Source organism: Helianthus annuus, chromosome 10 (assembly GCF_002127325.2).
Source record: "Helianthus annuus cultivar XRQ/B chromosome 10, HanXRQr2.0-SUNRISE, whole genome shotgun sequence".
In the NCBI taxonomy this organism is placed as follows: Eukaryota; Viridiplantae; Streptophyta; class Magnoliopsida; order Asterales; family Asteraceae; genus Helianthus; species Helianthus annuus.
In genome coordinates, this window is record NC_035442.2 from 161406298 (window position 1) to 161478386 (window position 72089).

Here is a 72089-nt window from a genome sequence, read left to right on the forward strand (position 1 = left end):
AATGGTTGGTTGTTGTTTGCGGTATTGTTGGATGCACCGGTGTCCCACATCCAAGAAGGTGTTGTAGCCGTGGGATGGGGAGTAGTGTGGTTAACTACCGAGGTGTTGGTAGTTTGAGGTGAGACATTATGTTCTTTTAAGAAACGACCAACTTTTCTACAATCTTTGGTGTCATGGCCGGGAATGTTACAATAGTAGCAATAGGCATTGTTGTTGCGATTTGGGCGGTTGGTAGGGTTGTTGGGCCTAGACGACCATTGGGGTCGGTTAGTAGGTGGGGTCGGATTACGGTTCGAGCGGTTATCATAGGTGGTATTTTGGCGGTTGGTGTTAGGGCGAGAGGAGGTGCGGTAGGTGTGGTTCACGGTTGTAAGGGTAGGTTCGGTTAGGATATCTTTAAGATTGCGTTCATGATCTAATAATTTTTCAAAAAGATCCGCAAAGGAGATTGTGGTGTCACGGGTGCGAAAAGAAGCTACCAAGTTGGAATAGTCATCACCTAGTTGATTCATAATGTGAACAACAAGATCTTCCTCGGACATAGGGCTTTGAGCAATAGCAAGTTCATCGAAGAGAGACTTCATTTCATGGAGGTAGTCGGAAATAGAGCGATTCCTTTTGGATTTTTGGCTAACCGGGACTTAAGGGAAATGATGCGAGAACGTGAACGACTCACATAGCTTGAGTTTAAGAGATCCCAAGCTTGGCGGGTTGTTTTGGCGGACGAAACGATCGGTTGGATTTGGTCGGAACAACTACCAAGAAGGGCGCTTATGATCATTTGATCTTGTCGAAACCAACGAGTATATTCCGGGTTTGGTTTGGTTTTGTCGCCGTCGGCAAGGGTTTCGGAAGGGATTGTTTCGGTACCGATGATGTGGTGATCAAGTTCAAGGCCAATGAGGGTGGCGGTGACTTGGGTGCGCCATGAGGGGAAGTTTTGGGAGGTTAGTTTGATTGGAAAGTGAGTGGCTGCGGTTATGTGGACAATGGGGTTGGCCATGTGTAACACCTCGAAATTTTGTGTCCAATAATGTATTGACACGTGTCATGAGTTTACACGTGGTATTAGATACTAAATAAAGGACTGAAGTTAACAAACCTTGAGAGTATGTAAATTTGAGGGTTAAAAATGTCAACGAGGGGTAAATATACTGTATAGTAACCCTAAAAGATGCTCGTACCTTCAAACGAATAAATCATGGATCGTACGGAGCGAAACGCGGAAGAAAGTGAGAGATTACAAGCTACAGGGGTTAATTGTGTCAACATGTTTAATTTATACCTCTGAGTGACCCTTTGACGAACCCGAGGCTTTGTAACAGTAAAATACGCTCACTAGAATATACGATATAAATTTCGCGAAGTTCCGTTTTTAAACGAGAAAGTTATGATCAAATTCGTATGAGAGGGGTTAAAAGCATCAACAATAAAAGTTAAGGCTTTTCGGATAGTAATTAAACTAACCGGGGACTTAACAATGCGGGTAAAAGGCACGAGGCCCCTAGTGGTAAATAATCGAGGGCCAAATCGCAAAGTTACCCCTTCGAAACCGAAAGGTCAGGTTAATCATTACAAAAGATTTGAAAATCTTGGAAATCAGGTCTAATGCGGGCCGCGTTAAGGTTATGGGTGATTTAATGCGGGCCGCGAGCCAGCTGCTGATTCGTTTTCTGACATTAGGATTCATGCGGCCCGCGTCCGAGTTGCTGAATCCTAATGCGGGTCGCGTACGAGTCCCAGATGCAGAAACTTTGGACAGATTCAATGTTTAAGCTTGTAAACGATCATTGAAGCATTTATTGAAGCATGGGCGCCCTCTACTTGCCCCCTAGCACCCAGGGCCACCTGTTGATCATCCATGAACCCTTGTAGGGTGAGTTGTAATGATCTTGAGCTTAATATTTCACTATAAAAGGACATACATTGTGCACAATTGAAACACACCTCAAAACCTGCATTCTAGTTTACTCCTGGAGCTCTCAAGCATTCTTCTAACATCCTTAGTCGTGCACCAAGCTTCTGTAAGTATGCCTACCCTTTTGTGGCTTAGTTTATGCATAGTTTAGCTTAAAAGTCAATCCGTCGTAATTAACGATTGACTTTGCGATAAATCACAAATGGTCCAGTGGTTTGTCGAATCAAAGATAGTTATATGATGGTAATCATGTGGGCTTTAAACCCCTAAAAGGGCACCCTCTGATTCCCACTCTAACTAGTCCAAATGTCGAGTCAAACGTGCTTAGAAAAAGTCAACAGAAATGCTATTTTGTGATTTCTTGCATAATCAGTAATGTGGACGATGTGTAACCTGTTTAAACACTCATAAAACATGATAATAAGTATATTAACTAGTTTAAGCTTGTTTCATCCGACCATTTACTGTTTTGACCCGGTTCGGAGCCGAAAGTCGCAAAGCTTTGACTTTTGCATTGACTTCAGTTCTGACCCGTTAAAGTTTGATTTAGATATACCTTAGGACTCTCTTAGGACCAGGTTACATGATGGTATAACCCTCTGTGACCGGTTCGTTGTTTGTCCGAGTCTTTTACACATTTCCGTTAAATGCTTAAAAGTTGACCGTAACGCCCTTTTTAATTTAAAACGAGAATTTCGGACATGTGAAAGAACCATAACCTTAGTTACTGATTTCTAAGCATGTCCCTAAAATCTCACGTCAATCCGAGGTCCAGAATAGGAGTTATGCTAAATAGCGCAAATTACGGAAACTTTAGTAATTTAATAGCGCAATTAGCATAACGCCTATCTAAACCCGGATTTCGACACCAAACCTTTTACTCACTGAGGTAAAATAATATTTTGGGATTTTTAAAGATTTTTAATTATTTTTAACCTGCTCATAACTTGCGGTTATGGCAACGGTTACCGAATATACCCTTTTTGGCTATAACTTGAGTTCTACAAGGCCTTTTGACCCGATTCCAGTTGCTACTGATTTTAAATAATAAATAAAGTATTTTAGACTTTATAAACTGTTCGGGAAACTCAGATTTCCTGTAGAACTCAGAAACCTCTTTTATAATCTTTAAAAAGACCGAAATACCCCTATAGGGGCATAATATGAACTTAAACTCGTTTCGGGCATTATGGAAGGTATCCTACTGATACCACAACCTCTTTAAAGCATATTGACTTAGGAAACCAGTGTAGGACTCTTACGGTTACCCGTTACGTCTTTTGCGCGCACGGTTCGGTTTATGTAACTAGTTTACATAAACTAGCCGAAACGGGTCAAACCTTATTGTTTTGACCCCAAAATCCAGAGTGTGATTATTATACCCATATAAAACAAGTCTCCAAACTTGTTGGGTCAAAATCACATTCCATTCCCGGTTTTCGCCTTCACGCGATTAAACCGTAACTATCCGTTGAAACTGACCGGTCTAAGCTACGGCTAAATTAAAGACCCGTTAGGATTCTAATAGGTTAATTTAAACCTTCGTTCCAGATTAGGAGACCAGTAAAAGCTATCTGCAATTTATTTCGATTAAGGATTTATACTTGCAAAGGTAAATACTTTTAACTTATTTTCCGTTATACGGGCTTGGGTTACGGTATATAGCATACCGCTTAATCGAGCATCAAATTCTCCACAGTTAAGTGGGTATTTGAATAAATTTGATCGGCTCGTTTAAACAGTCGTGTTACTTAAAAGCCTTTGGGGGGTTAATGACCATGTCCCGGATATCCCTGGCATCATTTTACGAAATGGCCACGACCTAAGCGCGGAGTGTAGGCGTACACTCGTTAGTGCATAAATAGTCGCTGTGGTGTGTCTATTGATCTTTAACCCGGACTTGATCCGGGCTACTGAACGCATAAGGAACATGTAATTCGTTCACAAGATTATATATTTAAATAATTCTCCCAAGTTATAAAAGAGTTTGTGCCTTGTGCATTCAAATCAATTTTAATAAACCTTTTACAAAAGTGTCAGTTGAATGTATTTACTAGTGTAAACTGACGTATTTTCCCAAAAAGACTAAATGCAGGTACTCTGCGTAATTGGCTGGATATTCTCCTTAGCATCATAAAGAGTCTCGCAAGCTTAAGATGTCTTCGTCTGTTGAACAAAACTTATATTTTTATTTGATCCCCTGTGGATACTTTTCGACTACTCGTAATACATTTGGTATTACAAACAATGGTTGAAATATAATCATCTTTATGCTTCCGCTGTGCATTCATATATTGTGTGGTTTGACTATATTGTTGCCAACTACATCACGATAATCCCCCACCGGGCCCACCGGTTAGACACGTGGAAATCGGGGTGTGACAGGTTGGTATCAGAGCCAACACTGAGTGAATTAAACACTAGCCTTTGTGTTTAATCTCAGTTACACAATTGCACATACTTGAGTCTAGACAAGAACATATGACAAATTCGAATTGTTATTCCAGTTTGTCTTTTTATCGTTTATTGTTATTTAAAGTTTTGAAAGCAGGAAATATGCCACCAACAATCAAACGAGGAAGAGGAGGAAGAGGCAAAGGGACGATCATTACTCACAATGATCATGAGGCTGGACCTTCGAACATGCGAGCTCCTTCCAGTACAAGGAGTGAAGAACCACAGAGACGAAGAAGAAACCTCTTTGAACCTGCGAGACATTCTACCTCGCATAGCTCAACACCCTCATACCGTCATTCTTTTGGACCAGATTCATAAAACAATCCCAATAACCCTCAACCATCGTTCATACCTCTCCAGAGATCTGCTTCGCATCGTTCTTATGGCGATCCTTCACCTTTCTTCGTAGGACAGTTTAACCCGGCGGATTATGTCCAAGAGCCAATAGGGTATAACCCTTTAGGACCAGAGGATCACTTTTCTGAAGATAATGCCGTGGATATGGACGAGGATACAGATCCCGTCGAGCCTGCACGGGGTACTCCCAACCATCCAATCGAGATTTCTGATGGGTCATCCTTTCATGGAACACCCTATCAAGGTCCCGACAGTTACCAGGCGAGGTTTGACCAATGTAATTGGTACTTCACACCATCTCATCATTTCTCGCCTCATGACCAACAACAACAACAGGATCCTTCTGAGGATTCGCGGTTTGTGGCCGTTACGCCACCGCCACCGGTTCAACCAGTAATTCCAGATCCGCCAAGGCATAGAAGATCAGGCGCACGGATGTCCACCCGAGGAGGGGAATTCCATTTCAGCACCCCTCGCCACTCGAGTGCGAGTCACTTTCCGTCAGTACCTGAAGAAGAACCACAATTAGGGGAACCTTCTGGTCACCCTGCAGAGGTGAATTCTGCACCAGTTGCACCACCTCCGCCACCTTTCGGATATGACAATCCGATACCAGCGTACGGCGGTTCCACCGCGTACAATCCGTTTGAGCAGCCGACTCACACACATTACAACTATAACTATGATGCTGATCCATATGTGGTAGCGGCTAATTATAATGCTCTCCATGGAACCTCTTGGAGACCAGATTACTCAACTCATGGGTATCCAATACCTCCTAGACCTCCGGTTCAGCAACCGTCGCAGCAGCCACGTTTTTCTCCACCGGAGCAAGAAGAAATACTCCACCGTCTAAACCGTGTGGAATGAGACTTCGAACAAGAACGTAAGAGTAATCGTGGATTTCTCAAGGGCCTAGCAAACCTGCTAAAAGGGAGGAAGAAGCGAGATCATTAGTCTCTTTATGTATTGTTGTATTTGCAATTTAGTCCCTGCGTGGACATTTATCGTATTTCAGTCCCTACGTGGACTTATCTTTTAGTCCCTGCGCGGACATCTATCTTGTATTGGTCCCTGCGTGGACTTGTTTTTCTATAAACCTCTGCGTAGGTAATTATTTATTTAAAAGTCCCGTTTAGGGCAGCGTGTAATCATATTTGAAATTTATGGAATGATATGTTATGAATTTCAATTTTGTTATTATATATGAAATAAATCAAAAATCATTCCTTTTAAATTTAAATCTGCCTAAATAAAGAATCTTAAGAGTGAAACCTAGCCAGGTGTCTTTATAAGACCCGGCCAAGATGGTAAGACCTGATTAAAAGATTCAGATTCCAAGTTAACCTCTGTAATCATGTTAACGTTCATGGCAGATGTGATTTGTTAAAATCGCACGCGTCATTCTTATATAAGAATCCTTTAAGGATTCCAAAGCCCAAATTAATGATTTATAAATCATGGGATAAATCGTCAATGAAGATGATCAATTATTAAACATCCATTAGTGATGTAATGCCTACGGGCCAAACTTATTAAACATCCATTAACGATGTAGTGCCTACGGGCCATATTTATTAAACATCCATTAGTGATGTAAAGCCTACGGGCCATAATTATTGTCATATAAGACAAAAAACAGTGGTAGTCTATGACTGCCTGTCAGAAAAGGTAAAAGGACTACGGTTTAAACCTTCATGCCTTGATTCTCTGAAATCCCGGCTAATATTATAAAAACATCCTCGTAGCTAGGCTTGTATGCCACTAACAACATTGTTTGTAATTAGGATAGGTTATGTTCAAATCCTAAATAATAGAGAGTAAACAAATTAACCAGATATGGTCTCTGTTTACCATGATTAATGAATTGCCATAAAAGACAATTCCATAATAAAATCCTAAATAAAGTTTTTCGTTATCTTCTGTAGCAGATTCAAGTTACCATGGCTGATCCAAGTGGGGAGAATAGTCATTCGAAAGAAGACGAATACGATAACGCCCAGGTTCATTTGACGGGCGCAGAATTGAAAGCTCTGGTCGACAATGCTGTTAAGGCAGCCCTGGATCGACAATACGAGGAGTATACTGAATCCCGGAGCAGAACCATATCTAAACCACACTCAAAGCCGAAAACCCACTCAAAATCTCACAGCAAACCACCGTCCAAGCCTAAAAAGGACGATGATAACCACTCATCCAATGAAAACAGTGTCCGTCCAGAAAAAGTGTATACTAATGCGTCTCGCGCCAGGGGCTGCACCTACAAGTATTTCGTATCATGCAAACCCCGAGACTTCACTGGGGAGAAAGGCGCAGTTGATTGTATGACGTGGCTAGACGAGATGGACACCGTGGTGGACATCAGTGGTTGCGCAGAGAAAGATGTGGTAAAGTTTGTTTCACAATCATTCAAGGGCGAGGCCCTGGCTTGGTGGAGGTCTTTGGTTCAGGCCTCGGGAAAGGCTGTTCTATACAACATGACATGGGAGGAATTCATTTCTCTCATCAAGGAGAATTACTGCTCTCAACATGAGGTTGAAAAGATCGAGACCGACTTCCTATCGTTGGTTATGACGAACCTTGACTGTCAAGCTTACCTCACGAGCTTCAACATGATGTCCCGGTTGGTTCCGTATCTGGTAACCCCGGAGCCAAAGAGAATAGCTCGTTTTATCGGTGGTTTAGCCCCCGAAATAAAGGCAAGCGTAAAGGCCTCTCGGCCAGCGACCTTTAGATCTGTAGCTGACATCTCTTTGTCCCTCACTCTGGATGCGGTCCGACAAAGATCGCTGAGGAACAAAGAGGCTGAGAAGAGAAAGCGTGAAGATGATACTTCACGAAGGTCGGGCAAGAAGCACCGTGGAAACGATGACAACAAGAGGGGGTCTGAGTCAAGGAAGGATGGGCAACAATCTGGTGAGAAGACCAAGTGCAAGAATTGCAAGATACATCACTTTGGAAAGTGTAGACTCGAATCAAACTCGCAGACTCAGTCGAAGTCATTTGCTTGCGGGTTATGCAAGTCCAAGGACCACAAGACTGTGGATTGCAAAAAGATAAAAGATGCAACTTGCTACAGTTGCAACGAGAAGGGGCACATTCGAACCAACTGCCCTAAAAATGCCAAGAAGCCGGAAGAGGCCAAGAAGACCAATGCAAGAGTCTTCAGGATGGAGGCGAAAGAAGCAGTGCTAGACGATAACGTGATCACAGGTACTTTCCTCGTAAATGATATCTTTGCAAGAGTACTTTTTGATTCGGGCGCTGATAAGTCTTTCATAGATCATAAATTTTGCAAATTGCTGAATATGCCTGTCAAAACCTTAAATGTGAATTACGAGGTAGAGCTAGCAGATGGCACCATAGAAACCGTCTCCACTGTGTTAGATGGATGTGTGATATCCATTAAGAACCACTCTTTTCCTCTATCTCTACTTCCCTTTAAATTGGCCGGTTTTGACATAGTATTGGGTATGGACTGGTTATCTCACAACCAGGCCCAAATCGTTTGCAACAGAAAGCAAGTAGTGATAAAGACTCCGTCTGGTGAATCGCTTACCATTCGGGGAGATACCCAGTACGGATTGCCTGAGCAAGTGACTATGCTCAAGGCTTCAAAATGTCTAAAGAAGGGTTGTGTCATCTACATGGCACAGATGATTTTTGAAGAGCCTAAACCGAAGATAGAAGACATTCCCGTCATTTCGGAATATCCAGAAGTTTTCCCTGAAGATCTACTTGGTCTGCCACCGGATAGGCAAGTGGAATTCAGGATTGATATCATCCCTGGAGCAGCACCTATTGCTAGAGCACCTTACAGGTTAGCACCAACCGAAATGAAGGAGTTGAGGACCCAGCTGGATGAACTGCTAGCTAAAGGTTTCATCAAACCTAGTTCGTCTCCCTGGGGAGCACCAGTTCTGTTTGTCAAGAAGAAGGACGGGTCGATGCGTCTGTGCATCGACTATCGCGAGCTTAATAAAGTCACAATAAAGAATAGATATCCCTTGCCGAGGATCGACGATTTGTTCGATCAGTTACAGGGGGCAAGTTATTTCTCGAAGATTGACTTGAGGTCAGGCTACCATCAACTGAAAGTCAGAGATGAAGACGTACATAAAACCGCATTTAGGACTCGTTACGGTCACTACGAGTTCCTAGTGATGCCTTTTGGGCTCACTAATGCACTGGCTGCGTTCATGGATCTCATGAATCGCGTTTGCAAGCCGTACTTAGACAAATTCGTCATCGTTTTCATCGAAGATATTCTTATCTACTCGAAGAACCGAGCTGACCATGAGAAACACCTTCGCTGTATTCTCAAACTCCTGCATCAGGAGAAACTCTATGCCAAATTCTCTAAGTACGAATTCTGGCTTCGAGAAGTCCAATTTCTTGGACATGTTGTCAGCGAGCGTGGTATCCAAGTGGATCCCGCTAAAGTAGAAGCTGTCATGAATTGGCAAGAGCCAAAGACGCCTACAAAGATTCGTAGTTTCCTGGGGTTAGCATGATATTACAGGCGATTCATTGAAATTTTTTCAAGGATTGTTGCGCCCTTAACTTCCCTGACCAAGAAGAAAGTAAAGTTTGTTTGGGGCCCTAAGCAGCAAGAGTCCTTTGATATTCTGAAGCAAAAGTTAAGCAACGCTCCTGTGCTGACATTACCTGAAGGTACCGAAGAGTTCGTAGTTTACTGCGACGCATCACACATTGGCATGGGATGTGTGCTCATGCAAAAAGGCAAAGTTATTGCCTATGCTTCGAGACAGTTAAAGGTGCATGAGAAGAATTACACCACCCATGACTTAGAGCTGGGTGCCGTTGTGTTCGCACTAAAACTGTGGAGGCATTATCTGTATGGTATCAAGTTTGTGATCTATTCTGATCATAAGAGCCTTCAACATCTGTTTAACCAGAAGGAATTAAACATGAGGCAATGCCGTTGGATGGAGACTTTAAATGATTATGATTGTGAAATCAGATATCATCCCGGCAAGGCGAACGTAGTCGCTGATGCCCTGAGTATAAAGGAAAGGGTGAAACCCATCCGAATCAATGCCAAGAGCATTGAGGTGAAGAATAATTTGATTGAAAGGTTGTTAGATGCACAGAGAGAAGCTGTGTTGGAAGCTAACTATCCTAAAGAGAAGCTAGGAGTATATGAGGACCAGTTGACTCTTAGCAAGGACGGAATTTTACGATTAAATGGACGAATATGGGTTCCAATTTATGGAGGACTACGAGATGTTATCCTCCAGGAAGCCCATAGTTCCAAATATTCTGTTCACCCGGGAGCTGATAGATGTATCAGGATCTAAAGGCAAATTATTGGTGGATAGGCTTGAAAAAGTCTGTAGCCGCTTATGTAGCCAAATGCTTGACTTGTGCGCAACAAAGCTGAGCATCAAAAGCCGTCAGGCTTGCTACAACAGCCTGAACTTCCCGAATGGAAGTGGGAATGTGTAACTATGGATTTTATTACCAAGTTACCCAAGACAAGGAAAGGAAATGATACAATATGGGTTATAGTTGACAGACTGACTAAGTCAGCACATTTCTTACCCATCAAGGAGACATATAGCCCCGACATGTTAGCCCAGCTATACGTTGATAAGATTGTAGCCTTACATGGAATACCTGTGTCTATTATCTCTGACCGAGATACTAGACACACGTCTCATTTCTGGAAAAGCTTCCAGCAATCTTTGGGCACACGCTTGAATTTTAGTACGGCGTACCATCCTCAGACAGACGGTCAGAGTGAGCGTACTATTCAAACGTTAGAAGACATGCTACGTGCATGTGCTATCGAGTTGGGTGGTAGTTGGGATAAGAACCTACCACTAATCGAATTCTCCTACAACAATAGCTACCATACCAGCATTAAGGCTGCGCCTTTCGAGGCATTATGCGGTAGAAAGTGTAGATCGCCTGTTTGTTGGGCGGAAGTTGGAGATGTCCAATTATCAGGACCAGAGATAGTCTTCGAGACGACGGACAAGATTGTCCAGATTCGAGACCGTCTCAAGGCTGCCCGAGATAGGCAGAAGAGTTACGCGGATCCAAAGCGTAAAGATTTTCACTTCGAAGTAGGTGAAAAGGTGTTACTTAAAGTATCACCCTGGAAGGGGGTGATGCATTTCGGTAAGAAAGGCAAACTAAGCCCGAGATACATAGGACCTTTCGAGGTTATCGAACGTGTCAGGTCAGTTGCCTATAAGTTAAACTTACCAGAGGAGCTCAATGGAATTCACAATGTGTTCCACATCTGCAATCTGAAAAAGTGCTTCGCTGACGAATCACTGGTAATACCCCATACATATGTGCATATAGATGAGAGCTTGAAATTTGTGGAGAAACCTTTGTCGATTGAAGATCGACAGGTAAAGAAGCTTCGAAGGAAGCATGTACCTATTGTTAAGGTCAAATGGGATGCCCGTAGAGGTCCCGAATTCACGTGGGAAGTTGAATCCACGATGAAAGAGAAATACCCTTATTTGTTTCAGTAAATCTCGGGTCGAGATTTATTTTAAGGGGTGAGGATGTAACACCTCTAAATTTTGTGTCCAATAATGTGTTGACACGTGTCATGAGTTTACACGTGGTATTAGATACTAAATAAAGGACTGAAGTTGACAAACCTTGAAAGTATGTAAATTCGATGGTTAAAAATGTCAACGAGGGGTAAATATACTGTATAGTAACCCTAAAAGATGCTCGTACCTTCAAACGAATAAATCATGGATCGTACGGAGCGAAACGCGGAAGAAAGTGAGAGATTACAAGCTACAGGGGTTAATTGTGTCAACATGTTTAATTTATACCTCTGAGTGACCCTTTGACGAACCCGAGGCTTTGTAACAGTAAAATACGCTCACTAGAATATACGATATAAATTTCGCGAAGTTTCGTTTTTAAACGAGAAAGTTATGATCAAATTCGTATGAGAGGTGTTAAAAGCGTCAACAATAAAAGTTAAGGCTTTTTGGATAGTAATTAAACTAACCGGGGACTTAACAATGCGGGTAAAAGGCACGAGGCCCCTAGTGGTAAATAATCGAGGGCCAAATCGCAAAGTTACCCCTTCGAAACCGAAAGGTCAGGTTAATCATTACAAAAGATTTGAAAATCTTGGAAATCAGGTCTAATGCGGGCCGCGTTAAGGTTATGAGTGATTTAATGCGGGCCGCGAGCCAGCTGCTGATTCGTTTTCTGACATTAGGATTCATGCGGCCCGCGTCCGAGTTGTTGAATCCTAATGCGGGTCGCGTACGAGTCCCAGATGCAGAAACTTTGGACAGATTCAATGTTTAAGCTTGTAAACGATCATTAAAGCATTTATTGAAGCATGGGCGCCCTCTACTTGCCCCCTAGCACCCAGGGCCACCTGCTGATCATCCATGAACCCTTGTAGGGTGAGTTGTAATGATCTTGAGCTCAATATTTCACTATAAAAGGACATACATTGTGCACAATTGAAACACACCTCAAAACCTGCATTCTAGTTCACTCCTGGAGCTCTCAAGCATTCTTCTAACATCCTTAGTCGTGCACCAAGCTTCTGTAAGTATGCCTACCCTTTTGTGGCTTAGTTTATGCATAGTTTAGCTTAAAAGTCAATCCGTCGTAATTAACGATTGACTTTGCGATAAATCACAAATGGTCCAGTGGTTTGTCGAATCAAAGATAGTTATATGATGGTAATCATGTGGGCTTTAAACCCCTAAAAGGGCACCCTCTGATTCCCACTCTAACTAGTCCAAATGTCGAGTCAAACGTGCTTAGAAAAAGTCAACATAAATGCTATTTTGCGATTTCTTGCATAATCAGTAATGTGGACGATGTGTAACCTGTTTAAACACTCATAAAACATGATAATAAGTATATTAACTAGTCTAAGCTTGTTTGATCCGACCATTTACTGTTTTGACCCGGTTCGGAGCCGAAAGTCGCAAAGCTTTGACTTTTGCATTGACTTCAGTTCTGACCCGTTAAAGTTTGATTTAGATATACCTTAGGACTCTCTTAGGACCAGGTTACATGATGGTATAACCCTGTGCGACCGGTTCGTTGTTTGTCCGAGTCTTTTACACATTTCCGTTAAATGCTTAAAAGTTGACCGTAATGCCCTTTTTAATTTAAAATGGGAATTTCGGACATGTGAAAGGACCATAACCTTAGTTACTGATTTCTAAGCATGTCCCTAAAATCTCACGTCAATCCGAGGTCCAGAATAGGAGTTATGCTAAATAGCGCAAATTACGGAAACTTTAGTAATTTAATAGCGCAATTAGCATAACGCCTATCTAAACCCGGATTTCGACACCAAACCTTTTACTCACTGAGGTAAAATAATATTTTGGGATTTTTAAAGATTTTTAATTATTTTTAACCTGCTCATAACTTGCGGTTATGGCAACGGTTACCGAATATACCCTTTTCGGCTATAACTTGAGTTCTACAAGGCCTTTTGACCCGATTCCAGTTGCTACTGATTTTAAATAATAAATAAAGTATTTTAGACTTTATAAACTGTTCGGGAAACTCAGATTTCCTGTAGAACTCAGAAACCTCTTTTATAATCTTTAAAAAGACCGAAATACCCCTATGGGGCATAATATGAACTTAAACTCGTTTCGGGCATTATGGAAGGTATCCTACTGATACCACAACCTCTTTAAAGCATATTGACTTAGGAAACCAGTGTAGGACTCTTACGGTTACCCGTTACGCCTTTTGCGCGCACGGTTCGGTTTATGTAACTAGTTTACATAAACTAGCCGAAACGGGTTAAACCTTATTGTTTTGACCCCAAAATCCAGAGTGTGATTATTATACCCATATAAAACAAGTCTCCAAACTTGTTGGGTCAATATCACATTCCATTCCCGATTTTCGCCTTCACGCGATTAAACCGTAACTATCCGTTGAAACTGACCAGTCTAAGCTACGGCTAAATTAAAGACCCGTTAGGATTCTAATAGGTTAATTTAAACCTTCGTTCCAGATTAGGAGACCAGTAAAAGCTATCTGCAATTTATTTCGATTAAGGATTTATACTTGCAAAGGTAAATACTTTTAACTTATTTTCCGTTATACGGGCTTGGGTTACGGTATATAGCATACCGCTTGATCGAGCATCAAATTCTCCACAGTTAAGTGGGTATTTGAATAAATTTGATCGGCTCGTTTAAACAGTCGTGTTACTTAAAAGCCTTTGGGGAGTTAATGACCATGTCCCGGATATCCCTGGCATCATTTTACGAAATGGCCACGACCTAAGCGCGGAGTGTAGGCGTACACTCGTTAGTGCATAAATAGTCGCTGTGGTGCGTCTATTGATCTTTAACCCGGACTTGATCCGGGCTACTGAACGCATAAGGAACATGTAATTCGTTCACAAGATTATACATTTAAATAATTCTCCCAAGTTATAAAAGAGTTTGTGCCTTGTGCATTCAAATCAATTTTAATAAACCTTTTACAAAAGTGTCAGTTGAATGTATTTACCAGTGTAAACTGACGTATTTTCCCAAAAAGACTAAATGCAGGTACTCTGCGTAATTGGCTGGATATTCTCCTTAGCATCATAAAGAGTCTCGCAAGCTTAAGATGTCTTCGTCTGTTGAACAAAACTTATATTTTTATTTGATCCCCTGTGGATACTTTTCGACTACTCGTAATACATTTGGTATTACAAACAATGGTTGAAATATAATTATCTTTATGCTTCCGCTGTGCATTCATATATTGTGTGGTTTGACTATATTGTTGCCAACTACGTCACGATAATCCCCCACCGGGCCCACCGGTGAGACACGTGGAAATCGGGGTGTGACACCATGGTAGTTGAAAAAAGAAAGTAGTGAGGTCGGACAGGAAGAAAAGGCTCAAAGGAGCTTGGAGGCTCTTGATACCATATAATGAACAGTGATATTATATTGAATTTGTGATACTGTACACTATGTTTACATTACAATATATAGTGGATACAAGATACATACAATGGCATGAATTAAGGCAAGAATAATGTGCAGCCATGAATTAGTTGATTTGCAATCATTTTGCCAATCATCTTGATTGTCTAAATAAATGAGGAGAGAATAATCTTCAATCTTTGACTGCTTGATTGATGGTGTTGATACATACTAGTAGGATACCCCCACGCGATGTGAAGAAATGTCGATTTCGGTTCATCATGGTAACAGAGAAAAAAAATAAAGTCGTGATACGACGAAAACAATATCGACATGAATAGAGAATGTGTTACTCGCCTCATCATTAGCTGTATCTTAATTAATTTCATACTTTGTGCATCATCCAAAGTTTGTAGGTATATCACAATAATAACATCTACAAGATTACAAGACTCATATAATGGTATGAACTCAGCTTTGTTATTGAAAGTTTCTTTCCCGAAATCCTTGTTGCCTCCTCGTTGACTTACTAAAGCCAAAATAGCATTAAACGTGTTTAAACTTACGTGTGTTTAAACGTAGTTTGTATATTTCTTCATTTTATGCCTAGTCTCACAAACTTTAGTGTACAAACATATTCCGGATATGATTATTATTATTTTTTTTAAAATAGAATTTTATAAAAACAGCCGGCCTGAAAAAAAAAACCAGGACCGCGCCACCCAGCCAATTACAACATATACAACGGATTGTTACACCATTCTCTCCATACTATCTCCCTAAACTTCGATCTATATTTCAACCAAAAGAAACCGAAAGATCTAACTTCGCTAAAAATGCCTTCACTATCTACTTTACCATTGTCGAAAACCTTATTATTTCTAGCTTTCCATATCGCTCAACACACGATTATAACCAAACCGCGAATAATTTCCTTGGCTTTTAAATTCCGATCGACCCCTTTGTGCAGATTTAAGACGTCGGAGAAAGAGAACGCAAAAAACGGAGGAAGATTCAGCCACCCGCAGAAGCGAAACTCTCATAGCCATTTCGCAAGCCGTAAATAAGTGTTCCACCGATTCCACTCCATCCCCGCAAAGAGCACAAAACGGCAGACCAACCTGAATGTTTCTTCCTACTAACGCTTGTTTTGTCGGGATCCTATCGAGAGCGGCTCTCCACATAAAGATCCTTCATTTGGCCGGAACCCAACCGCAGCCTTTAACCGAAAAAAGGACCTCCTCATCCCTAACACCTGCTGCTACCGATTTGAGAGACTTAGTCGAAAACATCCCCGAGGCCTCCGATGTCCAGACCCATTTATCTCTTTCAGCCAAGAGTCTGACCCCGCCGAGAGAAGATAACATATCATCCAGTTCCTGCACTTCGTTAGCCTCACTCGGTTCCCTAGCCCAGTTGAACTGAAAACAAAAATTGGCGTCCGAACCCACCAACCGGTCACTCATCAAAACAAGCTTTTGATATTTCTGTGGTAAATAAGCTAGGCCATCAAAACATAAGAGCCGAGTCCCCGCACCAAACATCAACCCAGAACCTAATGTTATTGCCATCGCCTAACACCCCTTTAATTAAACTGTGGACTCTCTTTCCGTTAATAAGCAACTTTTCCTCTAACTTCCTAATGTTGTTCCATACGCCCGGCACCGAAGGATTAGACGGCAGATAAGACCACCTTCTATTCCTACCATGACATGCGATAATCACTTTTTTCCATAAACTATTGTCTTCCACCTTGAACCTCCACACCCATTTCGCCAATAGAGCCTCATTAGCCATCTTGAGCTTGCACAACCCGAGCCCACCGTCTTTTTTGGGGCGCGAAACCTTCTCCCACGCCACCCAATGAGTCTTTCTCACCTCCTCCGAGCCACCCCAAAGGAATTTTTTCATAAGGGATTCAAGCTTATCCAACACTTTAATAGGCGCCTTAAAAATAGAGAAATAATATACGGGAAGGCTCTCTAAAACCGCTTTAATAAGGACAACCCGACCGCCGATAGATAGAGAATGGGCTTTCCACGAGGCCAGCCGCTTTTTAAAAATCTCAATTAGGTTTCATGTGCTCACAATAGACACTTACAAGAAAATATTATTCTCTTCATGTTTTTACACTTTCACCCGTTTCCTACTTTAAAACATCAATTATTTCAAAAACTTTAGTGTACAAACATATTCTGGATATGATTATTTATGTGTTGGGATTCATGAACTCAAAAGTTTCCTGATGGCCATAGGCTACGACCAAAACTTGATTTTCTTCTGTATTCTCTTCATGTAAGCTTCCAAAACTTCATGTTTCATCTTCCAATCCTATCTTCTTCCATTTTTTCTTTCCTAAACGCATCCGATCTTCGCCCTTTACACTTTTACCTACAAAACATCAAATTCTCATAGTTACCAATTCCAGACAATTAAACCCATAACTATTCATAACATTATCATTTAACACACATAAATTACATTCCAAAACCCATCCATCAGAACCGTCACTTGTTTGTAATTGAAATTAATGGTGGGGAAGAAGAAGAAGTTACATGAAATTCAAGATCCACCACGTATTTCATTACATGCAATTATGAGAGTTCCTTGTTATTCTACATTAAAAGTGATCGGGACCATTGGTACAAGGCACTTACATATACTAGTTGACTCAGGGTCTTAACAACGCCACAATAAATAATCGTTATCCAATATCGTTAACTGAAGAACTACTAGATGAATTAGGTGGGGAAACCATTTTCTCTAAATTGGATCTTCGTTCACCAAATTTAAATGCATGAAGATGATATAACAAAGACAACATTTCTCACACATCAGGGTCTATTCGAGTTCATGGTTCTTCTTTTCGGCCTTACCAACTGTTAAAATATATAAATCCTATATATTTTTGTTTCAATTCAATCTCTCATATATTTTCCTTTTCTGTGTTTATTACTGTTTGTGAGGTTTTTTTATGGGCTTCTTCCCTTCTTGGGCTTCAGCTTCATGGGCTCGTCCTAGGGATTCCTCGCCTTTATCTGTCCTTGTCTCCGTGCTGGTTAATCATCCCAAAGAAGTAAAAAGGGTAGCAGTCATATAGATCCTCTCTAGAACATTCAAAGAGCAGTTGCTTTCTCTCCTTGTTCGAGTTCATCAAGTTGTGCTGCTGTTCAACTTTATTAGTACAGATTCTTCGGTTGAAGATCTGTTACTTGTTTGATTGTTTGTAATCGGTGGTTTAGTTCACCGTGCTTGTCATTCTTACTGTACTTTCAGTTCTATAATAAAGATTATCTCTTTTCACATGGTATCAGAGCCACAATCGGCTCTCTGATACTTGTTCATCTTCGCTGTCGTTACGTGTTCGATCAGATCCGTTCGGATCTAGGGTTTGGATTAAAAGACATAAGGGAATCTTGGCGGTACCTGTGAATCCACCGATCCCTGTTCATCTGCTTAAAGGTCATTGCCGATTGAAGTTGGAACCCTAATTCTAGGGTTTGGGGACAGTTGTTGCTGATTCTTCTGATCACCGGTTCTTCTCTTGTGGCTGTCAAAGGACTGAAATCCCTCCTAGGGTTTCATTTTGTGCTTCTGAAGGGACTCTTGTTGGTCTCTGTTACAGAGCAAACCAACAGGGTTTTCATTGGTCTTCTTTATCTATAATCAGACTTGTAACCCTAAGTGAAGGTTACAAGTGTGATTATCCGGAGCTATTCGCACCCACTATGAGGCCGTTCTTTCTCAGTAATTTATTTCCTTTTGTCCTGCATCACTGTGTCAGTGTGTCTAGGCATCCCTGTTTACCGGACTAGTCGGGCCGGCCTTGATCGAGTCTTATTTGCTGCATTGTTTTTGGTTTGTGTGTCATAGCTCCCTGAATTACGTCTGCGGAGGCACCTTTGAGTAATGAACCTCTGATCGGACCTCTGTTCAGGCTTCGCTATTTTTCTGTTTTTTATTTGCTTTATCTGTTCCTTATCAATCTCTTGTTTGGCTGTCTTTTCTCCTTGCTCTCTGTTTCTGTTATATAACTGTTTTTACTGTCACCTTTTACTGTGTTTGCATTATGCCTGGTGATGATTCTGCTGTTACATCCCCTAGTACTACCCTAGTTAGCAAAATTGATGCCGGTGATCCTTTGTTTCTACACCCTAGTGACTCTGCTAATTTATCTATAGTGAGTATTAAACTCAAAGGGGCAGAAAACTATAGGATCTGGTCCAATGCTATGTATCTTGCTTTACAAGTAAAAAATAAGATAGGATTTGTTGATGGTTCTTGTCTTAGATCTAAAGTTGATGAGGTCTTGGGTAGACAATGGGATAGATGCAACTCTATTGTGCTTACATGGATTCTTAATTCTGTATTTGAGGAGTTATATCTTGGCTTGGTTTATTCAAAAATTGCTTCTGAAGTATGGAAAGATCTAAAAGAAACTTATGATAAGATAGATGGTTCTGTTGTGTTCAATCTATATCAAAAAATCAACTCCTTTAGTCAAAATGGTATGCCTGTCTCTGAATATTATCATAAGTTGAACTGCATGTGGAAACAGTTAGATCAACTCCTTGCTTTACCTGCATGCTCTTGTGATGCATCTAAACAGTTTAATGTCTTTAATCATCTTATAAAACTATTGCAATTCTTGATGGGTCTCGATAGTTCATATCAGTCTGTTAGAACTAATTTATTGACTCATGAAACTCTTCCCACTGTGAAAGATGCCTTTGCAATCATCTCCAGAGAAGAGTCTCATTTACACTCAAAATTTTTTTTTGACAAAAACCCTAATAGTGTTGTTGGCTTTGCTGCCAGAGCAAATCAAAGTGTTGATTTTAAGAAAAAAGGGGTAAAAACTCTTAATCCTAATCTCAAATGTTCTCATTGTAACAAAACTGGTCACACAATAGAAAAATGCTTTGAACTTGTTGGCTATCCTTCTTGGATGAAAACTAAAACAGGTGGGAACAAGGGTAGCAGGGTAAGTAATAATGTTACTACTGATACTACTGATTCATCTTCTGTTATGAGCTCTTTAACCAATGATCAGGTTGCTCAATTGCTTAGTCTCTTGAATGATAAACCTACGGGTGACACTCAGAATAGTAACTTTGCTGGTATGTGTGCACATTCTTTTTGTCTAAATAGCTTTGTTACATCAAAACCTACTTGTGACTCCAAACCTATCTATTGTTTTTCAAACTTTATTAACAATGGGAAAAAGGTTGGGTGGATAATTAATTCTGGTGCAAATCAGCATATGGTTATGACTGATGACTGTCTTATAAATCAGAAGGATGTAACTGAATTCAACATCAAAGTTAAGCATCCTAATGGCACTAGTGCTTTAGTAACCAAAATTGGTGATATAAAATTAAGTGACAAGGTCATTCTCTATGATGTATTTGTTGTTCCAAATTATTGTGTTAACTTAATCTCTGTTCATAAACTTGCTAGAGATTGTAAGCTTATTGTTTCTTTTGATGAACATAACTGTTACATATAGGATTCTCATCTAAAGAAAGTCCTGGTGACTGGTAATCAGTTTGATGGTCTTTACTTCTGTGGTAGCTCCTCTGTTTCAAATAAGGTGTGTAGTGCTAATTGTGATGTTAATATCTGGCATGCTAGGTTAGGACATCCTGCTCAACCTGTTCTGCATGTTTTAAAGAATGAATTAAACATTAAAATTAACTCTAAATTAGCACCTTGTGAAATATGTCATAGGGCTAAACAACATAGAGAACCATTTCCCTTAAGTGAACACAAATCAAAATCATTAGGAGATCTTGTTCACCTAGACGTCTGGGGTCCCTATAGAATTCCAAGTAGGGATGGTTTTAGATATTTTCTTACTATTGTAGATGACTTCACTAGAACCGTATGGGTATATCTCATGAAGTCAAAGGAGGAAGTTTTTTTTTCCATATTAAAGGATTTTTCAATATGCTAAAAACTCAGTTTAGTAAACCTATTAAAATTATCAGGAGTGACAACGGAACAGAGTTTATTAACAAACAAATGAACAATTTTTGTTATGAAAATGGTATCCTCCATCAGACTTCATGTGTCCATACCCACAGCAAAATGGAGTCGTTGAAAGAAAACGTAGACATCTACTAAATGTTGCTAGAACATTACTCTTTCAAGGAGGTTTTCCTCTCAAATTTTGGTCTGAATGTGTTCTTACTGCTGCTTATCTGATTAACAGGACCCCTTCATCTGTCTTAAATGGGAAGTCTCCGTATGATCTACTGTTTGGTTTTGCCCCTGTCTTAAGTCAACTTAAGGTGGTAGGGTGTCTTTGTTTTAGCACTGTGTTAAATAACTCTGATAAATTTAACATACATGCTGAAAAATGTGTCTTGATTGGATATTCAAATGAGAAAAAGGGTTATAAACTTTGGAGTCTCGATCAAAAGGTGATGTTTTATTCTAGGGATGTTAGGTTCTATGAAACCATTTTTCCTTTTAAAGAAAAGAAAATGTCCGTTGATCCTGATACCTTATCTGAAGTCAATACCCTAAACTTTTTTGACTTATCTGATTTAAACTACACCCAAAGCCCTAATGTTGACCAAACTCCCAATGATGAGAGTATTCAAACAAGCACCTCATCAGGACATGGGTCTGAGCAGTCGACTGATTCAAGTGCTACTTTTGGGATGGCTGACAATCAGCAACCCAGTAGTGAAGAATCAAGACCAGACAGGGCTGAGCATGACACTGAATATGAGGACAACAACAATTCTGAGGGAGGAATTCAGGATCAACCAAGCATTAATCTTATGAGGTCTTCTAGAAATACCAAATTTCCTTCTAAACTTGATGATTTTGTGATAGATGGGAAAGTTAAATATGGTCTAGAAAGGGTCCTTAATTATGCTAACTTATCTCCCGAAGGGATGTGTTTTGCTACTATGCTTAATAAAAGCTGTGAACCAAAAAATTTCTTCGAAGCTAAAACTGATAGCAACTGGATTGACGCTATGAATTTAGAAATTGAAGCTTTACATAAAAATGACACATGGGAAATAGTTGACTTACCTCCTAATAGGAAAGCTATTGGATGTAAGTGGGTATATAAAATAAAGTACAAATCTAATGGTGAAATAGAAAGGTATAAAGCCAGACTTGTTGCTAAAGGTTTTAACCAAAAAGAAGGCATTGACTTCTTTGACACTTTCTCACTAGTTGTAAAAATGGTCACTATTAGATGTGTTCTGTCCTTAGCTGTCCACTTTAACTGGGAAATCTTTCAGCTTGATGTTAATAACGCTTTCCTCTATGGTGAGCTAAATGAAGAAGTCTTTATGTGCTTACCTGATGGCTATGATCAATCTAACGGGTCAAAAGTTTGTAGATTAAAAAGATCCCTTTATGGCCTAAAACAAGCACCTAGGATGTGGAACGAAAAACTCGTTTCAGTTCTACGTAATCTAGGTTTTGAACAAAGTAAGTGTGATCATTCCGTGTTTACTATGACAAAAGATTCTAGTTTTATTATTCTTCTTGTCTATGTAGATGATATTATTATTACTGGTAGCTGCCCTAAGCATGTTAGTGACATTAAGTTGTTACTAAAATCAAAATTTTCTATAAAAGACTTGGGTAATTTACAATATTTTCTGGGTCTTGAAGTTATTAAAAATACTGCTGGCATTTGCTTAACCCAAAGAAAATATTGTCTTGACTTACTTGCTGAATTTGGTATGACTGGTTGTAAGCCAGTAAGTTACCCCATGGAACCCAATCATGTTTTAAACAATTTATGTGAAAAGGAAAACCAACCTTTAACCAATATAACCGTCTATCAAAAATTGGTTGGAAAACTAATTTATCTTTCTCACACCAGACCAGATATTGCATATCCGGTTCACTATCTCAGTCAATTTATGCATTCCCCCACTCAAGCTCACTTTAAAATTGCTATGAGATTATTAAGGTATCTAAAGGGTGCCCCTGGGAAAGGAATTCTCTTTGCAAAAGGGAATTCCTTGGAAATGAAAGCCTTCTCTGACTCAGATTGGGCTAAATGTTTGGGAACCCGAAGGTCTATTACCGGGTTCTGTGTCTTTTTAGGAAATAACCTTGTTTCATGGAAAAGTAAAAAGCAGTCCACTGTTTCACGATCTTCTGCTGAAGCAGAATATCGTTCTATGTGTGCTGCAACATGCGAAGTTATGTGGATATCCAACTTATTAAAAGAATTAAAGATTGATGTTAAACTTCCCACTCAACTCTTTTGTGATAACACGGCTGCTATATCCATAGCAACCAATCCTGTATTTCATGAACGCACAAAACATTTCGAAATAGATCTCTATTTTTTGAGGGAAAAAATATCTAAAGGTATTATTCAAGCGGTGGGAATCAAAACTGAAGATCAAGCTGCCGATATCCTCACAAAAGGTCTATCTGCAGGTCCGCATGACAAGGTATGTGCGCTTCTTAACATGTTTGATTGTTTCAAGCATTTAATTGAGAGGGGGTGTTAAAATATATAAATCCTATATATTTTTGTTTCAATTCAATCTCTCATATATTTTCCTTTTTTGTGTTTATTACCGTTTGTGAGGTTTTTTTATGGGCTTCTTCCCTTCTTGTGCTTCGGCTTCATGGGCCTGTCCTAGGGATTCCTCGCCTTTATCTATCCTTGTCTCCGTGCTGGTTAATCATCCCAAAGAAGTAAAAAGGGTAGCAGTCATATAGATCCTCTCTAGAACATTCAAAGAGCAGTTGCTTTCTCTCCTTGTTCGAGTTCATCAAGTTGTGCTGCTGTTCAAGTTTATTAGTACAGATTCTTCGGTTGAAGATCTGTTACTTGTTTGATTGTTTGTAATCGGTGGTTTAGTTCACCGTGCTTGTCATTCTTACTGTACTTTCAGTTCTATAATAAAGATTATCTCTTTTCACACCAACGCGCCAACAACATCCCAGGGATGAACTCAGTTTTCAAACAATTATTAGAAAAAGAAACACTGTTATTTACTATTTTCTATATGGTTGTTGTTATTAATTATAAATATTTTTACCCTTTGTGTTTTTTTAAATAGTTTTCCTAGAAGTAAATGTCTTCTGTAATTAGAATTACAAATTGTTTAACTATAAATGAGTACATCTTTTTCAATTATTTATGAGTGTACTTTTTAATCTGAAAATTGTATGCAACCTTCGAATGTAAAAATACGATTTATACATATAAAGAATATAATTTCACATATACAAACAATTAAAAGTAATATAATTTCTACGAACAACCAATTTTTATTTTTTATTTTTTATCTGTATTAAGGTTTTGAGTGATGGTTTCTATCTAGGATCTGGGTTTGTGATAGTGACATTGTTGTTAGAAATTTGTGTTTGAATGCTTGGTGAACTCTCGGGCCCAAACTTGTCATCTTCTGTAAAAAATCCAGGTTGTCTTGGTTCCGGCAAACAACACTCACTGCTCAGCATCATAACCACTGTAGACATGTCCGGTCTATGTTCTAGGCTTTTTTGAACACATAGCAACGCCACATGGTTGACCGCAACACTTCATGTGTAAAGATTGACTCAATCAATGACTCATCAACAAGTTCCAAACTCTTTCCTTCCTTATAAAGTATCCATGCCTAATGAAGACCATTAGTAAGTGTACAAAATAATATATTAGTTAGGGTTTGTTGTACTATTTTCTCACAAAGTTATTTGAGAATATGATTTGATTATATTTACTTTATAATTTTTATAATTGTATTTCTATACTGTAATCATGGTTGTAAAAGTCGCTAGGCGCTCTCTAGTCGGTCGACTGGGGAGTTGAGAGTACTCGGTGTAGGCGGAGAGTACCCGGGGAGTACTCGGACATGTTAAAATATAAAGAAATTAGTTTTTGGAAATTAAATATATATCAAATAACATAAATTTACTAATATTTATAACAAAATATGTGTAAATGATATTCATTTTTTAATATGATAGGCATAAAATTTATGTTTTATTTTTTTAAGTGAAACTCGACCAGATTTGACCTACTAGATCCGATTTTGGCCAATTTTAACAACTTTTGATCGATTCCGAGTAGTTAGGCGGAGTTGAATAAAGTCGCCTCGGCAGCATACCTTGTAGCGATTACTCGGAGAGTACTCGGGCTTGGAGACCTTATTTTACAACCATGACTGTAATCATGACAATATTTGAACTTAGTTGATACTAAACATGTGAAATATCCACTTATCTTACATGTCCAAGAAGGTTGTGACTATGATCATGAAAAAAGAATTGTTTATTCTTTTTCCCACTCACAATCTCCAAAACTAAGACACCGTAACTAAATACGTCTGATTTTACAGAGAAGATTCCGTTCCTTGCATACTCGGGTGACATGTATCCACTACATTAAAAATGTGGGTAAAGTTTAACAAATTAGACAAACATGAATATATGATTATGTTTTCATAAACTTGATGTGATGATAAAGTGTTGGTAACACAATCTTACTATGTCCCAACCACTCTTTTTGTGTTTATCTGAGTCTCATTTCCTCCAAAGCTTCTTGCAATGTCGAAATCTGATATTTTTGGGTTCATGTCACGATCAAGTAAGATGTTGGCAGGTTTGAGATCTCGGTGGATGATCCGTAGTATGGAATCTTGATGAAGATATAGAAGACCTCGAGAAACCCCATTGATGATATGAAATCGTTGTGACCAATTGAGTATTTTTTTCTCAGTTTGACCTGCAAAAAGACTCGCTTTACTAAGTAATATTGTCCAATTCGTTATAAATTGTATTACATGATACGGATCTTACGAAATAGAAACAAGTCAAGCGCTTTGTTAGGCATCCATTCATAAACCAACAACTTTTCTTCCCCTTGGGTACTGTATCCAAGAACTTTGACGAGATTCCGATGTGGCAGCTTAGAAGTGAAGATCACCTCATTCTTGAACTCTTCAACTCCTTGTGTTGATCTCTTGGAAAGCCGTTTCACTACAACCTCTCTTCCATCCTCAAGAAGTCCCTTAAACATTCATAGTATATATATCTTTTAATCAAAACTAATGGAAACAAATCTTAGTTTCTCTTCTCTGATTTCTCTCTCTAGGTTAGAGTATAATTTAATACAAAATTTTCATTTTTTAAAGTGTCAAGACTTATATTACCTTGTAAACTGGCCCAAAACCACCCTCCCCTATCTTGTTGTTGTCTGAGAAGTTGTTGGTTGCCCTTGACAACATCGGCAAATCAAACAACGGTAGGTTTAGCACATTATTTTGTCCGAGTGGAATAAGCTTGCCTATAAAACCAACAACCAATGTTGGATCAGATCGATGAAACCCACATGAAATTGAAGATTAAGATAAAAGTTTATCACCTTTTGCCTTTAAACGCTGTCCTAATGAAATGGCTAATCCGAGAATGAACACAATGATGACGAAGATGATGATAAAGGTCACTTTTTTCTTGCTATTGTAGATCCTTTGATGATCTATTTCTACATATAAAAACACACACCAGAATTAGAAACAATAATCATATCATCAAACTAAGTTGTGTATCATACCTATTTCAAGAGCAGCCATCCTTATGTATATATCTTGTCCGTCATTAGGGAATGTTCTCATATCGACCAATGCATCATACCATAACAAACATCCCGTACCATATTTGATTTCCAACGTCGTATAAGCTGTACAATTACACTCCTTTCTACATTTGGTGGCACATTGCTTTAAGGTCATGTTCCTATCAACCCACGATAGTAGTCGTGTGTCTGGTAGTTTCAAAGACGAATACTTTCGAAACCCTTCTCCTACACCGCAATCCAACGCTATATGTTTTTGCTCCAAGGTTTCTTGTGGTGATGTAATGGTATGGTCTGCTAGTGCTGCATGGAAAGGAATAAAACCACACAAGAAGAATATGGCCCACGCGTCCATTGATAGTTTGATATGGAGATTGGGTTCTTAGTTAGTTAGGTGTCTGGATAATTGTTGTCGTACCAACATACATACTAGATTCGTTTTTATAGTTAAGGAACTGTTGCTTTATTTTTATTTTTTAAAATAGACATGTCTATGAATTCACCGACAAAAAAAATAGATAAACTGCTAAAATTGTGGAATGTTGTAGGTTTTTCGTCAAAGATTTGATCTTCATATTTTCATTTATAGCCAATATTAAAAAGTTCAAGTTACATAGATAAGACACACGTTAACTGAAAACTAAATTATATAAATAAAAATATTCAAATTTAAAACCATGCAGTTACCCTGATATTCTCACAAAAGTTTCTCTCAATTTAATTTATTTCTTCCTTATATAAAAGTTCTCATAAAAACAGACAAAAACTTAAAAGTACAAAATGAAATAGTAGGCAATCGTGTGGCAGTGTATATATGTCTTAATTGGTTCTTGTGGTCGTATTGCCCTGATTCTAACTTTCTCGGGTCATATCAAGTCCAAATCTGTTAGAAGCGTAGTGGCGGATCTAGCCCAAAAATTTAGGGGCATACTATTTGGATCAGAGGTATCATTTGTAAAAAAAAAAAAACGGAAAAAAATTACACTACAAAACCGATACGGAGACGGGGTAATTAAAGCGGTACCAAGGTTGTAGCCTCCGGACCACCTTCGAGGAGGAGTCAATATGGTATCAAGAATAATTATGTCCTATTGAATATGTCATGAGTGTAATAGATGTGTATATATGAGTGTATAGAGAGAAACGCTGTAGAGAAAGAGCATGAAGAGAAATCTTTTTATTGTTGGATAATCTTGAAGGACTTTCATTGAGTCAGCAAGAGTTTAGCTTAATGGGCTTGAAGTATTTCTGCACATGAGAGAAGGAGTCCAAAAGGTTGACCGACTCTTTAGTGCATGTGAACGTTGGGAAGTTTGTTGAAGTGCACGATTATTTAGGTTGACTCAGTTTTAATTTATTATTTTTCGCATGGTTCCAGTATGTGTGTAAAGCTATTTATAGCCCTATGGTTAATGAACATAGTAATCGGTTTTTCATTTCGTTTTCTTTCTTTAAGTTCAGTTACACAAATATATTAGATAGTATCATTTGAGTGTGTATAGTGAGTGATCTTGAGGGCCTGAACCAACATTTGAATATCAGAGTGGTTTTGGAGTAAGAGAGCAGCCCTTGGCTGCAGGGCAGAAGAAAACACATAAGAAAGAGCAAGCACCAGTCAGAATGAAGAAAGAAAGAAAATGCGTCGATTAGAAAGAAAGAAAAATATCGATAGCCAAAAGAAAGAAAGAATCGAACCTAAACGGTTCGTATGGCAAGAGCAAGACCAGAACCTATGTGGTTCAATCAACGAGCAAGAAAGAAACGGGTCAAAATGTCAAGATTAAGGGGGTGAATGTTAGATTAATCTTGACGGGTCAAGTCGGGTCGGTAGCAGTATGTTTTTAATGGGTCAAGTATTTTTAATTAGTCATGTGTTTTTAATGTTGAAGTGTTAAGCAAGATTAAGTTAGTGGGTTAATGGGTTAGTGGCCCTAATTATTAGTTAGTGGGTTAGTAGGTCATTGTTTGTTCCTATATATTGTACGTTTTCTTTAGAATGAGATGTAGGGTTTTTTTTAGCAGCAAACACATTCTCTGTACGTGAGTTTTCTTTGTGTAATTAAAGCCTTCAAAACCCAACATTTATCAAGTAGTTTTTCCTTTAGGTGTACGTAGTGGGGCGCGATGGAGAAGCTTTTGTGGGGGATAGCGCTATGGGGTAGTTTTTTGATGTCAGCGCTATGTTCATAGCGGCGTGAAGGATTTGCAAACCTTTCCCCCCACTTACACACATATATATACATACATATGTATGTATAATTGAAGGGGTTATTAATTAATTAAGTAATGATGAGGTAAGGGCTTTATGACTACGGGCTCTAGTGATATAACGCCCCATAAAGCCCATGTGTGACGTGGCACGATACGTGTCACATAACGCCCACAAAAGGGCTTTATTCACACATGGTCTTATAAGTCAATCAAGTATGTTAGACTTGTAGGTATGATAAAAGTTTTAACTATCCTATATATGTTAGACTAGTAGTGATAGGGTTAGATTGGAGAAAAACTAGGAGAAGGGTGAAAACAAATTCTCTGGACGATCTCCAGGGATGGATAGTATTAGGGTTTAAATCAAACCAATTACAAAGTTACCAAAACAACCCACAAAAACAAATAAAAACCATAATGGTCCTGAACCCTTGCAAAACATAAATAAACTAAATGAAAATACGATTTTAACGCATCAAGACTCCCTCCTTAGCCACTTTTGTCCTCAAGAGTGAGCTCCGTGAAATCCGGAAAACGCAGCTTCAGCTCGTCTAGAAATTCCCACGTAGCGTCTTGAGTGGTTTGACCCTTCCAATGCACGAGCACCTTCATGACCGCCCTATGACCCCTCTTCACCAGCTTCCTATCCAACACGGCCTGTGGATGCAAATTAAACCGGGCCTCCACGGGAAGAGGGACAATTTTTTCCGGCGGTCCGCACGGTCCCTTAAGCAGCGACACATGAAAAACCGGATGGATATGAGCGTCTTCGGGGAGATCCAGTTTATACGCAACCGTGCCCACCCTTTCTACGATCAAAAACGGCCTGAAATACTTAGGAGTGAGTTTTGAATGTTTGTGCACCCTTAGTGAGTTCTGCATGTAGGGTTGAAGCTTAAGATATACCCACTGACCCGTTTCAAATTCCCTTTCCGATCTCTTCTTGTCAGCCTGTTGTTTCATCCTGTTTTGGGCGGTCAAAAGTGATTGCCTTAGTACCTTTATAGCAGCCTCGCGATCCTGCATCACCTCATCAACTTCACCATATCCACGGCATCTTTCGGGATGTAGGGTATGTGCAACGGGGGAGGGTACCCATACAAAGCCTCGAACGGTGTACGACCCAAAGAAGAATGAAACGTGGTATTGTACCACCATTCGGCCATAGCGACCCATTTGACCCACGTGTGAGGACGTTCCATAACCATGCATCGTAAATACCCTTCCAAACACCGGTTTACCACCTCCGTTTGGCCATCCGTTTGCGGGTGGTATGCCGTGGATAATTTTGCCTCTATCCCTTGTAGATGTAAAAATTCTTTCCAAAAAGAACTCAAAAAAATCGGATCGCGGTCAGACACTATCGAACTCGGGCACCCATGCAGCTTGTACACGTTGTCAAAAAAAACTTGGGCTACATCCTTGGCTGAATAAGGGTGACCCAACAACATAAAATGGCTGTATTTCGTCAAGCGATCCACAACCACGAAGACGGTATCCTTACTCTTAACCCTTGGCAACCCGCCTATAAAATCCATCGATATGTCCGAGAAAATCATCTCGGGTACGGGTAGGGGCTGCATCAACCCGGGCGAGGCGACATTCTCGGTCTTCGCTCGCATGCACACGTCACATTTATGCACCACCCTTCGTACCACCTTGTTTATCCTCTTCCAAAAGAACAGTCCCTTCACCCTTTGTACCGTGGCTCTCACTCCCGAATGCCCTCCTATTGGAGATTCATGGCACAATTTCACCATTTCTTCCCGTAGAGCGGTATCGTTACCCACCACCATTCGGTTACCTCTAGTCAACCACTTGCCATTCCACTTATATTTCACATGACTCTCCCCATCTTTGACCTTAGTCACCAACTGTTGCAAATCAATGTCGTTTTTTTTGACTCTCTACTATTCGGTCGAACAACAACGGCTCTAGTTGTGATACCGCGGTAGCAAATAATTCCGACCCTTGCACTCGAGACAACGCCTCGGCTACCATGTTTTCTCGCCCTTTTTTATACTCGATGGAGTAGTCGTAGCCCATGAGTTTAGCTAGCCATTTATGTTGAAGGGGGATGGTTACCTTTTGAGTGAGCAAATGTTTAAGACTTTTTTGGTCCGTACAAATAACAAATGACCCCGTGATGAGGTAGTAGTGCCACTGTTTTACAGCTAACATGATGGCTAGTAGTTCCTTCTCATATACGGACAACGCATTCTGCCGAGGAGACAACGCCTTCGATAAAAAAGAAACCGGGTGTCGGTCTTGCATCAAAACCGCCCTTATTCCCCCTGCTGATGCATCGGTTTCAATCACAAACGGCTTGGTGGGATCGGGTAACATTAGAACCGGGGCTGAGGTAAGTGCTGCCTTGAGTCTTTCAAAAGCGTCCTGCGCTTCCGTTCCCCACTTAAACGCGTCCTTTTTCAGCAGGTCGGTGAGTGGTCGAGCGATCATTCCGAAGGAACGTATGAATCGCCGGTAGTACCCGGCTAAGCCCAAAAACCCCCTAAGTTGCTTGACTGTCTTCGGTATCGGCCATTGTTGTACCGCTTCGATTTTTTTCGGATCCGTGCTCACCCCTTCCCTCGCTATAATATGACCCAGGTACTCAATTGCTCGGCCCCCAAACACACACTTTGATTCCTTCGCGAACAACTGGTTAGCTTGCATGATCGAGAGAACCTTTTCCAAGTGTAAACGGTGGTCTTCTTCACTTCGGCTATAGACGAGTATGTCATCAAAAAAACTAATACCCCCTTTCTGAGCGTGGGCTTAAATATATAATTCATGAGGGCCTGAAACGTTGCTGGAGCGTTGGTCAAGCCGAAAGGCATGACGAGAAATTCATAGTGCCCCTCGTGAGTACGAAATGCTGTTTTCGGTATGTCCTCTACTGCCATTCTCACCTGATGGTACCCGGATCGCAGATCCAACTTCGAAAAAAAACTAGCTCCCGCCAATTCATCTAGCAACTCGTTGATGAGAGGAATGGGGAACTTATCTTTCACCGTGGCTTCGTTGAGGCGCCTATAATCCATACACATCCGCCACTGGCAGTCTTTCTTTTTCACAAGAACGACCGGGGCCGCGAACGAGCTTTGACTATTCTGAACGATCCCCGAGTCTAGTAATACACGAGTCGTTTTTTCGATTACATCTTTTTGAACCGCTGGGTATCGGTACGGACGGATACTAATGGGCGTTGTACCTTCTTTTAACACAATTTTGTGATCAAACGGGCGCTTAGGCGGTAAGCCCGTGGGTACCTCGAAGACCTGTGGAAACCGAGCCACCAAATCCTTCCACCGGCCGGCTCCCTTATCTCCAACCGGGATGTTCACCACTCGAGAATGGTAAGTGTCATCATGTTCCCCGTTGGTTAAATGCAAACTGAATAACTGCAAGTCCCCCGCTCTAGCGTGCTTACCCATTTTTTCAAGAGAACAAACTGCAAACAAATTACTCTGTAGCCCTTTCAATTCATAACTCTTACCCTCTAGCTCAAATTTCATTGTCATTTTTTGAAAATTCCACAAGATGTCGTTCAACGGTAGAAGCCATTGCACCCCTAGAATCATGTCGTAACTCTCAAGTGGCAACAATAATACCTCGGTTGTGAACCAATTCCCTTGCATGTTCCATTGGAATTCTCGGCAAACTTGGGTACTCGTAAGTTTTTTTCCGTCCGCCACCCCCACTGTTACCGGTGCTATGGACAGTGACTCGCACTCTAATTTCTTGGCCAACCTTTCGTTAAGGAAGTTATGTGTCGACCCCGAATCAATAAGTATATGCAGTTGATGCGTACCCATCGACCCGTTTACCCGCATCGTTGAGTAGGACGGAATACCCGTTAGTGCGTGTATGGAGATCTGATGTTCTGCTTCATCCTCCTCGTCAGACCCCGTTTCCTCCACGGACTTATCCTCTTCATCGTCAGCTTCAATAATGTAAAGTTGCTTACGGGGCGTCGCACACTTATGCCCGGGTACAAACTTTTCCGTGCACCAAAAACACTCGCCTTTCGCTCGTTTTTGTTCCAATTCTTTGCTGGTTAGACGCCTTTGATTGTTAAATGGCTTACTGGGGCTGTTTGGAGTTCGGTTGGTGTTGGGGGTGGGTAAAAGTGGTAGTTTAGCGGCGTTAGTAGGCGGGGTGATTTTAGTATGGCTGCCTTCGATGATCCCCCTGTCCATTTTCCTCCCGTGAACTTTTCTTCCCAGGTTTCGTTGTTAAGGGCTTGGGTCTTGGCCAACCCGTACGCCTCGTGCAACGTACGAGGTTTGAACATTTTAACCGGTCCTCGGATGTCGGGTTTGAGGGCTTTAAGGTAAAGGCTCACAGCTTGGGTTTCGCTTAACGATACCTTATTCAGCAAGGAGTCGAAGGCCATATTCAACTCTTGCAGCGAACCTGTTTGTGTTAGGGATGCCATCTCCTCCAGCGGGTCTTCGAATAACGCATCCGAAAAACGGGCTGAGATGGATTGAACATAGTCATTCCACGGAATCTCAGCCACGGTAGCGTTCCTGGTTTTCATGAAAGCCCGATGCCATTGTAATGCATCGCCTTCCAGGTGAACGGCGGCACAGCGAAGCTTGGTCTCATCCGGGGTTTCGTCCATTGCGAAGAAGTGCTCGCAACGGTAAACCCAACCCTCCACATCTTCACCCGAGAATTTTGGAAAGTCAATCTTACCAATTCTGAATGGCTTGGTACCCCGTGAATCAACCTCTGGTCCCGAAACAGATCCGAAGGAACTGCCCGACGAGTTAACTGCTTTGTCGCGCACGGCCTTCAGGATCTCCTCCTGCTGTTTGGAAGATTGTTCTTGCTGTTTGATGAGGGCTGCGAGTGCAGTCTGGATGTCATTGATAGCTTTGTCGTGAGACTTGAGGGTGTTGTCGATTTCATTGTTGCGGGTGTTGGTCATGGTGGGGGGCGGCAAAGAGTTCCGATGAAGGATCGGAACGGCTCTGATACCCTTGATAGGGTTAGATTGGAGAAAAACTAGAAGAAGGGTGAAAACAAATTCTCTGGACGATCTCCAGGGATGGATAGCATTAGGGTTTAAATCAAACCAATTACAAAGTTACCAAAACAACCCACAAAAACAAATAAAAACCATAATGGTCTTGAACCCTTGCAAAAAATAAATAAACTAAATAAAAATACGATTTTAACGCATCACGTAGGTATTGATATAGTACATCAACTAGCCCCAATGTCGCAATTGTTGGACTAGCCCAGATCATAGATTCAATATTTAACGTGCGTAATTAGGTAACGAATTAAGGTAATGGAAACTGTTTTACTTTTTTATTTTGAATTGTCGGAAAAAAACACAACAAATTGTTATAACTATCATTATCATAAGACTTAAGGTAATGAAACTTTTTTATTTTATTTTGGGTTGTCTGAGAAAGGTACGACATTTTATAATCAGGTTTACCTATTTGTAAAACAACGTTGGTCTACAATTTTTAAGTTATTATATATCAAATAATATTTTAGACATTTTGATAGACTATTGACTAACATATAGCGGTGGATACATTTATTTGAGAATATCTATCAGTGAAAGAATAATGAACTAACAATTTTCGTTCAGTTACTTAAACAAACGAACATAAACAGATGTCTTGTTTATTCAATTACGTTTGTGAACGTTCCGTAATGTGTTCGTGAATATTCGTTTGTTTATGTTGTTTATTAAAGATTTTTTTTGCATTTATTTATTTTATCTAAACTTTTTATATTCTTTAATTCTTAAGCAAATAAAATAGGAAACCATGTCTCCACCTTGGTTATGCACCGCTCTGATTTCCTTCTCATTATTCACATCGAAAAATACTATTGACATTCGTTCAACGCTTAGGGCTTCAAGGTCTAGCACTGCTCTCTCTCACCATCCTCCTCTAGCCACCGTTATCTTTGGCGATTTTATCTATGTTCGTTTGTGTTCGTGAACACGTTCCTTTCCTCAATGAAAGAAAACGAACAGAAAATCTCGTTCGGTAAGTGTTCATGAACACATTATATCCTGAACGTAAAAAAAAATAAACATTTAAATTTACATTCTTAAAAAAATTAGATATCATAAGTTTACCATTTCCACATGTGTAAGTTTTTACCTTTTACACATTTGTAAAAAAATTGTTAAGAGCAATTAAAAGATGAGAGATGAACTAATTGAAGAGTAAATCCATTTTTATGTTGTATTTTAACAACAATAATGGTAGTATTAGAAAAACTGAACTTTTTTGCTTTTTTATGAGTTCTCACGGTTTCTATTGTGTGTGGGTGAGAGAGAGAAGGAGGTTATATAAAAGAATATTAAAATAGGTTAACCCATCGTAACTTTTTTTATAACGACAAGTGACGATGAGTAACAGCTTGAGGGGCGGTGGCGGTTACAACGGCAAGATGGTCTCGAGGAAGTAATGTGAGGCGGTGGTGGAGGCAAAAACTATGGTGGCATAGACGTAGGTGATAGTGGTGGCGACAGGGAAGGTGGAGACGTTAGGGAGGCGGTGGTGCCGGTGGTGACAATGGTGGTGGATAGTGGCGGATCCAGGAATTTTGTTTTCCAATGGTTTCACAGTTTTTAGATGCTATAATTTCACAGGACCAGACATAAAAAGATGGGTCAGTTCAGCGGTCTGGGTCAGGTTAGATTCATCACATAGTAAAAAAGACGAGACAATAATATAAAGCATCGTCATTAGAAATTAAAAATCATGTAATATAAATACGATGTTCTCTACGAATTAAAAAAACTACCTATAGTTGTTTAGCATTTCATCCTCTTACCACTGAAACACTTGTTTCTTTTAATCTACGGGTTCACTCCAAAATTTATATAGCCATTCTACCAAAAATCCGAAACCCAGTGGATTCCTGTGCACCCGACTCATTGTACTTAGATCCACCCTTGTTGATGGAGCTGGTGGCGGTGAGAACGAGTATGTAATGGAAACAAACAATGGTCACGGATGGTGCTAACCCATCTAGACCGTTTTAAGTCAACTTTTACAATAGTAGTCTGTTTTGACCCATTGCCACATCTATTGAATTATGACTTTGTTCAAAATAAATGGTGTGAAAGGTGACTTCAACTTCAGAAAATACAAATTAAAAAAATATCATACACCAAAAAGACTATAATAGAAATAATCAACTCAACAGTTCATATAGTTGCTGAACACTTTATCCATCCATGCTTTACTCATCAATGCCCGAGTCGTTTGACCTTTTTGTATTCAATCTTTTCATCCATTTCTTTTGGGACGAGGTAAGATGCGATATTGAAGTATGAAACAACGAGCTCGTTTGAGACGACGGGCCCTTTTGAGATGATTCTGTTGATGGAAGCTCAGCAGGAAGTGCAGAAGCAGTGCTAGTTAACGCGTTCAGCACAAGGAATGCAAGGATTGGAGAAAGATCTAATGTCCCTCCAAGCGGCGGGATGACCCCACGAAAGATGTTCAAATACGGGTCACATAAAGTGCTGCAGAACAAAGAGCCCAACAAACATTGGATCAATCTGTGTTTAATTTAGCGAATGTTGAATAGGGTTGCGGTTTTCAAGAAAGATACCTGAGGGGATTAACGATGGCTGGAGGTGAGTTGGGAAACCAGGTGAGAACCAGCCTCACAACCAACAATGTGTTGTAAATGTTTAAGAAATTGAGAACACCATTAGATACCACAAGCCCTGCTACTGAATCTCCTGGAATAATGGCAGCAAAATCATGATTCGATATAGATCTTTGATTCCTCAGATTTCTGTAGTTAATCTGAAACAGAGAAGTTTAGAAAAAAGGTCAACTCAACGACATATATATAGGTTGATTGAGGTAATATTCTATCTCTAACGGGTCAAATGGATAAAATTTTAAGTTTATTACAAATGAAATAGGCGAAACGGGTCAAAATTTGCCCAGAACATGCATTCAAAAGGGTTGATTAAGGATATATATTGTCTATAACGGGTCAAATGTATAAAGCTATGCATGTTTACCACAAATGAAATAGGTCACGAACGGGCCAAAACTTGCCCAAAACGTGTGTATTTAAATACATACAACTTCCTAAAACATATAAATATAGTTAATCTGAAATAGTGGAGTTTAAAAAAAGGTCAACTCAACCACATATAAATGGGTTGATTGGGGTTACATTCCATCTCTAATGAGCCAAACGGATAAAATTTTAAATCTTAATTACAAATAAAATAGGCGAAACGGGTCAAAACTTGCCCAAAACAAGTATTCAAATGGGTTAATTGAGGTTATATTTTGTCTATAACGGGTCAAATGTATAAAACTATAAAAGCTTTTTACAAATGAAATAGGTCTTGAAAGGGCCAAAACTTGCCGAAAACGTTTATTCAAATGCATACACCTCCTAAAGCAAATAACTCAAAAAGAATTATAATAACATAGCTTTTATAATCATATGTTTGATACATTATAAAATTTTTATAAAATTGTTGGAGGGTCAATCCAACCCGGACTGTTTTAACTTTCACTAAAAGTTCTCATTTTGACCCGTTATCCGACCCATTTATTCTGTTGCCTCTATTTTAAACTAATCTGGGCATCAAAGTTAACACATTTCCATCATCTACCAATGCAACAATTGGCAAAACTGTGTTACCATTTAATGACATAAAAAATAACAAAAACAAAACCCTAATTTCGACAGGCACACACTCAACTAACAATACTATGAACTGATACTATATCAATTGCAAATAAACCAACAGAAACATAGGCACAAAGATAACATTACCTGACAGAAGTTGTGGTATTCGTTGCAAAGTGACTGCAACTTGGTGAAAAGGGGGTTTTGGGAAGCAAAAAGATGGAGAGAAGTGAAGCATTTGTCAATGGAGTTTTGAATGTTGCAAATCAAAGTGGTGGAAGATTCAGTGACGAGTTTTTGGAAATGATTGGTGGGTTTGAAGAAGGAGAGAGAGGAGGTGTGGAGAGTGGAAAGTGGTAGACCTATTATGGCGATCTTATTATTGTGATCAGATGAATCGTTTGAAGATGAAGATGAAGATGATGGAGGATGCATTGTGGTTGTTTATGGTGATTTGTTGTTTGGTTTTGGGACTTGAAAAGGGGAGTATGTGAGAGATCGAAGATAGGATATGGTTGGAGCCCAACTTCCCACATACAGGAAGGAAAAAAATAATACTAAATTTATTTAAGATATTTAATGTAAATAACAATAATAATAATTTATTTTTAAGATATTTAATGTGATAAATAACATAAAACTAGTATTTTGCCCAGCGTTGCGGCGGTGCGCGACGGGTGGAAACATATAGTAAGAAAAAACATGATTCGTAAAACGCAGTGCGTAAAAGACAATTAAAAAAAGTGTAAAACACAAAGGTAGACACAAAATGTAAAACACAAGGCCTAAGACATTTCGTAAAACACAATGCATTGGCATTTGCAAAAGTAGAAGTAGTCTAGGGATTACAATTGCAATTTTTTTAAAGTTGGGCGGGGTGTCAAAATGGAGTAATAGTGCAAGGGGTAAAAAAGCAAAGTCTAAAAAAGACAAAGTGTAAAAGTATAGGGGTGTTGGCGGAAATGTGTAAAAGATGAGGGGATGTTGGTGGAATGTAAAAGAAGAGGGTTGGTGGCGTAACTATGTAAGAGTTAAGGGGGTGATGGTGGAAAACCCAAGTAGAGGGTTGGTGCTGACAAAATTTAAAAGATGAGGTTGTGGTTTTGGAAATTCAAAGTAGAAGGTTTAGGGACTAAATTTGTCATTTTATGAAACTTTGAAGGTTACAATACAAAGTCAATGGACTAAAATTGCAAAACCATGAAAGTACAGGGGCAGGGAGGCAAAGCCAGTGGGAAACCCCACCGACTTTGTCCTTTAAGATTATATATAAGAGTTTACAAATTTTATAATATCTAGTTATTTTTTTTATAAATTTTATAATATCGAACTTAAGACCTCATCAAGAGGAAACCCTTATGGGAAAACCACTGGTGAAGCTTTATCGAGGCTAGGCACCCCCGGTCCCCAATGATTTTTCGCTCGTATTGTTAATTTTACCGAAAATTTCCGAAATTAGTGTAAAATATCGGATTTTTAATAGTCCAGCCCCTACCGATTTGGTTTTTGAGAGTCTCACTCCAATTAAGTTTTCGTTCAAGCTCCGCTAGGAAAACCCCTAAACACCCCACCAAAGTTTTTATAAATACATTTGCAAGTTTTTTTTATAAATTAATTAAAGAAGTTATTGTAACATTAATTTCTATTTATATAAAGTTGTCATCCCACCTGTTTTTGCTTTTCACCACAGCGCTAAGATGCACGCTCCCAATGCTAAAGAAGTAAAGATGGCATAGGACGATCGTGTAGGTTGCCATGTATAGATAAAGATACTTTTAGGTAACTAATCTACTATTTCTAATTGCTTATATCATCTTACTCCTTAAAAAAATGTTACGTGTCAGTATCTCATCCCTAAAAAATCGTTTTAATCAAAAACTGATTTTTTTTTTGTAATCAGTTTGATATCATAGATTGACAACATCGCTTATTTCAAAATCCTCACCTTAATATCCGCCCTTACTTCAAATATACAGCAATGAAAAATAATTCAATTACTTCAGAAAGAAATATCCTATGCCTTTCTTTTTTTCTTTTACTATTTTTTTTTTTTTTTTGATAATTTATAATATAAGTAAAAAAATTGTAAAAACTCTTAAAATTGTTATTATAATAACTAGGTTATAGTCATTTGTAAAATTTAAGCACTATGAAATTTAAGAACTGTTACCCACTATCAGAAAGAAATATCAAAATTTCAAAAGGTACCTTTGAAACCTGATAATATTGAACAGGTAGTAGACTATCTGCAAAATTGAATTGCAAATATTGAATTGGGCCTACATGATGAACGTGTGCGGTGACTTCTCTTGGACTTTGAAACTTGCAAGAGACTTTTTTTGACATCTGGATCTTTAGAATTGGGCTTAGAAGAAAAAATAGAGATTTGGGCCTCGGGGCCCTGTGAAAAAAAAAAAAAAAAAAAAAAACTGAATTGGGGTCCCTAAAATTTGGATCTATTTTTAGTGAGAAAAATACAAAGCCATTTACGAGTTGAACTCTCTCTATTTTGAAGGCATGATGAGGTGTTCAATCTTTAAATTCCATATTTTTCTGTTATGTACCAGCAAAGAAGTCCAAGATGATGCATGTGCATGAACCCAAAAGGCCAAGTATTACGCATGCATGCAACCAGTTGCAACTTCCATTTTATTTAGATAATAATAATAATAATAATAATAATAATAATAATAATAATAATAATAATAATAATAATAATTAGTTTGAATTAGTCTTGAGAATAATGGAAACGTGGGATGAGCAACGTTCTCCAATTTGTTAGGAATTAGTTTAGATTTTATTGTTTCGGTTGTTTAGAAGAGGCTATATAAGAGCCATAGGATTTATTATTGAGAATTAGAAAATTATAGCAAAACTTCTGTATCTAATTTCTACTCATGTTTCTTGCTATTTTCTTTTGAGTTTGACCCACTCAACGGGTTATTTAGCACAAATCCTATTGGTTCATATCATTTGGTATCAGAGCCACCGTGATCCACCCGTGAATCATGGACGCTCGTGAATGGAATGCTTCGATGGATCGAATCGAGTTGATGCTTTTTGAGATGATTGGTCTTCTCAAAAACGAGTCTAGAAGATGGGCAACCTCACCCATTTTTTCTACACTGCAACCCGTTTCCGTCAACGCACCACCAACCTCGTCACCCGCTGCCGACACACCTCCAACAGCCGCCATTCCAAAACCAACCCAAAAACCTGTACCAACCCCATTAGCTCCAACACTCGTTCCGTCACCGCAAAAAGCCACTGCGACCAAGCCGTCATCCAAACCAACACTTACCCCAATTCTGATTCAGACATCAATGGTTTCTTCTAAGTTGAAGGTTGTGAGATCACTGCCAACAACGAAACCAATGACATCAATCAAAGAGGTGGCTGGGTTACCCGAGTGGCGACCACCGTGGTGTTTAATGGAAACGGCTCAGAATGTTACCGTACAACTCGAGTGGCGTCCGTCGTGGTTTCCACCAAGTCGTATCTGGATTTTTTGCCTTGAGGACAAGGCAAGTTCGAGAAGGGTGGATTGTTATGTACCAGCAAAGAAGTCCAAGATGATGCATGTGCATGAACCCAAAAGGCCAAGTATTACGCATGCATGCAACCAGTTGCAACTTCCATTTTATTTAGATAATAATAATAATAATAATAATAATAATAATAATAATAATAATAATAATAATTAGTTTGAATTAGTCTTGAGAATAATGGAAACGTGGGATGAGCAACGTTCTCCAATTTGTTAGGAATTAGTTTAGATTTTATTGTTTCGGTTGTTTAGAAGAGGCTATATAAGAGCCATAGGATTTATTATTGAGAATTAGAAAATTATAGCAAAACTTCTGTATCTAATTTCTACTCATGTTTCTTGCTATTTTCTTTTGAGTTTGACCCACTCAACGGGTTATTTAGCACAAATCCTATTGGTTCATATCATTTTCACCATAACTTTCAAACACATTAATTCATGTTCTTGTAGGGGTTGTTTGGCAACCTCTGAATGGACAAGGTTGAACCAGCATTAAGTGTTGAACAGTAAAATGTAAATGTCTGAACCATTAAAAGCCAGTGTAATGCTTAATCATACAAAGGAAAATGTCTGACCAATTCAGATAAGACGTCTTAACCATTAAGACTCGGTATAATGCTTAACCATTCAGGGGCAAACATGTGAACCATTCAAAAATCTGTTCGCGAAACAAACGCTTTGAACCATTAAGTGCTGAACCAATAAGAGGTAGTAAGAGGTAGTAAGAGGTCTGAACCATTAAGAGCAGAAACAAACAACCCCATAGTCTCGGTTAATCGAGATAAGCAAATGTATATGTTGCCTTAGTAATCACCAAAATCCAACCACAACCACAACTCCTTGTGGCGTTGCCTCTTTATACCTACACCCTACTCACCTGCTCTAGATGTCGCATTTTCAGTCAGTTGAAAATTTAAAACCGATTCTCTAACAATAAATAATTGAGGATTTTAAAATTTACAAATGAAAGTATTATAAACGAAATAAATAACTAGTTAACTAAACCCAATAGACAATTAAACTCAACATTCTAACAAACTAATTAAACTCAATTAAACAATGTAACCTATTAGTCCATGGGTAAGGATAGTGTAAAAAGGGCCTAAAGTGTAAGAAGTGTGAGAAGTGTATTATAACACTATATATAATACTATATAACACCATATAAACACCGTATAATAATATGTAACACCATATAATACCATATAACACTATGTAACACTATATATCATTATATAACAAATATAACACTATACATCTATCATAGACATGCTATTAGACAACCTATAGTGTTATATTTGTTATATAATGATATATAGTGTTACATAGTGTTAATATGGTGTTACATATTGTTATATGGTGTTTATATGGTGTTATATAGTATTATATATAGTGTTATAATACACTTCTTACACTTCTCACACTTTGAGCACTTTTTACAGGATCCTCTACCATTAGTCCATTACACATTTTAAATTTTTAACCCCTGGAACAATTTAACCCAACAAACCGCCTATTGTCGATCGCCGGTTTCATTTGCCCAGCCGCCACTCTCGTGCTTCATTTTAATTTAATTTTATTTTGAACGACCAACATAATCAATCCCGAGCACTCTCGAGGCACTCACTGGACAAACGGAGTACTCCGAGACACGACGGTGAAATTACCGGTAAAACCCGTTTGCTCAATGATCCAACCCATGTTTCCCTGGGTCTCTTATCATTGCCCACCAGTGCCTCACTCTGCATTAAGTGGGAGTTGAACCTGCATCTCTTAAGAGAAATGCAAGCCTTCCACCACTTGATCTAGAGATCATTGGCATTTTTTATTTGATTATCTGAACAACCTACTCTGTCTCAAGAACAAAAAGAATAACCCAAAGTGAGGCAATCTATTAAACTTTTCTCTAAGTTGTACTTTATTAGTTGATTATTTTGCTAGATTATGTGTTACATTACTGATTATTAGTTTAGATGATTTGATTTTTAAAGACCTGGCCCAATCTTTCTGATATATTGCGATAGACGGCCTCCAAAATATTCCGAGCTCATGAAAAAATTTCTAGGTCCGTCACTATACATATCAACACCTTACTTCTCACTATATATATCAACACCTTACTTCTCACCGGGCTATAATGCAAATTACCATTTTACCCCTGAATTAGGCCTAGACTAGGGGCAAAACAGGGCTATAATGGTCTTTTGGACCTCACTATACGGCCAGTCTAGCCCTATATGGGGCATATATTTTTAATTTTTTTTGTTTTCTCTTTTTAATATCCATAACACTAATATTAATTATAAAAAACTCATACTAATATCAATAACACTAATATTAATTATGAAAAACTCATATTAATTATAATAACACTCATTTTTTTTTGAACGGCAAATTTGGATCACTGACGGACCACTGTAGTATCATCGTGCCACCAACAGAACCACCCGATCATATCCATCTCCACTAGACAATAATGCCTATACACCAATTCAGGAGGAAACCTAATAAATCTGGGAAAAACCCCCTTTGTGAGAATTGAACCCATGACCTAATGGTCATAAGCCTTATCCCACCACCAAGATACCACTAGGCTATAATGCCATGGGTTAACACTCATATTAATATGAATAACACTAATATTAATTATGAAAAACTCATATTAATTATAATAACACTAATATTAATTATAAAAAACTCATATTAATATCAATAACACTAATATTAATTATGCAAAACTCATATTAATTATAGGGTAAAGTTTTTGTACAAATAATCTTAACATACTAAACATACAAATTGAAGGAAAACTCAAAAAGACAAGGTGACATTTTTGTAATTATCAATAACTATCAAAGTTACTCTACAAATATACCTAAAAAAACCTAACCACTCCCCCCACCCCCAAAAAAAACCTAAACCCCCCACCCCACACCCCCAAAAACCTAAAAAAAACCTACCCCCCCCCCACCCCCAAAAACCTAAAAAAACCTAACCCCCCCCCCCCCCCCACCCCCAAAAACCTAAAAAAAACCTAACCCCCCCCACCCCCCAAGCTAAAATGCTAAAAACTAAACCCCCCAAAAAACCCAAAAAAAATAAAAAAAAACACACAAATTATTTTATTTTATTTTTTTAACATTTTTTATTAAAAAATCGCTACTTTTAGTAGCAGCCAATTTTTTTTTTTTTTTTTTTTTTTTTTTTTTGCTAACGAAATGTAGCGATTTTTTAATAAAAAATGTTAAAAAAAAAAATTTGTGTTTTTTTAGGTATTTTTGGTTGTAACTTTGATAGTTGGTGGTAATTACAAAAATGCACCTTGTCTTTTTGGGTTTTCCTTCAATTTGTATGTTTAGTATGTTAAGATTATTTGTATTTGATCTTTTGCCATTAATTATAATAACAATAATATTAATTATAAAAAACTTATATTAATTATAAAAAAACTTGTTATTTTTATTTATTTAAAATTGAAAACTTGTTTTTGTATAAAAATTTGCTAAAACGATTAATATTGTATAAAATGTTTGTTAAAAAAAAAACCCTTATATACGCCCCATATAGGCTTATACGTGGCATATATGGGGCATGGGTCATATATGAGACCTATACGAGGGGTCCTATATGCCCCGTATAGGCCTATACGAGGCATATAGGAGCAGTTAAACCAGAACTGACATGAGTCAGACACTGAATTTGATGTAACCCTATACGTCTCGTATAGGCCCATACGAGGCAAAGGGTGTCTAAATAGACAGATAGGGTGTATGGATAGTTTTAGCCTTTTATTTTGTAAGTGACACAATCATTATTGTCAGATTTAGTGTGAATACTCACTTCAATAATGTAGTGAAGGTTGAAATTTCCAGTTATGTTAACAGACATTATCTGCTTTTTTAAAAGAAAAGATTTCCAGCTTCTTTCTTTTTTTTTTTTTTGCAGGAAGAGAAAGGACAAAAGAGAGGTTAGACTAGAAGGTATGGGGGCCGGCTTGGCCCGGCTTGGCCCGGCGCCGGACCCCCACACCGCCCCCCTGGCCCGGCAAGCATCACAACCGGCGAGCTCCAGCCGGGTGTGCCGCCCCAAATTTCAAACCATATAGCCGTTGAACGGCTAGTTCTTTATTAAAAAAAAAAAATTCATTTTTTCCTATAAATTCACCCACTTTCAATATTATTTCCCCACTTTCAACCCAAAACACTCTCACTTTTATACCAATTTCTCCCTACTTTTATAAAAAAAATATCCTTTTACCCACAATGGCTTCTAATCCTTGGTGGCCCTCGTCTTCGGATGACGAAGAGGAGATGTTTTTCGCAAACGCTGTTCTACGGGCGGGACAGATTTTAATCGAAGAGGAAGAGGAAGACGAAGAGGAAGAGGAAGAAATTGGTGAAAATGTTATTACCACACGAATACGCATTAACAGAGACCGCCAAGGTTTTCATTACAAAATTTCATTGTCCTTATTTTTTTTATCTCGTACTTATATATTTTATACGACAGGAGCGCACGAGAAATTGGTTAACGATTATTTTTCGGATGAGCCACTTTACAACGCCGACATTTTTAGACGCAGGTTCCGAATGAGTCGCCGCTTATTCACAAGGATTGCCAATGATTTGGCGGGGCTAGACCCGTTTTTCACGCAACGTCCTGATGCTCGAAATTATGAAGGGTTTACAACGTTACAAAAGTGTACTGCGGCCATTCGACAACTGGCGTACGGGACAGTGGCCGACGCTTTGGACGAGTACTTACAGATGTCGGCAAGAACTACGCGGGAATGTTTGTATCGGTTTTGCCATAATGTGGTGAAACTGTATAGCAAAAAATATTTGCGGAAACCAAACGCGTATGATGTTCAACAGTTGTACCAAGCGCATGAAGCAAGGCACGGGTTTCCGGGAATGCTTGGTAGCATTGATTGTATGCATTGGGGGTGGCATAATTGTCCGACTGCATGGCGCGGCCAATATACGCGAGGTGATCACGGCTATCCAACTGTGATACTTGAAGCCGTGGCATCACAAGATTTGTGGATATGGCATTCTTTCTTTGGTCTCCCTGGTTCACTCAACGACCTCAACGTGTTATACCAATCGGCCATCTTTACCGATGTCGTTAATGGAACGGGACCGGACACAAGTTTTACAGTTTCTGGGGTTGAGTATAGACGTGGGTATTATCTTGCTGACGGGATATATCCGTCTTGGTCTACAATTGTGAAGACTATTCCGTATCCCGAGGACGAAAAACGGAAAAAATTTGCCAAGCGTCAAGAAGCTGCAAGAAAAGACATCGAACGCGCTTTTGGTGTCTTACGAAAAAAATGGGCCATCGTTGCACAACGGGCACGTGCGTTCACCCCAAAAAGGCTGCGTCTTTGTATGTACGCTTGCATTTTGCTCCATAACATGATTATTGAAGACGAAGGTCGGGCGATTTGTGAGTATGATGAGAATGCATCTTGGGGGAACACTGTCCCGGTTGATCCCCCACAACAGGATTTAAACTCGTTCTCGCTAACAAACGACTTCACGCATGCAAACCTTCAACAAGATTTGGTAGAACATATTTGGAACAACGTTAACATTGTGGAGGGTGACGGAGCCGAAGACGAAGACGAAGACGAGTAGTGTGTTTGTTTTAAATTTTTAAATCTAGTCTTTTTTTTCCAAATTTTAGGTAGCGTAATTTTTTATTTTTTAGGTTATGTAATTTTTATTTTTTTATGTAATGGATTTTATTATCTTCCTTTATGTAGTATTTTTATTTAAATGTTAAATACTTTTTATAAAAAATAAAAGTTAAAGAAATAAAAATTAAACAATTAAAATGACTTAAACAATAAAAAATATGTGGTGGGGTCCCATCCTCCATCCCCCTCCATCTTCATTTTGGCTCATCCCATGCTAGCCGCCTACGTAGCGCCTACGTGGAGGCTCATCCCCGTGGGGATGAGCCAAACCATACCTTCCAGCCTTATATATTGTTTGTATTAAGGAGCTGGCAGGAAAGAGTGAAAGCTGACCTGACAGTTTTTTCATTATTCCATGAGTTATGTGATCTGGACCACAAGGCATATACCACACAAACAAAGGGCTGTGTTGTATTCATTCATTATTAATATCCTTCCAACAAATGAAATAATGCACTTTTAATTTTTATTATCCAAAATGCAGCGTTAGATCATTGCAAAAAAAAAAAAAAAAAAAAAAAAAAAAAAAAAAAAGGGCCTTTTTTAACGGACGGACGATGTAGGATTTGCTAAGGCGTCACATGCAAATGAATCACCATGCAGCATAGCTCAAACGAACAATTCGAGTCATATACAACACAACATAAAAAGTAATAACCATCTTGGCATAAAATTAAACCATGTGATGTGATTCTATATATATGGCTATAAAAGTGACAACCAGTCGTCGATAGCATAGATGCAAGCTTCTCTGTTCTAAGTTGTCTCCATAAACAAAATGAAAATTTTAAAACATTACATACCTCCCTTAACATACATATATATATGCCTGCCTCATGTTGTGTGCAGGAGATTCTGAATGCAAAAAATAATGACTTCAAAATGTAGAATCCAAAGCTGCGTGATTAAAAAGGACTGTAACGTTAGTAAAAGTTGAAGAGGTCGCAAAATGGGTGGGTCAAGCAACTTGGGTCGTTTGTCAAAACGAGTCACCTTGGGATGATCCAAAACAATTTTCATCAAGAAATGTGTGAGTTTTTTTTTAATAAATAGTTAGCATGTTAAATATGGGGGAAAGTTCTTGTACAAATAATCTTAACATACTAAACATACAAATTAAAGAAAAACTCAAAAGACAAGGTGACATTTTTGTAATTATCAATAACTATCAAAGTTACTCTACAAATATACCTAAAAAACCTAACCCCCCCCCCACCCACCCCAAAAAACCTAAAAAAAACCTAACCCCCCCCCCCACCCCCACCCCCCAAAAACCTAACACCCCCCAACCCCCCACCCAAGCTAAAATGCTAAAAACTAAACCCCCCCCAAAAAACCTAAAAAAATAAAAAAAAACACACAAATTATTTTATTTTTTTAACATTTTTTATTAAAAAATCGCTATTTTTAGTAGCAGCAATTTTTTTTTTTTTTTGCTAACAAAATGTAGCGATTTTTTTATAAAAAAATATTGAAAAAAAAATTGTTTTTTTAGGTATTTTTGGTTGAGTTCACATTTGTATAGTAACTTTGATAGTTGGTGGTAATTACAAAAATGCCACCTTGTCTTTTTGAGTTTTCCTTCAATTTGTATGTTTAGTATGTTAAGATTATTTGTATTTGATCTTTTGCCGTTAAATATGATCATGAAGCGTACATTATTTCAACAATAATCTAAACTTAGAAGAAAAAAGGTGTTGGAGGTCGTATGCATTAAGAATACGCGTTAAACTAATTCTAACTCATATTTCTTTTAGCTGATTTCAATGATTTTACCCATTAATTAATTTATAAGTGAACGGCTCAAAATTGCCACCTCTAGCAAAGAAAGATGAGACCTTTAAACACAAGGTTGTGTAATTATTTGGTGGGCCCGCTTGTTGTTTCCGGTTTATGCAGATGAATGTCTTGGGGAAGAAGATTGCATTTGATCTTCAGCTCTTCAAATAACTTCTTCAGCTCTAAAACCAATTCACTTCTCCTCCTGTTTTTTTCACCAAACTCTTGAAAATTCATCGTATGATTGAAAAACATCGCCATTTTTATCTTGTTCACATTTTCGATCTCCTTCACGACAAAACTGTGATTCGGGTGCCAGAATTGCGGATTCTTCTCCAAATACCTAATCATATATAATAATGATAGCATTTGTTATATAGCATGAAAAAGATTGTATAAAAAATGTTTTATAACTTACTTTTTCATCTTGTCTTTTAATAGCCCAATCTTCTCAACAGGTGTTGTAAAGTCGATAGAGAATTCGACACCATCTGACATATCTGGACTTCTATAGAAATTGCTAATCGGCTTTGTAGACAAAACCGAATTCGGATAGTATATCTTCTCGTTGTCATATCTCAAGAAAACCGTCGTTAAGATATTCATCTCTTCAACTATCAACTGTCAAATAACAAATAGTCCATCAATTAAATGCAAAAGATAAAAAAAAAAAAAAAAAAAAAAAAAAAAACTGAACCAACGTCAAATGGTGCATATAGTACATATGGTACCTGAACCCCATCAACGACACAACGATCACCAACGTCGAATGGATGCATTATGAAAACGAACACAATGGCTTCGAAAATAGTCTTGCAAGTGTTTCCGAATATAAAAGCAGCTACAACAAGCTGGGATGAGAGTAACACAAGTACTTTGGTTGTTGCGATTTCGGTTAAAAGAAGCCACACAACGAAGACTAAAACAATCAAGACAGCCGTAACAAGTTTGTCCAATTGTTTTACCGCTGTCCTCGTGTCACTTAATGCATGCGCTAACGCTTTCCGGTCCTTGTAAACCTTTACCTGCATGAAGTCACCAAGTTACATGAATGAGCGAACATAAATGAACACATTATCGAACGTTCACGAATATAAACGAACGCAATCTCTGTTCATGTTCGCTTGTTTAACACATCGAACGAAATTTCTTGTTCGTGTTTGTTCATTTATTGAACAAACGAACATAAACGAGCTTCCCACCGAACGGTTCACGAACTGTTCGCTAAACTTCGGTTTGTTTACAGCCCTAACTCCAAGTCTAGAGTCTTACCACCCATTCTGTTAAAGTTTTCCGATCAATTTGTCCTGTATCAGCCACATCGATCAATGGAAACACAACATCTACCTCTTCCTTGATCATAAATCTCCTTAAATCCATATCTTCAATGTACCTACATTGTAAACATATAACGTTAATTAATAATGAGTTAATCACCAACAAATGAAGCATACTTAAAGAACTTGTCGATATAAACGTTCTTACGTGAAACCAGGCTGAGCAACATTTCTAAAAATATGATAAGCAGCCGCAATCGCTTCCATCTCATTAGAAATTTGCCGATCTGTCGATTCGTTTGGTCCATCATACGCACTTTCTTCAAGTTCGCCAGAAAATGTAGAGAGCCGAGAATTCGATATCACGTCAACCAAATTTTTCATAGTCCAAGCAGACACCTTTTCTCTTTTCATTTGATGAAGTTTACCGACATCAATCACTTCTTTCGTCTTCGCCTCTTTCCCATTTCTCTTCACCTGTAAACTCATATGGCGTGTGCTTGCACTCGCACCAACCGTTTGTAACGATTCCATAACCGGCGGGCCCGACAGGGTTAAAAGGGCATACTGAAGAAAGATTGATTCTTGAATTCTATCAAAGAAATTGCTGACGTGGAATGACGTCGCCAAGATTTTAAGCAATAAAGTCTTTAATAGCCACAAAAGTGAACCAACCAATAACGAAACAATAGTCCAAGTGATATAGTACAAAACCCGTGTGGCGGTTTTTGATCTTTCGACATCTTGGCTATTAAACAACGATGTCCAAGTAACGAGAACGACAATCAACCAAATGCATACTTGAACGCTCTTCTTTAACCCGTGAACAAAATACAACACCTTTTTTCTCAACAAGAAGTTCAATTCGATCAAGAACACGATAAAATGCATAAGCTTTTTTGTAACCAACATACCACAAATAATGACCGTAACGAGCACAAGCCATTTCCATAACTCCAAGCTCCAGATTTTGTAATGATTCAAGTCTTTAACCGTGAAGCTAGCAACTACACAACTTAAAAGAAACAAAAACACTATCCATTCCAACAGAACTTTAATCTTTACCCTCTTATACTTCAACTTATTTCTTATATCCACCTTCTTGTATATCTCTTCATCCTCATCAACCCCCGCTGCACCTCCAGGCGACGCCATAAACGGAGTTTTCGGAGTTATGGAAAACGTTCTCGCCATCTCCTTCAACGGCGTACCGTTCGGAGAACCGGTAGTGTTGCTTGGCACTCTAGGTGAGGCCCGGCTTGACGCGATACCTATAGGCGAGTTAGCCGCCTGGCCAACTGGGTCCGGCATGTCGTCGAACATGTTGTGATCGATCAAAGGCGGTTCGCCAAACCGCGATTTCGGCTTGGAGTAAACCGATCTTGCTAACGTTTTTCGCCGGGTTAGCGTTTCGGGATTGGGGATTCTTGGAGGCCTGTTAGGACTGGGACTAAAAGCTGCATTTTCTGGATGTGAATCACCAGATTTTCTATGAGGTGACTCAGTAAAACAACCTCTTGCATTTTTCAAATCTTTTTCTTCATTGGAGATTGTCACCAACACTTCACCACTTTTTTTATTCTCAGCCATGTTTGTTTACTAATTACAAGCTCCCCTGTTTCTGAGGTTTTACCATTTACATATGTTTAATGTAACAAGTAAGAACCCTAGATTTTACAGTGCACAAAGTCAAAGTTTGACTTTTCAAACAGAATGAAACAAATAACATTTGTAGCTAAAGAATCTAACAAATAAGTGAATAACAATAAAGGCTTTAACTAACTATAACTTCAACTAACATGGGTTTCAAGTACAAAAACAGCAAGTGAAAGCATTCATTAAACATATATGATATAATTTATATTTATATCTATCTATAAATAAGTAAAGTAAACTCACAGTGGCAGGCTCAGAAAGAGGCACACATTGCACCTGAAGAGCTTGTGGGTGTGAAAATGGAGAGATGGGTGTTGCTGTTTTGACTTTAGAATGGAGAAAGGTGTTAATAGATTATATAAATCTTTGTAAAAGGAACACTTAATTATAAAGACAACCAGGTGCCTGAGTGTTTTCTCTTTAGTATGTGAACATATTTTTGAAAGGTTAGTATGTGAACATATATAATGAGATTTTTTTTTTTTTAAATAATGAAATTGAAATAGAAAATAGGAAAAAGAAAATACTTTTTAAGGATATAAATCTGTAACATAAATAAAAGTTCGAATTTTACGTTTAAACATCTAGTGGGCCAAACATCATACCACTAAATTAATATCTTATATATTTATGAGTTTTATCGTAGGCTACATGGTATGTGGCGTAATTGTCATCCACCTCAGCAACTTTTTCTATCAATAACGCCTATTGCAATAACGAGGGGCCGCCATTGGTGAGAGTAGAAAAAGAGAGGGCTACATCTCATACCATGCTAGCTATTGAGAAGAGGTAATAAACCTCCCTCGTTGACATGATGCATACGTGACGCAGTGAAGCCCCTACCACCCCCAAACCATACCCTGCAGCCTTATGGTACAAACTACAATTTGTATCCATGTGATTGGCCGAATATGTTGTGTGCCCCTAGTGTTAAGTTTCGTCAACTTATGGTTACAACGAACAACTTATGGTTACAACGAAGAGTACTTTCGTTATTTTATGTTATTGCTGAGGTATTATAGTCTTTGTATTATTATTATTATTATTATTATTATTATTATTATTATTATTATTATTATTACAACCACAAAAATTTGATCTCTCTTCTCATCTTTAACTCTCTCTCTCATCAAAACCATCTCCACCACCACCCCCACCTCACAACCATACCACCACCACCATACCACCACCCTCATCGCACCGCCACCACCACACCTCGGCACCACCACCACCTCTCAATACACATAGACAAGTTTGTTTCAGAATGTTGTTATGTAAAAATAGAGTGGAATGTGAATGTGATTTTTATAATTTTCGTTACATGTTCAAGAAAAAAGTCGTTGTAATATTATTTATGATACGTTCTTTTTTCCTTCGGAAAATAGTAGAGATAGTTATCCGTAGAAAATCCGTTAACAAATTAATACAAAAAAACACTTTAAATAAACTATTATAAGGATAAAAAAACGTATTATAGTGTTTTAAATAAAATAACAAGAAGAAAAGAAGACCAACAGGGTGGATATGGATTCCTATTCAACACGGGTCCTTTAAAACATGAAGTAAATATCCCAAAAGAACTCGTATGTTTCCAGGGATACAACAATCGTGTGAACATGTACAGCCGATGAAGTTGAAGCACTCGTAATTGTATATGCAACATTAAAGACAAGATCGGTGGAAAGCTTTCTATGTGTTTGTGTTGGCTTTGAATTTTGATGTATTTTATCCGATCAACCAATAGCTTTATACCTAAAAGGAGCTAAGTCGTTTAATCAAAATTAAATGATTTTTTTGCATCAAACGTTAGTGGGAACTTGCAATAATTATCCTATTTTGGACACGGTTTAGTTTGCTATGAATCTCTCGTATAGTATAACGCTCCCGATAAATAAAAACTTTACTAACAATAATTACATATAATTATTTGTATGTAAGTTAGTGAAAATCCATATTTTTCACTAAGTGAAAACCCCATCTACACTATTTGCCGACAATCTGCCACATGAATGGAGACGATCCATACATTAAAGTGTCGATATGCAATTTCAACGCTTGAGTATTGTAGGAGAATTAAGTAGATGTTACTTTTGAGCTCTCTTTTGTGAAACATACTTAGTCTTTTGGTGGTTGGTAGACACAATATTCTTGAACCTACCATAGTTTATGTAGACTTCATTACACTTCACACAATACCCTTACCAACTTTGCCATCCCTTCATTTTCTTGTCTATCATGTTTATGGAAAATTAGCCTGGATATGCGAGAACTATAAAATTTGCATGCCCATAACCTCATTCGAAGTGACCCACTTCTCTCTTACATAGATGATTTTTCAAAAATCATTATAAGTCAGTCGTATGCTTAACCTATATGAATGTTGACCTTGCTAGTTATACTATTAGGTTGCCATATTAAATGTAGATCTTGGGATCTTTGATTTCTTTGGTTAGGTATTCCTTTGTATTAACCTACTCAGCGAGCTTCAGTTTCATTCTTTTGACGGCGTATGAACCTAACTCTCTACTAAAGCCTTTTGCAATCGAATATACAATGTTATGATATCCAAGTCGTTTACAATCTGAAAGAAGATCTCTAGCTTATAAGTATGATCGTGAAAAATAAAATCAACTTGATTCTTGATGGCTTATGTTCATTGAGGTCCTTCTAAAGATGTAACCGCTTCTATGTAGGTATTGGGTTAACCATCAACGATATAGGTAATAAAGTCAAAACCAAAGGATTTCTCAACCCTTCGATGTTTGCTTTGTCTAGACTCAACCTCTTCAACCTAAGATTATTCATGTCTCTCATTAATTTGTGTCGAGAAACTTGTGTTTCGTCCTATACAAGGGAACACATTTTAAAAGAACAGAGCATTCCTTGATACGAGCATGTATTTAATGAATATGTAATCCATAGTTGTGGGCCCTATCCTTTTAGCCTTAGGTCTCGATACAATACCTTGGCTAGATACCCGACACTTTTAAGTATTTGTTTGATGATTTTCTTCTATCTATGACTCTTAAGAAGTTTCATCCTTTTTTCGTGATGTATCTTATTCAAGATATTTAGCCAACAGTATAGTTTCTCCCCATAACTTATTAACATGAAATATACGTTACATAATGACATTAGAACTTATCAACATGAAATGTATGTTTCATAATGGCATTCTGTTAAGCAGAATAAGGAGCGGTGCATTCATGTATGATCCTATGTTCTGTAAATATATTTGTAAATGGTAAAACACATTCACATCTAGAATCACTACTTACAACTTTTATCTCTTTTTTTTGGTTGATAATTAACATCGGTTTTCACAATTTTGACTATTGTTTTATCCTTACTTTGAGTAAGTATACATAACAATATCTCGTACTATATCAATAAATGTGATGAAGTACTACTGTCACCTCTTGTGGGAATCAATTTTAAATCATACACATACATATGAAATAATATTAAGTGTTTCACCGATTTAAATGATGATCTAAGTAAGGTTTATTTACATGTTTTACATTCGTAATTTAAATCGATATGGAATATTAATGTATTTTTTAATTTAATTAGAGTAAAATTCATCATAATTTTTCATGAAAAATGTCTCAAAATATTTTTTTTTCAATAAGTTAATTCATCTCGTATTTACTTGAGTCACACAAAACATTGATAAAAAAAATAATGGTTAATGATATGTATATGAACTTTCTTTCTTTGTGTAGGGTTAGTTTACAAAGGACGTTTTTCCTATAAAGTATGAGAATTCTATGTAGGCATTGTGTTTTAATTTTTTGGCATGATGTTTTAGATTCTTTCGGCATAGTACTATATAGAAAAACACGAAATATAACAATTTAAAATACAATCAAATATATTTTAGGCAGTAAATATAAAACGCACTGATTTCTTCACATGGTGTTTTAGATTTCATGCTTAGAATACATTTCATTGTGTTTTAAATTGTTACATGATGGGGTGGTGTATGTTTATTTTGTTGTGTTCACATTGGTTCTCAAATGAATCTTACAATATATATATATATATATATATATATATATAATGTAAGTATCTATAGAAAACCCACTTTAATTTAGAAAACCCAGGAAACTCAAAGCTCCCGATGTTTTTTTTTCTTGAAAATATATACACATGTTATATACATGTTTTTAAGGGTTTTGGGCAAAAAAAATCAAAAAAGCGCCAAGTAGATATTTAAAAAAAAAATAAACAAGTTTTGGTGTAACACATGTTACAAATATGTCAGATGAATGTAACATGTGTTACACCAAAACTTGTTTATTTTTTTAAAAATATCTACTCGGCGCTTTTTTGATTTTTTTTTTTTGCCCAAAACCCTTAAAAACTTGTATATAACATGTGTAAATTTTTTCAAGAAAAAAAAACATCGGGAGCTTTGAGTTTCCCGGGTTTTCTAAATTAAAGTGGGTTTTCTATACATCCTTCCTATATATATATATATATAGGGTAAGGTTCATGCGAGAACCACCTTATTGCGAGAACCAATGTGAACACAACCTAAAATAGCTAAAAAAACCTAAAAAACCCTAAAAAAAAACCTAACCCCCACCCCCACCCCCCAAAAACCTAAACCCCCCCACCCCCCCCCCCAAAAAAAAAAAAAACCTAACCCCCCCCACCAAAAAACCTAACCCCCCTCCCCCCCCAAAACCTAACCCCCCCCCCCCCCCAAACTAAATGCTAAAAACTAAAACCCTCAAAAAACCTAAAAAAAACCTAACCCCCCCCCCCAAAAAAAAAACCTAAACCCCCCTCCCCCACCCCCCCAAAAACCTAAACCCCCCCCCCCACCCCCACCCCCACCCCCAAGCTAAAATGCTAAAAACTAAACCCCCAAAAAACCTAAAAAATCTAAAAAAATCAAGAAAAAATCTAATTTTTTTTTTATTTTTTTACTATTTTTTATGTTCAAATCGCTACATTTAGTAGCCAAAAAAAAAGTTTTTTTTAAAAAAAAATTAAAATTTTTTTTTTTGGATACTAAAAGTAGCGATTTTTATATAAAATAGTAAAAAAATAAAAAAAATTTTTTTGGGTGTTTTTTAGATTTTTTTAGGTATTACTGTTTGTGTTCACACTGGTTCTCGCGGTTCTCGCAATAAAGGGTGGTTCCTAACGGATCTTTGTCCTATATATATATATATATATATATAATGTAAGTATCTATAGAAAACCCACTTTAATTTAGAAAACCCGGGAAACTCAAAGCTCCCGATGTTTTTTTCTTGAAAAAATTTACACATGTTATATACATGTTTTTAAGGATTTTGGGCAAAAAAAATCAAAAAAGCGACGAGTAGATATTTTTTAAAAAAATAAACAAGTTTTGGTGTAACACATGTTACAAATATGTCAGATGAATGTAACATGTGTTACACCAAAACTTGTTTATTTTTTTAAAAAATATCTACTCGGCGCTTTTTTGATTTTTTTGCCCAAAATCCTTAAAAACATGTATATAACATGTGTAAATTTTTTCAAGAAAAAAAAACATCGGGAGCTTTGAGTTTCCCGGGTTTTCTAAATTAAAGTGGGTTTTCTATACATCCTTCCCATATATATATATATAGGGTTAGGTTCATTTGTGAACACACCCCTTGATGGTAACTGTGTGAACTAATTCTAGCCCTTGATTATTAATACACAAGTGTAAATCAATGGCTAGGATTTGATGATGAAAATACACTAGTGTATTTTACGATTTGATGATATAAATCAATGGTCAGGATTTGTTCACTCAGTTCACAAATACAGTAGTGTTCACTCTAGAACCCCACCCGATATATATATATATATATATATATATATATATATATATATATATATATATATATATATATATATATATATATATATAGGATGAGGATCATTACAGAACACTAATTATTGCGAGAACAAAAAGAACAACTCTAAATCACTAAATATTTGGATTTAAGGTTCATATTTTTTTAAATTTTATGTTTCTTACATTCATATGTGTATTATATATACATAAAAAACCATATATTTTTACCTACACATAGCCTACATACATGTTGGAAATTTAACATACACATAACCTACGTATGTGTAGGTTATATAAAACACATTTTTCATATTTTGTTTTGAATTCTAGTGTGAGAAGCAATAAATCTTACATATGTAACATTTTCATATATCTTTTAGGTTTTTAGGATTGTAGAAATGGGTGATTCATTTTGTTCTGCGTGTTCTCACAATATTTAGTGTTCTGCATAGAACCATCCCCTATATACATACACACACACACACACACACACACACACACACACACACATATATATATATATATATATATATAGTGGGGTTCCTGCGGAAAGTGTGTTTTTCCTAGAAAGTCTAGGAAGCAATAAGAACGCGACATGTGGCATTGAAGGATTTTAACTAAAAGGGCAATTGTGTAATTTGAATATTATTTTAATTATGAATTATTTTATTAGGATAACTAACTAACCAGAAAATTATGGAAACTAAATATTCCATTTAATTCAAATTGACAGTTTCAATTTAAATCATACAATCCATACAACATATTCACAGGAATTCGTAAAAAAGGATTTTATAACATTGCTGGGGGATTCTTGACATTGTGTTTTAACAACAAGCATATTTCTTGACGCTGTGTTTTAACAGCAAGCGTATTTCTTGACGCTGTGTTTTAACAGCAAGCATATTTCTTGACGCTGTGTTTTAACAGGAAGCATATTTCTTGACATTGTGTTTTAACAGGAAGCAGGTTTCTTGATGCTGTGTTTTAACATCAAGCATATTTCTTGACGCTGTGTTTTAACAGCAAGCAGATTGCTGGCCATTGTGTTTTAACAGCAAGCAGATTTCTTGACGCTGTGTTTTAACAGCAAGCAGATTTCTTGACGCTGTATTTTAACAGCAAGCAGATTTCTTGACGCTGTGTTTTAACAGCAAGCAGATTGCTGGAGGATTCTTGACATTGTGTTTTAACAGCAAGCAGATTTCTTGACATTGTGTTTTAACAGCAAGCAGATTTCCTTGACGCTGTGTTTTAACAACAAGCAGATTGCTAGACATTGTGTTTTAACGGCAATCAGATTTTTTGACATTGTGTTTTAACAGCAAGCAGATTGCTGGACACACTGTCAGTGTCTTCGTCTTCAACACAACCCAGTGTCTTCGTCTTCAACACACTGTCATCATCAACATTAAAAATGGTAAAACACATAAACCTTAAAACACACTGTCATCATCAACATTAAAAATGGTAAAACACATAAACCTTAAACGCTTTCGCACCTCCGTTTTCGCAGTCTTGCTACCTAGTATGTCCACCGCTGACACATACTCTTCCTTGGATATCTTACCGTCTTTGTTCTTGTCGAATTTGTCGAACACCCATCTCAACTCATCGGCGTTTGGTTGGAAAACAACCGGTGATGACTGAACTGGTGGTGCGGTTTTAGGGATTGATCCTTTTTTAGACCCGCCATATTTGAAACTGAAGAAACTCTTGCTAGACATTTTGTTAGTTACAAGTTTTGGTTGGGTAGAATGAACAATGATGCGTTCTATCTTTATACATGCAATAAATCTATTTTTTTATATTATTTTTAAATAATTTGTGGTTAATGACATCCTATTTAATCATTGTACCTGGACACCGAATCCACCACCCAAATGATTCTTTTCCATAATAGGATTTAAAGAAAAAGTTCCCACCATAGAATTTTCTTTTTTTAAGATCTTCACACCAAACTTCTTGGTATATATTTCTTCATAGAGAATAAAACATCTGAATGAACCTAACAGTGAGTTGTGTTAGGAGGTTGATGAGTGGTGAGGCGGTGGCTGCATCAAGAACTATGGCTGGTTCTTCTTTGGTTGCGGTTAGGGAGAGAGAGAGAGAGAAAGAAAGAGGGGAAATCACATGATTTTAGGGATTGGTTATTGATATGGCAGTTTCTTGACTAATTTAAAACACTTCCAATTACCAAAATACCCTCACTATATTAAAAGTTTCTAATTATATAACTCAGATATTACGAAAATGCCATCCATTTGATCTAAGCCATTAAACACACCAATCGGATGGCTCAGATCGCTTCCTAGACTTTCTAGGAAAAACACACTTTTCGCAGAACTCCTACTTTCTCTCTCTCTCTCTATCTATCTCTCTCTCTCTCTATATATATATATATGGGTGGGGCTTGGTTATAAAGTTCAAATTTCCTAAAAAGTGAAAAAAGTCATAAAATACTATAATTTTAGCAATAAACACACCTAAAGCCGACAAATAACAGAGTGAAGACTACTAAGACAACATATTAAAATCATAATAGTCCATAAAAACTTCAAACACACAATCGTAGAACAATGAATATAAAACACAACATGTTAATCAACATAAAACAAAATAATGTTTATCATTCGATAATCAGAGCCTTATCATCCTGAAGGGGTAAGGTCCCAAAAACCTCATAATAAATATTTGGGACCATACCAAAACCTTACTGATCAGCCTTGTGCCTTGCGCGGCCGCGCACTGGTCTCACAAAAAGAGATTTAAAAAACAGTCAACTGCCAACACTTGCGCGCCCAAAGGAAATCATAAACCTTGCGCTTTCTCCCATAGACAAAGGATGAAAATCCTGAAATAAACACTCTCGCCTAAATATCCAGACCTGGATATTATTTACCCAGACTTGGGATTTATTTATTCACCTGTCTCCACACGATAAGGTGCCACACCAGATTACAGCAGTAATCTTCTAGAAGAAATACAATCGTGCACCACCAAGACGGTTACAACCGTCTGGACACGTGCCACCATCTCAGGCATCCCTGAATTCACAACGGAAGCATGCAATTGGAAAATAATCTCCACTTGATCACTTTACACGTGGCAAATCCCCAGCCTTCGATCTAAGCCACGATCCGTGTGCTCTCAAGTCGGATCAAGAAGCTTGACGGAAGGGAATGTAACCGCTTACGGGGTTAGCATCTTCCGTCAACTTTTCACTAACGGGTTTTCCCGCCTAAAACGACTCTCGGCTATAAATATGAGAAGCAACCCAGGTATGAATTCAAGTCACACACACTTACAAAATACATCTTCTTCTTCATTACCAATACTTATTCTCACACCGGAGTCGGGTCAAGGAGAGAACCCTTTTCTCCCCTTGGCGAGGCTAACGGTGCTCTTTTTGCAGAGTTATCGGAGAAGAAGACCAGTCGGACCTGAATCAATCGAGTGGAAACCAACCTTTTATGCGGATTCAAACCCCCTAGATATCTCGGTTCCGACCATTTATCTAGTGTTTCTTCACATCCAAAACACAACCCACATATATGATGTTAGTAATCTTCATTTTGTTATTTGTGGGTTTTGAGTGTGTTTTGTAGTTGACATTTTGGTGTTTTATGACTTTTTACACTTTTTTAGTAAATTTGGACTTTGTAGCCAACTCTTAGCCTATAGTGTAAAGATCAAATACAAATGAGTTATAACATGAGAAGTGAAGAAATATTTTAGATTTTCTTTTCATCTACTTAAGTATGATGTTTAGTTGTAAAATGTAAAAGAAAAATCGTGTATTTACTCTAGTATAGTAATTATGTGTAATTACTCTATTAGTATAAATACATGATTTTTTTACTCTTTTTAGATTCTAGACTAAAATACATGTTTGACAAGATAGAAAAAAACATTTAAAAAAAATAAAAATTCTCTTTTCACTTTTTATGTTAAAACTCATTTGTATGTTAAGACTTATTGTACAATAAGCTTGCTTTCTATATATTAGTATATATATTAGTATATATATTAAATTAGCTACAAGGGAGTTTTAATGTTTCTATTTTTTACCACAAAGTTTTATGTTTTCTTTTATACACAACTTTTTTAGGTTTTGATCTTGGCAAGACTCTTATTTGGTTTTTTTAAATTCAAAACTAAAGCTTAATATATAATGTTACATTTTATTATAATATATATTAAACACATCATGCTAGCTATAATAAAGTTTTTTCTTTTGTTTTTTGATCACTAAAATTTCTTCTTTCTGAACTTTAGCCACATGGTGGATTTTATTATACTTTACTTTTATAAACCAAATAGAAAATAAAAATAATTAATAATTTTATACTCAAATACTTTTTATTCTATGTATTAAATTTTTTAAACAAATTGTGTGTTATATTTTGTATATATTTTTTATGATTTTTTAGAATAATTATAGTTTTATCTTATTTTTTATCATATTTATTTATTAATTGTAATAAATTTGAATATGTCACGGTTTTACTCGTGTTTAATTTATGACGTAACTTTTTGTTATTTGCAAATATACCGTCACATGTGTTTTTATCTACATTTCGACACAAGTGTTTTTTATATACATTCGCATGGTTTTCCTCGAGTTTAATATACGACATGACGTACCATTGCAATGCGCGGGATATTTTATCTACATTCGCATGGTTTGTACGCAGATTCCCCGCTGCAATACACGGTGAGAAATTCCTAGTGTATAATCATTTACAGGTAAAAGGCAACTTTCCAAAACTAGCAATCATGTATTATTTTGTCATCAAGGAACGTAGATAGTCGAGATTGAAAACAAAGAAGTAGGCCTACAATCACTTGTCTCGTTGCACATAATTGTATGGTTTTACCAACAAGTCAATAAGTTAAATCCATAATGTACTAAAATAAATGAGTCTATGAATATCCAAGACGTACAATGCCATTATTATGACACATAATTGTTGTTACTACCACAAATAGCAAGACAGCTATCAAACTCCTATTGGACGTAAATAGCATGAAGTGTTGACAACTTTAGACGGGACTTTGTGGTTGGCGTTGGTTGGGAGTTGCGTGGGGCTTCCTTCACACCAACACACCACCCCGAGGCATGGTGTGGGGGCACCGGCATGGGTTCCTTCACTAGCGTGGAGGCACTTCTTGTTGTGACGTGGAGAGTGTTGGTTGGTTGTGGAGTTTTGGGATGGTTTGATTGGTTTTGTTTTTTTTTTTTTCTTAAAGCCTTGTAAACGTATTAAAATTTCAAAAAACCAATAAACTTATTTATAATAGCTTGTGATGTTTTATTAATATATTTCGTTTTGTAAAGATAAAATAACATTTTATTAGATATAACATTCTCTCGATGAAGTGTAGTTTGCTACTGTTTTAAAAGCTTATTTCTGAGCCTTGTAAATGTATTAAAATTTTGAAAAACGAATAAACTAATTTTTAATAGTTTATGAGCTTAAAAGTGAATTTTTAAATTTTTATTTTTTAAATTACAATAAACTTATAAATCCTAAAAAACAGTTTTAACCAATCCCTCCTCACAAAAGTTTATAATCATTATTCCCACATTCACCAAACGTGATGGGTCACATTATTAAAATTGAACCATCTATAGGAGGCATTTGATCAAAGAGCTTGCTGTCGTACGTTAGAAAAGATAGCAATCTGATCAGTCGTTTGAACCATCACCAGTAACTTAGCATTCCTACCGACACCAATGGGATCCCGTTATAGTGGCCCTAAAAAAGATTGCTAGTCGAAAATTTGATGTGATAGAATTTCGTGATGGATATCAATTTAACTTATTTGAGTTTTTCCCAAAAGAGTATGGGTGGAAAAAATATTTACCAAATTGGTGTTATTAAAAAACTATTTACCAAAATAGTGTTTTCTTTAACAACTTGCTTGTTTCTCTTCGAATCTCATTGGATAATTTTCCCAAAAGAGTGTGGGTGGAAAAAATGTTTATCAAATTGGTGTTATTGAAAAACTATTTACCAAAATAGTGTTTTATTTAACAACTTGCTTGTTTTTCTTCGAATCTCATTGGATAATATATTTTACATTGTGTTTTCTAAAATATGTTTTTTTTATTGAACATATAGGTTATCCAATGAGATTTGAAGAAAGAGACAAACAAGTTGTTAAAGAAAATACTATTTTGGTAAATAGTTTTTTTGATAACACCAATTTGGTAAATATTTTTCTCACCCACACTTTTTTGGAAAGAATACTCAAGTTATTTTTGCCATTTCAGTTTAAAAATAAAACTTTTTTTATATCTAGGTTCTCATGAAGTTTTATATTTGTTGTTATTTCCATCCAAAAGGCAAACTCATTTAAAATGTACCGTTAACTCACATAGACAATTTTGGCAATTCTCAAACCTCAGGGACGATTTTGGTACTTTCCCATTTATTCTTTTGTTTTTTTTTTTATTTTTTCAATCTTATTTTTATTCTTAAATAAAAAATAAAATTAATTATATATAATATATAATATGTATATATATATATATATATATATGCATACAAACGTTTATATATTTACACTTATTTTTTTAAATTTTCTTTAATACCTTTAAATAAAAAATAATAATAAATTTATGATGTTTGATAGGACGGGAGAGACGAGTAGTACTGATGTTTGGTATGACGGGTCAACAAGGGGAGATGAGATACGGGTGCCAAGATAGAGAGGGTGGTTGTTGCGGTGGCAGTGTGGGTGGTGGTGGTGGTGATGGAGGTGGAGAAGAGAGAACGATATAAGAGAAAGAGAGTATATGATGTGTGTATACAATGGCGGAGCTTGAATGAAAACTCAGTGAGAGGCGGACTCAAAATCCAAATCGTTGGGGGTCAGACTCTTTAAAAATCCAATATTTTACATCACAAAAAATCAAAAATTTTCGGTAAAATTATTAATACGGACGAAAAATCGGTGGATAATCGTACAAAAGGATAATCGTACCCCTGCATATCATTTAGCGACCCCTGCCACGTGTTGGTCCAGGATCCGTTCTCAGCGTTCTCACACTTTAGGGCGTTTTCTCCTGATCCCGTACCTATATATATATAGGACAATGCTAGATAGAAAACCCTAAAAATTTGAGAAAACCCTAGAAAACCCAACCTCCCGACCTTTTTTTTTTTTTGAAAAAAATAACACATGTAATATACATGTTTTTAAGAGTTTTGAGCCAAAAAAATCAAAAAAGCGCCAAGTGGATGTTTTTAAAAAAAATAAACAAGTTTCAGCAACTTTCATCACTAACATGTGTTAGACAAAAAAGTGCTGAGACTTGTTTATTTTTTTTAAAAAAAACCGCTCGGCACTTTTTTGATTTTTTTGGCTCAAAACTCTTAAAAACATGTATATTACATGTGTTATTTTTTTCAAAAAAAAAGTCGGGAGGTTGGGTTTTCTAGGGTTTTCTTAAATTTTTAGGGTTTTCTACCTAGCCCTACCCTATATATATATATATATATATATATATAGGGTTCAAATGAGAAGAAATTTTTTGTAAGAATAAAAAAGAACAAACTTCAACCAATAAGAATGCTTTATTTTACTTCATTTAATTTTTGAATTTAATATGGGTGTAAGGGTATATTGGTAAAATTAGATAGATCATTAATTGTTAGTCTTCTTTTTTAATAGCTAACTAAATTAAATATGTAACTAATTTTCAAAAAAAAATATATTTTTTCAAAGAAGAAAAAATTTAATTTAAAGTGTAGGATAAATTATGAGGTGTGTAGGATGAATTACGAGTTGTGTAGGATAAATTCCAGTATGCGTAGGATAAATTTCAAAAACGTGTAGGATAAATTTTGATGTGTCTAGGAAAAAATTTTAGTGTGGAGGATGATAGTCTTTATAACTAATTAATTAGTAAAAAATAATAATAAATGAGATGAAAGAAAAACTATTTAATGTTTTACAATTGTACCCTTTGTTCTTTTTCTTCTCAATTTAAATATCTTCTCAAATGAACCTCCCTATATATATATATATATAGGACAAAGATCCGTTAGGAACCACCCTTTATTGCGAGAACCGCGAGAACCAATGTGAACACAAAAAAAAAAATGCCTAAAAATAGCTAAAAAACACACAAAATTTTTTTTTTAATATTTTTTTTATGTTAAAATCGCTACATTTAGTAGCAAAAAAAAAATTAGAATTTTTTAATATTTTTTATATAAAAATCGCTACTTTTAGTAGCCAAAAAAAAATTTTTTTTTGCTACTAAAAGTAACGATTTTAACATAAAAAATATTAAAAAAAAATTTTAGATTTTTTTTTATTTTTTTTTTAGATTTTTTTAGGTTTTTTGGGGGTTTAGTTTTAGCATTTTAGCTTTGGGGGGGGGGGGTTTAGGTTTTTTTGGGGGGGGGGGGTGGGGGAGGGGGTTTAGGTTTTGGGCGGGGGGGGGGGGTGGTGGTTAGGTTTTTTTAGGTTTTTTGGGGGTTTTAGTTTTTAGCATTTAGCTTGGGGGGGGTAGGTTTTTTTTTGGGGGTGGGGATTAGGTTTTTTAGGGTTTTTTTAGGTTTTTTTTAGCTATTTTAGGTTGTGTTCACATTGGTTCTCGCGGTTCTCGCAATAAAGGTGGTTCTCGCATGAACCTTACCCTATATATATATAGGGACCGCTAAAATTAAAACCACCTTCAGTTGTAAGAACCATGAGAACTACACCGTACGGGGCGAGTTTGACCAATTTTTTTTTTCATAAACGTAGATGCGTGTATTATAAACACATTTGTAAAAAAAAAAAAATTTTAAAAAAAATGTCGTGAGTGTAGTTTTGAGCACCACAAGTTTATTTTTACGGGTATCGTAAAAAAAATTTACGATACCCGTAAAAACAAACTTGTGGTGCTCAAAACTACACTCACGACATTTTTTTTTGAATTTTTTTTTTACAAATGTGTTTATAATACACGCATCTACGTTTATGAAAAAAAATTTTGGTTCAACTCGCCCCGGATCAAAAAGTTCTCATGGTTCTTACAACTGGAGGTGGTTTTCATTTTAGCGGTCCCCTATATATATATGGATGTGTTAAAATTATGAGAACCACCTTAGTTGTGAGAACCGTGAGAACTAGGCCATCCAAAAGGTTTTTTCGATTTTTTTTTTCTCAAAAGACATAAAAAATATTACTGGTTTCAGCAAAAAAAATAAAAAATAAAAAAAATGCCGCATACCCACATTTACATGAGGCGTAAAAAAATATTTATCTTCATACAAAATTTACACCAACGCGTAAAAAAAACTTGCATCAGTCAAAACTACCGACTCGACAATTTTTTTTAGTTTTTTTACAGATGTGTTTATAATATTTTCATCTACGTTTGTGCAAAAAAAAAAAAAAAAAAAAAAAAATAGCCCAACTCATACATAATCAAAAGGTTCTCACAATTCTCACAATTTGTGGTGGTTTTCATTTGAACCGATCTCTCTCTCTTTATATATGTATTTAATTATTTATGCTAATATCATATTCGTCTCCCCCATCGATCAAACACTTGCAAACAAAGTTGCTTGGGTCACCCAAACTCTCTCTAGCCACTTGCATCCCCCACCCACCACACTACATTCCCTGTTCAAGCCTTCCCCACCAACCCTCGTCTTTTAATGTTTGACGTGATATAAACACACACAAACGAGTAACATAAATTAACTAGCTAATGGAATATAAAAAAATATATTACACGCGAGTAATATGAATTAGTATACTAACATATAAAATTTAAATAAGCTACATTGTGTTGCGATGTCTCAATATCAATAAATTATAAGTTTAATAAGTGGCGAATTGGGATGGATCGAAGGGCCGTAGGGGTATCGGTAATAGTTGTTGTAAAGACTACAACACCAACAATATGAGTTTTGGTAGCAACATTGGTAGTGGAAGTAGCAACAACATGACAGACACCATGATCAACAACAACCGTACTAGGAGCACTAGCAAATACAACTGACTTTAGTAGCAACATCGACAATAACTATGTCTATTATCGATTACTACTAGTAGGGCTATAAACGAACACGAACATGGCTTTGTTCGTATTCGTTCGTTAAGAAAATAAATTTGTTCACGAACGGTTCTTGAACACCTACCGAACGAGATTTCTTGTGTGTGTTCGTTCGTTAAGGAAATGGACGTGTTCACGAACACAAATGAAATCGGCGAAAGTGACGGAGGTGAGAGGTGGTTGTCGAAGGGAGTCCTAACTGGAACTTGAAGCCATAGTTATGGAACATAGGTCGTAAGTGTTCATCAAAGTGAATACTGAGGAAGGAAAGGGGAACCATGCATAAACACAGTGGGAATATGGCTTTCTATTTTTATTTTTAGTATAATAAAATAAATGAAAATTAAAGAATATAAAAAATAAAAGTACAAAAATCTCATAGAACAACATAAACAAACAAATATGAACGAATGTTCACAAACACGATATCGAACGTTCACAAACACAATTGAACGAACGTGACCTAAGTCCATGTTCATTCATTTAACTAATCGAACGGAATTTCTTGTTCATGTTCGTTCATTTATTAAGCGAACGAACGTAAACGAACTTTCGACCGAACAATTCAAGCTGAACGTTTGATTCGTTTACAACTCTAACCACTAATGTTTTTACAATTATTCCTTATATTCAACACTTATAATTATTTGTCAGCACTATCATCTGCAACACATGTAAAGTGCCCATAAGTCAAATAACAGAATTATGATTCGAGTACACACATAAGTTCGAATAATGGCCCAAACTTACTTGAGTTATATCTCGCCACTTAGAACACAATCCCTCAAATCTTAAATCGCACTATGGAAGTTGGGGACCTTCTGCCTCTCTTTACAATCATCATTCCTTCCCATGCATTCCAGCTCATTCTTAATCCTTTTATGGTGTGACAAAAGCTACATGAACTTAATATTTACATATTAGTTGTCTTTAAAGTTATTTTAATATACAGACCTTATATCACTAACTGAAAATATCTTTATATTCATTTTAAAATTAAATTAATATATTAATGTATTACTAATAAAGTAGGTTCTAAGCATACTACAATTTTTTTGTGAGGACAGAAAAAAAAAACATTTTTCAATCTCGAAAATTTTTAAAATCGAAGAAAATAGTTTATATGTAATGTTTATATATCTATTCTATCGAGTCGGGATCTCACTGGAAGCAACCTCTCTATTCCTACGGGGTAGAGGTAAGGATGTCTACATCTACCCTCATCAAACCCTATATTAGCTTTGCTATTGGTGAAATTTACTGAGTATTATGATGATAATGATGATGTTTATATATCTATTCTATAATTCACAAAATTATGAACAAATTTTGTTTAATTATATGACCTACACGGCTACAAATATGCAAGTTGTGTATGTTAGGCTATGTGTTATGGGTTCACAATTTTTCACAATGACGTCAAAAAGTGTCTACCGCATATGTGCCGTAAGCATGAGTTTTTCTTCACATTTGGTGTGTAATGGCTTCACAACTTTTAACTACCCACTACCTCGTTTAAATAATATATATTAATGGGTAAGGATAGTGTAAAAAGTGTCTAAAGTATGAGAAGTGTAAGAAGTGTTTTAAACCATAGATCTTTGATCTAATGGTTGAGATCAATAGGGACCAAATTATAAATTTTGTTTTAATTATTTGGACAGATTTGAAAATTGTAGGGTAATAGTGTCTTTGTATATGTTTCAAATTAGGTAACCTCTCCTAAATTCTAGCGATTCACTCCTAAATTCTAGCGATTTAATTTTAAACTTATTCTAAAATCCGACATTCTAAAAAATCCAGAAATATGTAACTGCTACAAGAAATATATAACACTATACATCCATCATATAACACTATATAACACTATATAACACCATATAACACCGTATAACACTATGTAACACCATATAACACTATATAACACTATGTACCATTATATAACACTATATAACACTATACATCTATCATAGACATGCTATCAGAAAAATATAACACTATAACACTATATAACTCTAAATAACACTATATAACACCACATAATACCATATAACACCATATAACACTATATAACACTATACCTCCATCATATAACACTATATAACACCAAAAAAACACTATATAACACCATATAACACTATATAAAAATATATAACATTATACAGTTCTGAATGGTGGTTACAATGTTATATATAATGTTGTAGTATTATTGTAACACCTAGTAAAATCGCGTCCAATGATGTATTGACACGTGTAATAAACCCTAATGAAGTCAAATAGTAAATTTGAGGGACTAATTTTTCGAAAAATCGAAAACCTTGATAATAAAAGGACTGGAAGTGTTTGCATACCTAAAATAAGTTTCCAAATAGTCTCTCACGATGTTTATAGTCACAAATGTACCACTTGATGAATAAGTGTAGTCGTTTGCGTATTTAATTGAAGGTTTGCGCAATAAAGGGTTAAAAGCGTCAACATGTTAATTCTTACCTCTGAATGACCTTCTAACAAACCGGGAGCTTAATAATATTTAATTATACTCTCGGGAATGCCAAATAATGGCCATCTAAAGTTTTTATGCCTATAAGTAAAGTTACGCGCAACTTTGCAAGTTAGAGGGGCTAAAAGAGTCAATATGTTTAATTATACCTCTGAATGACCTTTTAGCGAATCCGAAGCATCGTGATGTTTAATAATACTTTCAAGAATGTCTAATATGGATTAGATGAGGCTTCAATGCTATTAAATGATGAGATGCGCAAGTTTGCGCAATAGAGGGACCTAAAGCGTCAACTTTTGAATCTATGCCTCTCGGTTACCATCTAAGCGAACGAGAGCGTATTAATATTTAAGTATATGCTTGGGAAGGATAAATATGGGTCATGGAAGGCTTGAATAACATTAAACGGCATTTCGCGCTACTTTGCGCAATTTAAGGACTATTTGCGTCAAACTGTAAAAGTATGTCGATTCGTATGGTAACGGACCTTCCGGAAAGTTTCCATGAGTTAAACATGCCCTAATTATCATTTCTATAGCTTATATATAGGCTTAGAGGTGTTTGGTGCGCAAAAATAAACTTTAAGGTCATGCAGGGACTAAAAGTGTCAAAAAGTGCACAAGTTTGCATTTTCGCGCATATCTCACAATCTAAATATCTCCGGACACCCAAAAATTTTTGTAAGCACTAAAATATTTTATTTTAGTGATCGCCTTGATAAAATTCCTTTCGTCGCGTCGTTTGGTTCGTTTTTAGCGTCCGTTCGTGTTTCGTCGTAAATAGACAAACAACGTGACCGTACGGCCAAACGAACCGACATCCGACATGTTTTTGAACATGTTTCATGTCCCCTATGTTTAAACTTCATGATGGAGCCTTAAATTGAGGTTAACGGGCCTTAAACGTGCCTTAGATGACCTTAAAGATCACAGGGACCATTTCTGCCAATTCTGGAACTGTGCTTGCTGTTATAAACCTGCAGGCGGGCCCGCGTACAGGCCTGGGTATTCTCAGGCGGGCCGCATGAGTTCATCAGAAGTGGCAAACAGCTGGTAACAGCCTGTTTCTTGCTGTTTTCATGAACAATCTGATTTCTAATACCACCAAATCGATACTAGGGGCTTGCCCACAGAATTATCAGGCCTCTTGACATCTGTTTTGATCAGATTACCCCTCCCGACAAGTGTCATGATCCTACGGAGACCCGAAAACCATATAAAAGAAGTAAGTTTATTTGATACTTCACTTACATTCACAATTCTGAAGCTCTCTGATCAAACTCAGGCTTTCTAATGATCCATAATCGTAATTAGGACTCTTGTAAGTATTCCTAACCCTCTCTAATTCGTTCTAGCTTAGTTATTTAATCAAAAGTCAAACCATCGTGATTTAAGTTTGACTTTGAGATTAAACGAAAATTGCTCAGTCATTTCTCAAATTGAAAGTACCTACAAGTAGGTATTTAGGTGGGTAACAAACCCTTAAAAGGGTATTTTCAGATTCCCACTCTATCAATGCTAATTGTCGAGTCAAAGCATACTTTAAAAAGTCAACAAAATGATTATTTGCAAGTTTAAGCATAATTAGCAATATAGGGTACATGCAACCTGTTTAATCATTAAAATAACATGGTAATTAATGTAAGAACATGTCTCAACATGTTCAACTCGACAATTTTCAGTTTAAACCCGGATCGGACCCGAAAGTCGCATATTTTGACTTTTGCTTTGACTATCAGTTCTGATCCGTTTATGCATGTTTGAGATCTGCCTTAGAGCTTATTTTGGACCAAGTTCCACATAAGTATAACTCTCTGAGATTTTACAACTTGGTTCAATGCTTGTCCGATTCATATTGTAACGCCTCGTATTTCCACATGTGTATATTTTTTTTGGGAAACACATGTTCGTTTATATTTATTTATTTATTTTAATCGCAGTCAAAATCTGAGCAAGAAACGACAACGACGCGCTTACGCGATTAAAAACGAATACTAACGCTATTCCACGTGCTTCTAGCTAAAAAAAAATAAATAAATAAATAAATTATTCTTTCACGATTTTGGAAACACGTTTGGGCCATACAAGAGACTGGGTGTGCGCTAATGGACCTTGGACCCAACCCACTTTAAACCCCTAACTTTGTAAACTAACTTAACCCTTCATTCACTTTTTTTAAACCAAAAAAACCAAAACACGCGTACAACTTTCCAGGATCCCTCATCTTCTTCTCCATCTTCTTCAAGATTTGAAACCCTAGCCTCCCCTTATCTACCCTACAATCAAACGTTCACACACACAAAAGAAAGACAAAGTGAACTCTCATCTTCTTCAAACACATAATCACAGCCTCTCAATCTTCCTCTCTATGAAGGCCGGCCGACCACCACAGGTGGTGGCGGCGTCAGGCGACTACAGCAGCGGCAGGAGACACCGCAGGCAGCGGTGGTTTCTCCCGGTGCCGGTTCTCCGACCAGACGCATCACTACCCTCCCTCTCCTTCTCGATGGCCGGCGACGGCGTGACAACAGTGCCGCCGCTCGCGGCGGTGGTGGTGAATCTGAATGATAGAACAGCGCCCCTCTCTCTCGATCTCCGATGATGGTAACGAGATTAGGTAAAAAGATGGTGATGTGAGGTG

At 37.2% G+C, this 72089-nt stretch overlaps 4 protein-coding genes and 1 long non-coding RNA gene across 9 annotated transcripts in view; 2 read left to right on the forward strand and 3 right to left on the reverse strand.

The window, feature by feature from the left end:
- Positions 1–23967: 23967 nt before the first annotated feature.
- LOC110882791 (G-type lectin S-receptor-like serine/threonine-protein kinase At4g27290) lies at positions 23968–26582 on the reverse strand. Its single transcript, XM_022130725.2, is given in 8 exon segments — positions 23968–24182; positions 24185–24272; positions 24883–25033; positions 25141–25378; positions 25453–25663; positions 25806–25939; positions 26018–26137; positions 26207–26582. Coding segments are annotated over 8 exon segments (1533 nt in total).
- An 8837-nt stretch (positions 26583–35419) lies between these two features.
- LOC110885910 (ylmG homolog protein 2, chloroplastic) lies at positions 35420–37650 on the reverse strand. The gene is made up of 3 exons (XM_022133642.2): positions 37241–37650; positions 36044–36243; positions 35420–35954 (listed from the first exon to the last, which is right to left on the reverse strand). Exons 1-3 carry the CDS (start codon positions 37526–37528, stop codon positions 35669–35671), a joined length of 774 nt encoding a protein of 257 aa, XP_021989334.1. The 5' UTR covers positions 37529–37650; the 3' UTR covers positions 35420–35668.
- Positions 37651–45176: 7526 nt separating this feature from the next.
- Positions 45177–46324, forward strand: LOC110882790 (putative nuclease HARBI1). The gene has a single exon (XM_022130724.2). The coding sequence runs from the start codon at positions 45230–45232 to the stop codon at positions 46280–46282; it is 1053 nt and encodes a 350-aa protein (XP_021986416.2). The 5' UTR covers positions 45177–45229; the 3' UTR covers positions 46283–46324.
- A 666-nt stretch (positions 46325–46990) lies between these two features.
- On the reverse strand, positions 46991–51588 carry LOC110885908 (mechanosensitive ion channel protein 10). Of its 4 annotated transcripts, XM_035978730.1 has the most exons (8): positions 51300–51487; positions 51037–51067; positions 49609–51003; positions 49396–49516; positions 48855–49148; positions 48542–48744; positions 48183–48466; positions 46991–47241 (listed from the first exon to the last, which is right to left on the reverse strand). In XM_035978730.1, the coding sequence occupies exons 3-7, from the start codon at positions 50988–50990 to the stop codon at positions 48205–48207; spliced, it is 2262 nt and encodes a 753-aa protein (XP_035834623.1). In that variant the 5' UTR covers positions 50991–51003; positions 51037–51067; positions 51300–51487; the 3' UTR covers positions 46991–47241; positions 48183–48204. The 4 variants fall into 4 exon arrangements, with proteins under 4 accessions (XP_035834623.1, XP_021989333.1, XP_021989332.1 ...); XM_022133641.2 differs by lacking the exon at positions 51037–51067 and having other exon boundaries at positions 49609–51021; positions 51300–51588; XM_022133640.2 differs by having other exon boundaries at positions 49609–51067.
- A 20433-nt stretch (positions 51589–72021) lies between these two features.
- LOC118483195 overlaps positions 72022–72089 on the forward strand; it is a 1621-nt gene continuing 1553 nt past the window's right edge. For both annotated transcript variants that reach the window (XR_004869863.1, XR_004869862.1), the window contains exon 1: positions 72022–72089. This exon is cut by the window's right edge and continues 324 nt beyond it. This is a non-coding gene — a long non-coding RNA (uncharacterized LOC118483195).

Coding starts and splice junctions, on each gene's coding strand:
- LOC110885910 (XM_022133642.2), bottom strand. CDS start 37,528: ATGCATCCTCCATCATCTTCATCTTCATCTTCAAACGATTCATCTGAT. Junction 36,244..37,240: donor AATACCACAACTTCTGTCAG/GTAATGTTATCT, acceptor TCTCTGTTTCAG/ATTAACTACAGAAATCTGAG. Junction 35,955..36,043: donor GCCATCGTTAATCCCCTCAG/GTATCTTTCTTG, acceptor TTTGTTCTGCAG/CACTTTATGTGACCCGTATT.
- LOC110882790 (XM_022130724.2), top strand. CDS start 45,230: ATGAGTCGCCGCTTATTCACAAGGATTGCCAATGATTTGGCGGGGCTA.
- LOC110885908 (XM_022133641.2), bottom strand. CDS start 50,990: ATGGCTGAGAATAAAAAAAGTGGTGAAGTGTTGGTGACAATCTCCAAT. Junction 48,745..48,854: donor GTGTCGTTGATGGGGTTCAG/GTACCATATGTA, acceptor GTTATTTGACAG/TTGATAGTTGAAGAGATGAA. Junction 48,467..48,541: donor TTAAAAGACAAGATGAAAAA/GTAAGTTATAAA, acceptor ATATATGATTAG/GTATTTGGAGAAGAATCCGC.